This window comes from Pyrus communis, chromosome 13 (genome assembly GCF_963583255.1).
Source record: "Pyrus communis chromosome 13, drPyrComm1.1, whole genome shotgun sequence".
In the NCBI taxonomy this organism is placed as follows: domain Eukaryota; kingdom Viridiplantae; phylum Streptophyta; class Magnoliopsida; order Rosales; family Rosaceae; genus Pyrus; species Pyrus communis.
Window position 1 is genome coordinate 3864601 of NC_084815.1, and position 71818 is coordinate 3936418.

General features: G+C 37.0%; 5 protein-coding genes across 9 annotated transcripts; 2 read left to right on the plus strand and 3 right to left on the minus strand.

Moving 5' to 3' along the window:
- Nucleotides 1-17108: 17108 nt before the first annotated feature.
- On the plus strand, nucleotides 17109-21749 carry LOC137713052 (DEAD-box ATP-dependent RNA helicase 37-like). Its single transcript, XM_068452289.1, has 7 exons — nucleotides 17109-17346; nucleotides 17788-18588; nucleotides 18677-18760; nucleotides 19731-19973; nucleotides 20161-20328; nucleotides 20436-20549; nucleotides 21140-21749. Exons 2-7 carry the CDS (start codon nucleotides 17836-17838, stop codon nucleotides 21641-21643), a joined length of 1866 nt encoding a protein of 621 aa, XP_068308390.1. The 5' UTR covers nucleotides 17109-17346; nucleotides 17788-17835; the 3' UTR covers nucleotides 21644-21749.
- Nucleotides 21750-21870: 121 nt separating this feature from the next.
- LOC137713053 (protein WHAT'S THIS FACTOR 9, mitochondrial-like) lies at nucleotides 21871-24936 on the minus strand. Its single transcript, XM_068452290.1, has 2 exons — nucleotides 23454-24936; nucleotides 21871-22540 (listed from the first exon to the last, which is right to left on the minus strand). The coding sequence occupies exon 1, from the start codon at nucleotides 24906-24908 to the stop codon at nucleotides 23514-23516; it is 1395 nt and encodes a 464-aa protein (XP_068308391.1). The 5' UTR covers nucleotides 24909-24936; the 3' UTR covers nucleotides 21871-22540; nucleotides 23454-23513.
- Nucleotides 24937-25375: 439 nt separating this feature from the next.
- LOC137713111 (F-box protein At3g58530-like) lies at nucleotides 25376-32878 on the plus strand. 3 transcript variants are annotated; one of them, XM_068452367.1, is made up of 13 exons: nucleotides 25376-25595; nucleotides 25729-25788; nucleotides 26129-26212; nucleotides 27148-27278; nucleotides 27368-27443; nucleotides 27729-27799; nucleotides 30008-30094; nucleotides 30173-30245; nucleotides 30336-30403; nucleotides 30495-30563; nucleotides 31744-31849; nucleotides 31926-32017; nucleotides 32427-32878. In XM_068452367.1, the coding sequence occupies exons 1-12, from the start codon at nucleotides 25422-25424 to the stop codon at nucleotides 31989-31991; spliced, it is 1065 nt and encodes a 354-aa protein (XP_068308468.1). In that variant the 5' UTR covers nucleotides 25376-25421; the 3' UTR covers nucleotides 31992-32017; nucleotides 32427-32878. The 3 variants fall into 3 exon arrangements, with proteins under 3 accessions (XP_068308468.1, XP_068308469.1, XP_068308470.1); XM_068452368.1 differs by having other exon boundaries at nucleotides 27368-27428; XM_068452369.1 differs by lacking the exons at nucleotides 31926-32017; nucleotides 32427-32878 and having other exon boundaries at nucleotides 31702-31817.
- A 1438-nt stretch (nucleotides 32879-34316) lies between these two features.
- On the minus strand, nucleotides 34317-40521 carry LOC137712771 (carbon catabolite repressor protein 4 homolog 1-like). 3 transcript variants are annotated; one of them, XM_068451929.1, is made up of 12 exons: nucleotides 39781-40520; nucleotides 37004-37757; nucleotides 36660-36746; nucleotides 36466-36549; nucleotides 36295-36381; nucleotides 36112-36198; nucleotides 35891-35944; nucleotides 35635-35726; nucleotides 35428-35542; nucleotides 35153-35300; nucleotides 34906-35060; nucleotides 34317-34498 (listed from the first exon to the last, which is right to left on the minus strand). In XM_068451929.1, exons 1-11 carry the CDS (start codon nucleotides 39936-39938, stop codon nucleotides 34915-34917), a joined length of 1812 nt encoding a protein of 603 aa, XP_068308030.1. In that variant the 5' UTR covers nucleotides 39939-40520; the 3' UTR covers nucleotides 34317-34498; nucleotides 34906-34914. The 3 variants fall into 3 exon arrangements, with proteins under 3 accessions (XP_068308030.1, XP_068308031.1, XP_068308032.1); XM_068451930.1 differs by lacking the exon at nucleotides 34317-34498 and adding an exon at nucleotides 34505-34805 and having other exon boundaries at nucleotides 39781-40521; XM_068451931.1 differs by lacking the exon at nucleotides 34317-34498 and adding an exon at nucleotides 34505-34817 and having other exon boundaries at nucleotides 39781-40521.
- A 25875-nt stretch (nucleotides 40522-66396) lies between these two features.
- LOC137713438 (uncharacterized mitochondrial protein AtMg00810-like) lies at nucleotides 66397-67326 on the minus strand. The gene has a single exon (XM_068452732.1). The coding sequence runs from the start codon at nucleotides 67324-67326 to the stop codon at nucleotides 66397-66399; it is 930 nt and encodes a 309-aa protein (XP_068308833.1).
- Nucleotides 67327-71818: the final 4492 nt, after the last annotated feature.

The following is a 71818-nucleotide window of genomic DNA, read 5'->3' on the forward strand; positions in this document are numbered from 1 at the left end:
TGCTTTACAATATCAAAAGTGAATTGTTTTACCAACAAGGCAACCAACACCTATACATGTATGTAAAACAGGTAGAAAATGTACAAAAGAAATATTTCTTTCAACAAATGAAGTAATTCATAATCCTATAGTATACTTGAGAACAAGGCAATGCTTGCAACAACTGAAATGTGATTTCCAATCTTATATGGGTATCCCATATACTTTGTAAATGTCTTTTTTAAGTTAAATAATATTTAAATGCAAGAAAGAAAACGACAAAACCCATGTATGCACGTCAACAAATATACAAATTAATATATAGCTGATGCGAGATTTATATGCACACAAATTAAACCCTCTTTTCGTCAAATTGTAGTATATGTGCAAGTAGGGATCGTTCTGGACCGGGGATTAGGAGGGATTGTTAATCACTTGGATTTGACTCAAAAACATAAAAACACAATATAAAACACTAAACTAGACTCAAAGAATTCAAAAATACTTTAAAACATAAACTAAACAGATTCTAAGCATTAAAGAACAAGAAAGTAAAGGGGGGTTTAGGTTTTACGAAAATTGAAATAACGAAACAAGTTAATAAACTAGACAGAATGTAAATATGAATGTGATGGAATTGAATGGATGAATGCTAGCTAAGGGGTTCATCTCCATACATGTTATACTTGCATAATAAAACGATTTCCAATTGCATTTCAATAAATCATTAATTCTCAACACTCCAAGTTAATTAGGTCCGCTTAAATTAACCGTCAAGTTTTCCTTAAGTTAATGAATTGGATGGGTTAGCGCAACGCAATTCACTACATTCTCCAAAAGTCCTTTACGTGAACAGCACAATAAAGATACAATCAAAGATCATTAAGCATTATGAAAACTATAAGTGTTGACGAGGCATTCGTTACTATGATGAGCATGAAACTCGTGCCAAGAATTCATTTAACGCGATTGTTTATAAGCAACCTCCACTACTTGTGAATATAAGTTCATAACGATTAGGTGAAACTCACTTATATTCTAGCGTCATATTCATGCATGAAAATTAAGCGTGCACTCTCAATAAACATACATAAATAAGTTATCAATCAAATGGTTAAACAAATTGAATCCACAACTTATGAAACGTAATTAGAAGTAATCAAATCAAAATGCAAGCATAAACATATATTTCGAATCACCCCCTAGCTAAAGGGGGGTTTAGTTCCTCATACAAAACAAAGAGAATTGAAATTAAACATTGAAATCAAAGAAACGCCTAAACATTCCAACAACTCAAACTTGAATTGTATGAACGTTTAGGCTCTCTTCTCTTCCTCTTTATTGTAGCATAAGGTCTAGGGATAATTGGTTTGGGGGATGGAAGTGTGGAATGGAAGAGGAGTGGTGGAGAAGTGGAAGGGGAATGGAAAAATGGTGTTTGGATTATAAGGGGAGAGATGGGAAGCTCACGGCTAGGGAAGGGAGAATGTGTTTGTAATGTGTTGTGTATGAAATGAGATGTCCATGAATGAATGAATGCAAGGGTATTTATAGGAGTAGTGGAGGGAACATATGGCTATGTCATTTGTAGGTGAAGTAAGTGTGTGAGGTTGGTGAAGTAGGTGGATGTTGTAGGTGAAGTAGGTGGATGATATGTTAAGTGATAAGTGATAAGTGATATGATATGTGGTTATGATATGATAAGTGGTTAAGTGGTGATGATAAGTGATAAGTGCATGTGGGTTAACTAATGAAGGAAATGCATGTGCAATGACAATGTGTTAGAATGGATGTGTGTTATGCATGGCATGATTGGGATTAGGAAAGGTTTAAATGTCCTAAAACTAAAGAGAACAAGGTTCCAACACTTTGGCTCCAATTAGGTCTTCAATTTCGTCCAACACTTTGGCTTCAAGCATAAGCTATCCGTCCTTAGCCCAAAAGTGCTCCAAAAGTCTCCAAAATGCATCTTTTTGCTCCTTTAGCCCTTTGGACCTACAAACACACGAAAATAGCTTAAAGTACTAAAATAACTAAAGAAACATAACGTAAATGTACGAGAACAAGCCATTTAAGTCGCATAAATATGCTCCTATCAATAGCATCGTTTCCATTTAGGTTTTTCTAGCATTTACCTAACGCTTGTGAAAGTGGCAGAAATTATATATATGCAATTAAGCACAAACTGGCAAAGTCACCCAACGTAAGAACGAAATCATAAATGAAAATCAACATATGTTGAGGAGTGGCCAAACATTCTGCTTAGGATACAACCTACAACATCAACAAGAACCTTGAGACAGTACAGTCATACCTTAAACCCATTGACATCTAGAACTATTGAATAAACTATCCAAGTGAACCATAACTTGAGTTTAATTAATACCAGGTATATATCTAAATGAATGAGTTTTCTCAAAATTAGACATTGACATAAAAGAAAATCGAGCTACGAAAGTTATCAGGCATCAAACTCTTCTTCACCATATCCCTCCAAGACTCTCTCCGTGTCGGACTCAAACTGAACTTCTTCATCAGCTCCTTCTTCTTCTTCCGTGTCTTCATCCGATATAAAATCTTCTTCATGAAGTTCTTACTTCAACAATTTTAGAACTCTCCCTAGGCTCTAGGGAACTACCTACCTCCGATGTCTTTCTAATTCTCGAACCAAGCTCAAGTTCTTCATCACCACCCTCCACAATCCATCCTTGAACCATACTAGCTTCACTTGCAAGTAGTATGTCCACTTTCTTCTCCTTCTCTCTTTTCTTCTTGTTCATAATCCTTGCATTAAATTGGACATAGACTAAATTATTTAACCTTGTTGTATCTAGTCTATTCCTTTTCTTCGTATGTATACCTTCAAAAAAATTACAATTTCTTTCACAACCGGATGAACTTGTAGTCAATGAGAGAATCTTTATAGACATCCTTTGCAAATTAGGCCCACCATTCTATAATTATGCCACCATGCAACTAATGAATAAAAAAAGCACACAATTAGTAATGAAAAATAAGTAGTAAACTCAAATTTAATAAATAAAATATAAGCATATGTGAATATTCATACCCGGATTATAGTTTTCATCATTCTCAACGTATCCAATTTCGGCCAAATGTCTTCCAAATCCACCTTCTTTTACTCTAGCTTGTGCATCTCAACATTTATCACTTGGTTTTGAACCTCATAGTTATCGGGCAAGAACTCAATACAAATAAAAATCCCCTCCATGACAATTGGATCATGTTGTATGCTTTTGATCTTTGAAGAAATAGGTTCAAAAGGTATTTCGCCAAATGCAATGGACTATCAAGCCGCTCACGAGCTTTTTCATCAATAATTTGAAGAATTGGTTGATAGTTGGCCTCATTGTTCTTGAATGTCTCTTTAATCTCCATCTTTGTTATTTTGTAACTCTCCATACAAAAACCTCATTGACGGCTTCTTATCCCCATTCACAATTTGAAGCACCTAAAATGAAGGTTCAAACACATTCAAGCAAAGTGAGACCCCATTCCAAAAATGTGCACTCACTACGGGAGCATATGCCGCTTTCCCCTTTGTAGTCTTGACATGTTTGCATTGTTCCCATTCATCGCTAGCCACCATAACCTTCAAGACTTTTTTCTTATCCATCAAGCTTTGCAATGTGAGGAAATAAGTTGTAAATCTAGTGACTCCATGCCTTATTATGTCTCTTTTCTTGGTATACATCCTCATTAATACCAAAGTTTTATGATGTGCATAAATTAAGATAGTGAAAGCCTTTGTCTTGTCAATAACTCCTTTGAACCTAGGGAGATTACCAATCCCTTGAAACATGAGATTCAAAGTATGAGTGGCACATCATGTCCAAAACATATTTGGCCTCTTTTTCTTCATCATGTTTGCCGCCGCCATATTGTTAGAAGCATTATCGGTTACCACTTGAATCACATTTTGAGGCCCAATTTCTTCAACACACTTGTCAACATATTCAAAGATATATTTCCTAGTGTGTGCTTCACTAGAGCATCCCTTAGAAGAAAGAAATATGGTGCCTTCCTTACAACCATTCAAAGCCCACTCTTCTTCATGGTTCTTAAGTGACTTTTTTACTCTTTTTACCTCTTCTTTTAATAATGGCTCCCTTAATTCGTATTGGCTTAGAGGTAGGTAACTCGGGCCAAATTGACCAACCGCTTCCATCACACGCTTGAAGCTATCATTATAAATAACATGGAAAGGAATACCGGCTTCGTACACCCATCGAGCCACATATTGATCCACTTGATGTGCTCTTTTCTTCCAAATTGCATCATGGATGTTTTGTTGCTGAGTCTTTTTACTTCCCTCATTTGATGAATCGAGATTGATGGCTGATGCAAACCTATCCATAGTATTATGAGAGAAACAGAGATCATCGTATTATATATTTTATCAGCATTCAACATTTATGATTGTGAACTATCTTTGTATGTTTATCAATTTATTTTTTATGGTTTTTAGTTTCATAAATGAAGTTTGACATGTATGAAATTTGACAATTTTTCTTCCTTTGCATTCTTGCATTTGAACTGCAAGTTAGTTTATGCTAAAAGTTGTTTAATAATTTAGAGAAAAGGTTTCAATTAATTGTCATGCAATGCAGCTACAAATTTGATGATTCAAAATTAGCTTATCCATCTTGCATACAATTTCTAATCCCGCAGCAACGCGCGGGCATCAATTTCTAGTTATATATATATATACTAAAAGAGAAAATAAACCGAAGCACTGTTCATAAGCACAGTGTTGTTCCAGTTTTACCCCCTATTTTTTCCCCTTTTTTCAACATTGCCATTTTACCTTGCTGTCAAGTGTAGCAGCATTCTCGAACACGTGGGATCCCATTCCCTCGACACTTGCTGCCTACTCCCCCCTCTCACTATTGCTCACCGCTCTATGCCTGTTTATCTCCTTTGTCGCTCACAATCATCGCAAAAAACCTCAAACCATCAAATCCATTTTCATAATTTCTCTCAGAATCGACGCTTCTCTTTCTCTCTCACCGCTTCATCATCAACAAATCTCAACCATAGCCGCACTACAAGCCCATCTGGATTGAAAACTCATGAAGAAATCTTGGTCGTCGGTTGATAATCGGACTGCAACATCGTCTTGACTCACCCCAGCATCAGCAGATTCTAGCTTCAAACCCTCTCCGACCCTTCTACCCAAAAGCTTTCTCACCGATTTGTCATCAGGTAAGATACTGGATTTTTTATTTGGCATTTGATTGAAGTTTTCTGTGCATAAAATAAGAAAACAAACTCAAACCCCCAAACTAACGTATAAAATTCTACAAATTCTCTCACACTTAATCGAATTGATCTCAAGTGTTAAGGTTTTAGGGTTTTGGTCTTCAAATTCCAGTGAATTATTTTCATCTAAATACCGGCAACACAATTGTTGTTTGGTTGTCAAGAAAATATGTAAAAAAAAATGATATTCTTCTCAACATATTTTGATAATTTCGTTGGATAAATTCGTCCATGCACCTTAAATTTTATGTTTGCTTAGTACATGTTTTCATAATTAGATCATATCAAGCTCCATTCATGTCCACTTCTATTCCTAAGAGCCCGTCTTTTGTCAATGGCGACAATGGAGGCTAAGCTTGAAGCCAAACTAGAACCAAAAGAAATTGAAGAGAGTTTTGAACCTCTTCTCAAATACGAGGTAATTAAAACTAAAATATCCTTTTTATGAACACCAATCAGCTTCTTCGCTCGCTAGGTCCATTGTTCTTCATTTTGCATGTCTTTGGAAGGATATTTGAGGATAGAGATTTAATACTCCTCAATTTGGGATTTATGTGTTGTAGATTTTGCAATAGTAATTGCATGGGAGGCAGGGAAGCCGTTGGTGATGGAGAGGGTGAAGGTTGCTCCACCTAAGGCCATGGAAATAAGGGCAAAGGTCAAATATACCTCAGTTTATCACATTGAACTCTACTTCTGCTGAAGGTCAGCAATAATAGCTACTACATACATATAATATACATAATATATATATATATTTATATGTTTGTGTGTGTGTGTGTGTGTATGTGATTTTATATGATTAACCTTTGAGAATTGCAGATTTGTAAACTATGAGTAGAGTTTTCTAGGCACATTTACTTCAAGTGAATACCTTGGTGTTCATTCTGGTTGTCTTTCCAAAATTAAGCCCATTGCTCAGTTGGATAGCCATACCAACAGGTTTGGTGTCTTACTCAATGCTTTAGAGCCTTGACTTATGCATCCTAAACTGATACTACATATTGATTCGTTTGCATTATATTGGATATTTTGTTTTTTAATATCAGGTTTGGGTGCCCCTCTGAATGTAGCTAAACGAAAAATTATCCTCAGTTGCTGTTTATTGGCCTTTATGTAAGTTTGGAGAAACTTTGTTGATCCCAAATTCTTTGTTCTAATAAATTGCGTTAATTTTTTTTTTTTGTATTTATACTGATACATGCATGATCTAGGCTACTGAAGGTGCAAGAATTTCTGGGGTGTGACTGAGTATTGGGGTGGAGTCGGTGGACTTGAAGCCTAAAAGGTTTGACGAAGGTATTTATTTTTTTTATTTTTTACATTTGGATTTGGTTTAACGGGTAGTTTAGTGGAAAAACACATAAATATATTTTTGCTTAAACATTCTTTTCCTGGTCATAACTAAGAAATTTGGAGTAAATGAACTTGTGAATTCGAGTGATAATGACAAACCAGTGCATGAGATGAAAAATGATTTGCTATTGTTATTATGTGTTGGACATGAATCAACATAGATAGTTAAGTTATAACTTTAACTTATATTTTTATTTTCTTCTGTTTTCATCTACCCAAGTCTACAATGTACATGCAGCTAAGGAGAAGACCGAGACATCAACCAATGTAGAAGCTCCTAATAAGACTAATTGCAGATAGCACTACAAATGAGCACCACAAATTTAAGCTTGACGTTGGTATGTGATTTTCACTTCATCTCATCTTTTTTTTATTATTTATTAATGTTAGTTTAATTTTCAAACCTTTTGTACGTATCAAGTAATTCTCCACATAATTGAATAATGGCTCCTTTTTTTTTTCTCTTTTTCACCCTCCATCAATTCATTGGTTAAATAGATGCTTTGTATATATATGAAAACTTGGTTTTGATAGGCACCAAAAGTTTGGCCATAATAATTTGTCGTTACAATAAGATTAATGATTTAATGGGGTTGTGTTTAATTTTTTTGGGGTTTAAATTAAAGGGTTGAGCTTGATGGCTTTACTCTCTTCTTTTGTGTCTTTCCTTTGCTGCATTATGTGTAAAATTCAAATGCATTCTTCAATTTTTTTTATTTTTTATTTTTTAGTTTTTTGGAGTTTTCTTGGGTAAAGTTTGGTTTTTTATGGTGAGTTCTCAACTAGGTTTTGCTTATTTTTTTGTCTCCAAATATAAGTTATTAGATGCTTTTCTTTGTTTTCTTCTAATTTTTAAATTTATTTTTTTGTTATTTAGTGTGAGAAAATGGCTTCAAAATTGGAATTTCCATTATTTGGGCAAAGGAAAACATGAAGAGAACACCAAGAGTGGTGACGATGGAGCATCCCTTCTTTGTGGTGGAAATCGACGGTCTATGTGCAACATTTAGCCCAGTTTATAAGAGCAGAGGTCAAAATGAAGAACCAATGACATGGGGATTTGTTTAATTTTATCAAGTTTTGTACTGAGGTAAAACTCCCCCCATTTAACGTAGTTTTAAATGTTGATTAGTATGTGTGTAAATAGGATTGTGAGTATGGTTGTATATATGTAATAGTAGAATTAGAAACACTGTTGTAATTATGTGAAACTAGAGTTGTAAACCCGCCGCATCGCGTGGGCTTTTTTGCTTGTTACACAATATCTATGAAATTAACCAACACTGTTTATGAAATAGACATTCTATTTATGGTACTACAACATAATTACTCCAACTATTTATGAACAAAGACATAATAAGCCACGGTTTATTATGGAAGAGTAAAAAAGACACATTAAATGAACCATTTTTTTGTAGAATCAGTTAATTGTTTATAGATGTTATTTGGTCATATGTGATAGTTTTTTGTTTGGAGATTGTTTTGTACCTGTTGTGGTATGTCCTCTCTAGGAGATTGTTTTGTACCTGTTGTGGTATATCCTCTCTATTTGATTCATCTTCGTTGTTTGATTCATCCTCTTGAGTATTAGGTTGCCTTCTTTTATTCACCTTCTTTTTTTGTTGTTGTTTTTTTGTAGGTTCTTCATGTGGCTATTCAGAAGGAATGACATCCTTAATTTGCAAATAGTCACATTAGATAGGTGTCATTTTATATGATAAGTCATTATTTTTGTGTTGGAAAACACTATTTTTCAAAGTGAAATATATTGATTATTGGTGATTACCTTGATTCCACTAGGATGTCCTTGATTGCTCTGTGGATCATGTTTGTGTCCCATCTTGTGATCACCGAAATCATGTTTTCTTGTCCTTCTATTGTCTCCACTAAATTTGTGCGCAGAAATATCCAGTACTATATGAATTAAGTAAGTGATGTCAGTTTGTGCAAAACTTTGTAAGAAACAATTCATGTTATTTTTATTAACTATGTTGGTTACTTACCAAAACAAGGACGGTACATCCACCAGTGATTGATTCTTCTCCTTCCTCCCTTTTTTTATTTATTTGCTTTTCCAAGCATCTTGAACAGATAGTCCCTTATGCATTTGGCCCAATTGTAATTGTTTATCTGCTGCTAGTTTGTACAGATATTCAGGAAACTCCAAGTGATGTAGGTTCCGGAGTTTGTAAACAGCAGTGATTGAACAAGGTGTGCGCATTTGAGTGAAGCAATATCTTGTACGCCCTCAGGTGTTTCATCTTCAAGTGCTTTCTCATATGCCTCTACAAGATGCTTCTTCTTGACTACCTTGACATCTGTGAAGTACTTTTTGATGAGGTGGTCATCATCACCAAATTTGGTTGAATTGTTTGTATTCGGCAGATCAATTCCTTCGTTGTTCAATCCAAAGATTTGGACAATATCATCGTTGGAAATCCCATGTGATTCATGACGCCCAAATTTAAACTTTTGGTTTGTTGGGTTGCAGCAGTTAATGATTTTGATCAAGTCCATGTCGGACTTCCTCTTCCTTTATGACATAATCAAAGTCCTATCCATGTACGTCTTCAGTAGACTCCAAAATGTCGTCTTTGCTAGTTCATCACAGACATCTTGACGTCGTTGTAACATAGGGTTGTAGACTTTCATTGCTTCTGCAAACCCGGTTATGTTGCATCTGTATTGTAGGTATTCCTTCTTCTGTTTAGCTTCTTTTTTCTTAGTTTTACCCTTCTTTGCAAGTTTTTTGTTGTTTTCATCTTCAACAATGAAAATTATTAGGATACTATTTATTGAACTATAACAAAAAAATGCATGTTATTTATGAAACTACACTAAATAGACTCACTCTATTTTGTGTAATGTACCAAAATAAACCCCATTGGAAAAAGAAAAAAAAACTACACACAAATGGCAGAAACTAACCAAAAAAATGATAGAACTCACAATATTTATGAAATATGTCAAACTTTTTATGAAATATCTCACACTATTTATGGATATAGAACAATATAACCCACACTGTTTATGAATTATCCCACACTATTTATAAGGAAAGGGAGCAAAACAAAACAAAATCAACCTACATTGTTTATGAATGGGGTAAAACAAAACCAAAACAATCCTCAATATTTATGATATATAACTATTAAGAACTGTTTATGGATCTATAACAATATAACTACATTGTTTATGAAATATCCCACACTATTCATATGGAAATGGATCAAAACCAAATCAAATCAACACACATTGTTTATGAAAGGGATAAAAAAAAAAAAAAAACGAAATCAATCCACATTATTTATGAAATGGAGGAAATTGAATATTAGTCCAAAATAGCTGCCAATATTTATGAGATATAACAATTAAGAATTGTTTATGGATATAAACAATATAACCACATTGTTTATATGGAAAGGCATCAAAACCGAAAATTATTTCTGGAATTTAAGCATAATAACCTAACTATTTTGTGAAATTGATGAAAAATAACCCCCCAATCTTTATGAGATGTAACAAAATATACACTGTTTATTGATGTAAAACAATATAACCCAAACTAACTATGGATTTGAGGCAAATAACACACAATATTGCTTGAACTATCCTAAAGTTAAACATGAAATTGAAGAATAGTAGTAAACACACAGAATTTCAGTTTTGGAAATAATTGATTAGTTATCAAAATGCAGTTTCTAATTTAAAAATTGATAAATTATATGGAATCAAGAACATGCAAATGAGGATTTCAGTTTAGTACCTTTTGTTTGGAGGCAACTTGTTGCTCGTTGGGAATGACACGCCCGACCCTGATATTCTCCAAACACCAGGGTAGGCACATGCTGGGCAACGCCCTAAGGTGACGAAGCCATATTAGGATGCATGAGAACTAAAAACAATTAATCGACATAAATAAAACTTGTAAATTTAATTATAATGAATATGCAATTGTGGAACATGTTCAGAGCATACAACTAATCCGAGACACTAAAAAGGAATAATATAAAATTGAATGAACAAAGAGATGGGTGATAGGGGCATATTTATGCACCTTAGTTTAGCTTGTTCTTGTGCATTTATAGTGTTTTTCCTTAGTAAAGTAGTCTTTTAAGCTAGTTTTATGTATTTTCAGGATTTAAGGGCAAAGTATGCAAAAGGATGCATTTTGGAGCCTTTTGGAGCAAATTAGAGCTTGGAATGGATATCATATGCTTGGAGCCAAGAGGATGGACGAAATTGAAGACTTGAAGATGATGATTCCTACTTGAGCAAGGTTTCCTACTTGAAGTAGGAAAGTTAAATCCCAATGGCCTCAAGTTGCAGCAACAAAGAAGTTTTCCAAGTCCAAGAAGGAGAAGAATTCCAAGATGAAGAAGGATTAGCTTTCCTAATCCTAATGCACAAGGTTTTCAGCCACAAAGAGGAGTCCTAAACACTTTAGGACACCTTATCCTAATCCTATAGGGATGCCATGCACTTTACCTTATCTTGGAGGGTTTCTAGAAGCCTTAGATGCCCTATCCTATCTTTGCCGTGGGTTTTTATCCAAATCCCCTTAGTTTTTAGGCTTTCTAGAAGCCCTAACATTATCCCTACAAAGGTGCCGCACCCTTATCTCTTTTTCCCTACAAATTTGGCCCTTAAAACATGATTCTAGGAACCTTATCTTATCTCCTACAAAGGTGGCGCCCCAAATCCTTCTAGAAGTGCCAATTTCTGCCACAAAACACTTTGTTTCTAGAACCCTAAAAATCTGGCGCCTCTTTTCCTTTTCCTTTGGGGTTTCCTACCTTCTAGATGGCCTATTCCTGATGGGTTTTGATTTCCTTGTCATCTTCAAATACTTAGTCCTTTTTCCTTGCTGATTTAGAAGGGATTTTTCACTATAAATAGACCCCCTTGCCGTGCCATTTAATCACCACCACCCCTTCACACAACTTTTATACATTCATTCAGAAATTCACCCTTGCCGTGACCTTACAACCAACCATACACCATTCCCCTACTTCCACACCTCCATCCCAACCTCCATACACCACCACCAAACCTTGCCGCACCACCATACATACCTAAATCATCCACAAACCCACCATAGACCTTGTGCCACAACAAAGAGGAGGAGAAGAAGGCTTGGACGTGCATGCAATTCAAGTTCAAGTTGCTGGAATTTTTAGGTGTTTCCTCTCCTTTGATTTCAATGGTTAAACTTATTTCTCTTTGTCTTGTACGTATGAGGAACTAAACCCCCCCTTTGGCTAGGGGGGATTCGAAACCATGATCATGCTTGCTATATGATTTGATTACCTCTAATTGCGTTTCATAAGTTGTGAATTCAATTTACTTATCTATTTGAATTAAACTGATTTGTGTGTGTTGGTTGAGAGTGCACGCTTAATTATCATGCATAAATCTAATGCTAGGATATAAGGAAGTTTCACCTAATCGTTACAAACTTATGTTCACAAGTAGTAAAAGTTGATGATCTCAATTGCGTTAAGTAAATTCTTGGCATAAGTTTCATGCAATTCATAGTAACAAGTGCTTTGTCAATGCTTATGGTTTTCAAAGAACTTAATGATTCTTGCTTGTATCTCTATTATGCAATTCATGTAGGGAACTTGTGGGGAATGCTTTGGGTTGACGTATGCAATCATCCAATTCAATAATGTTAGGAAAATCTGAGGGTTAATTAGTGCAATTCACGGTTAATCTGGGGCGTTGAGAATTCATGGTTCATTGAAAAGCAATTAGAAATCGTTTTGTGTGCAAGTATGGCATGTGTGGAGATGAACCCCTTAGCTAGCCTTCATTCCATTCATTAAATCCTAATTCGTTTAAAAATCTGTTCGTTTTACAAAGTTTTAAGTTTTGTTTTCAAATTCGTCAAAACCTCAATCCCCCTTTACTTTAGTGTCCAATTTAGTTAGAAAGTGTCTTAGTTTGTGTTTCTAAGTGTTTTGAATCAATTTATTACCCAATTTCGTCCAAAGTAGTCAAAGTGCTCAAAATTGCCCAGATTGTGTTTTAAGGCAGTTTTGAGTGTTTTGGTGCTGTTTTGAGTCTTTTGGTTTGTCTTAGTGTTTTAAACTTTAGTTTTGCATTCTTTGGGTCTAGTTTGGTGTTTTATATTGTGTTTTTACGTTTTTGAGTCAAATCCAAGTGATTAACAATCCCTCCTAATCCCCGGTCCAGAACGATCCCTACTTACATTCTTCACTACAATTGATAAAAAGAAGGTTTAATTTGTGTGCGTATAATTCTCACATCAATGGGTCTTACACCAAGAGGACTCGAAGATACCGATGCGGGAGTGCCTTGACGCGAGGATTGTATGCCTCGATTCTAACTCCTGAGGGGGCGCAAAACAAAACATGAGTAGACCAAGTTGATATATAAGTAAGGGAAGTGTTATTAGCACTCCAAAAATCTCATTCTACACTCTTCACAAGTGTATTTTTCTTTCCTAATATAGAAAGTTTGGAGTGTAGAATGAGATTTTTGGAGTGCTAATAACAATTCCCATAAGTAATACTAACATAGTTATTCAACAACATACTAACCCCCAAAGTTTATGAAAACTCATATAGCATAATAAGTAATAGGTATTTCGAAAACCCTAACATGTCATAAAACTTCTTAAAACATATATTATATTTATTGTGCTAAGTAGTAGTAGCACAAAGGCGCGCGCGCACACACACACACATACATCTTCATTCGCCCGAAGGCAATACATCTCCTGACCGAAGCCATCAACCTGCGCCCGGCTGAAACCATTATAAATATCTTCTGCCATAGGCACCACATCTCTTGGCCGAAGCCAATATCAATATCTTCCCCTCGTAGGCACTACATCTCCCGGTTGAAGCCAATATATAAGTATCATTCGCCCATAGGCTCCTACATTACCCGATTGAAACCAATATATAAGTATCATTCGCCCGTAGGCCTTACATCTCCCGACCAAAGCCAATTAATGATTTCATTCGTCCGTAGGCAGGACATTTGAGTAGCCACTAAATAAGCACATAAAATCATAACATAATATTTCTAATACATATATATCTATCTCAAAACGGAGCTCAGTAGCTAAAACGTCATATCGCAAAACTACGTTCATAAGTAGGTATATAGTCATCAATCATATATACCACAAAGAACGTAAAGTTGATGAAGCACAATATATCATAATGTGTAAATCCAATTTACTCATAAACATTTCATAAAACGTAACCAACAAATCATACTTTTCATGTATGCATTTCTAATAGTAAAATATGCATTTTGAAAGGGGTCCACTCACAGATATTTCGCCGTTGAAGAGCCATGCAAACAAGAGAGGACAGAAATGCCATACACAATTGCACCTAAGCACATAAAGGTACCAATTAACAAAACTCTACTAAAACGATTGAATTTTGGGAAATGGACGTCATAAACGGATTTAGGACGTCAAAAAACATAAAGGGGACCTCTAGTACCCCTACGCGCTGCCACAGGACAACGGCCCGAATGGCCACGCACTGTCGCATATGCCACCACGTGCTAATTTGGGTCGCCAGAAAGTTTGCTGGAAAAGTCGCCAAACTCGCTGTGGACGGCGGCAGAGAACAGTACCTCCGGTGGAGTGCGTGTGCTCCACGCGTTGGCTAAGACATCATGCACGCACAGATCCATACACCATCCACGCGCTGGCCAGGATTCTGGGTTGAGACAACTAGGTTGGGGCAGGGGTTTTGGCCCAATATTGACTTGGGTTTGGGTTAGGTTTAAGTAGGTTGGGCTTGGGCTAAGTGAATTGGGCTTGGTTATATAGGCCTAAGGTTTTGGCCCGATTAGGGGATTAGGCTGGGTTTTAGGTTTGGGCCTGGGGTTCTGGGCAATTGGGTTTAGGCTTTGGGTTATCGGGTCGAGTTGACCCAGTTTCAAGCTGGTTTCAACGAAAAAGAAAGCCGGAGCTTCCTAAGCTCTAGTCAACCTCGAACCTCAACCACAACCTACGATCTACCCACCAAATTGAAAACAAACAAGAGTAGATTAGGATTATACCTTCAGTTTCCCAAGTAGTGGCCGAAGTTGGCCGGAAAACAGTCTGAAACCCACGGTGCTCATCGGAAGGATCGAAAAGCAAAGTTAAGTCTATCGATTTTTGGTTTCAAAACAACCCCACAAGGCTAGGGAAGATAACGAGAGACTGGAATAGGTCTGAATCAAATAAAGTTTACCTCGAATAGCCGATCTCGAAAGTGAACTCATCAGAAGGGATTTTCGGGTCGTCTTTGTGCTTCACAGAGACTGAGGGAAAGAGAAAACCCATCCCTTGTGGTGCGTTAAGGGGTTCGTTGTCGTTGATGTGTGGGTGGGTGTGAGCATCTCGGGGAGAGGGAGAGAAGGTTAAAGAGGGTGAGCTGAGAGAGTTTTAAGAGAGAGAGAGCTGTGAGTCATGGTGAGGGGAGGGAATAAAGAAAGAGAGTTGGGCCAGGGGACACAAAAAAAAGGTGGGCCTCTCTTAGGCACACCAAACAAGACCAAAAAGCAATCCCATTTCAAAATATCTAGCCTAACAAAGGGAAATTACCAAAATGCCTTTTCATTTCGTAAATTCCAAGACGGATCGTTATAGGGAACTTACTGCTCGTCGTGAACTTGTTGTTCGGCTGGAATTTGTTGTTCTTCTACCATTGTTGAGTAGATTTTGGTTTGAAATTTGGAGTTTGAAGTTGTAATTGGGTTTTGCGGAAAGGAATCCGAATTGGTTTCTTTTTGCTTTTTTGTAAGGGTGGTTGGTGCAATTAATGGTGATGGAGTGGTGGATTGAATGTGGTAACCGTTATGTTTGTAATGGGCTTGAGTTATAGTTTCGTCAGGGTTATTTTTTGAATAGTAATTGTTATGCGGGTTGGCCTTTTATTTGAGCCCGCGTTTTTTGTTTTTTAAGGGTTTGGGTTATGTCCTTATGATTAAAATTTAAGCCATTTTTATTAAATAATAGTTTATGGTGATTTTTGGTTAAATTAAAGTTAGTCCAAGCCATTTTCGTTAAAACTCCCTAATTTTTATTAGCTTTAGAAGTCATTACACAATAGGTCGAATGTGTCACTAAATATGTCAATTAAAAGTGGATGGGGAAATAAGATTAAGGGGTGTGATAACAGCTCTTAATAAATTGTGAGAATTATTATCCCTTGCGCAAACAAAACAAACTTCTTAGAAATAAGATTCTTCAACCTCGGGAGTCATGCACCTCAAAAATAAGCTCACAAAGGCTAAACCTTAGAAGACATAAGATAAACACCGTACTATCACCTAGAAGACAATACAAAGACAAATGACAAAAAAGGGCTATGAATCCTCTTAAACCCTTGCAATGACAACGCAAAGAGAGAGAAACACCACCTTTGATGATTTTGCAATCAGCAACAAAACTCCACTACAATTAAGGTTCTAAAAATTAAGAGTTAGGCGCTAATTAGGTGGCAGGCAGAGACCTAGGCAGATTTTTTTAATTTTAATTAAATTTATTGTCTCATAATAAAAACATGTAAATAAGTGACCAAGATTGGTTGAATACATAAAATGTAATATGTATTCAAAGTTATTTTATAAGAAAAAAGCTTAAAGTTATTTTACAAGAAAATTATCTCCAAACCTTTAACCTAAACAAACAAACAAAAATTGAATCGCCTAGGACCGCCCAGAACCGTATAGACACTTCATCAAATTTCTAGGCCGCTTTTTAGAACAGTGGCTATAAGTCACCCTAAACAAATGTCGAGCTTCCTACTCTTACTCCTTTGTCAAATGCACCAAACAGAAAACTACCACCTCAAATTTGAAACAACAGTCATCGCTTTGACAGCCAAGGTTGAACAATAAGTCATAACCATTATAAAATGCTATTCTCATCAAAAAGAGAAAGCGACCACAACCATAAATGCTCATGCGGCAGAGTAAGAGGTCTACCCCTACCAAAATAGAAATAGAAAGAAAAGAGATCAAGAAGAATGCAAACTTCAAAACCAAAGATTGAGGTTAGGTAGAGGTTAGAGTAGGACTTTCTTTGTTTCTCTCTTTACCAGCTGTGGTTTTCATGCTAATTATCTTTCTTTTACCATGGGCGTCTTTTTTATAAACTAATAATGATTGATTTGCTCAATAAAAGTATATGAAGAGGCGACACAATTTTAACTTAACGTGTCGTGTTTGACTAGGTTGAAATATGTATATTAGATATAAATACAAACGCAACATTTCATACAAACAATTTCTTAATTACATGGAACTGAGTTCCCTATATTGTAGAAAGATTAGAGACCTCAGAAATCAAGCATGCAGATTTTTAACCCTCACAATTTCACGCTTGACCGTCCGGTTATTTTTATGACGGCAGCCACCTTTCGCCCTCCAAATTGTACGGACGCCAATGCATTTAAAGATAAATTTTTAATTTTATTTTAAAAAAATAATAAGAATTTCCTCGCAATACGTCTCGGCAGCGTAGAAAAAGGAAAAGGGGAAGAAAGAGTTTTGGTCCCATTTGAAAAGGAGAAGAAAAATCTCAGAAAAAAAGAAGAGAAAATCTTATCGACGAAGAAAACGAAAAGCCGGAGCTATATCTTCGCCTGCGGTGCGATCCTGCCGTTCCTGCGCTCAGAAAAGCTAGGGTTTCTTAATTTTTATCTGGTTCCCGATCCGATTCCGCTGCTCTCACTGCTTATCGAGGTTCGAAGTTCTCTCGGTCTCTGTAATTTTTGAGCTTTTTTGCATGTGTTTATCTGCTTTTCGAATGCTTGCCGTTGTTTTCGTTTTGAATTTTGATCTGTGTACTTATTTTTCCGATTTTTCGTGTATCGACATTGTTTAGTTTTATTTTTTTGCTCAGATTTGTGTTTTAAGTTTTCTGCGTGATGTTTATTCCGCTAAACATTAATCATATTTTTTTTAAAGTTAATCGGGTTTACTGTTAATGTTATGTAAATTGTTACTGAAGTTTTCATGTTAACCAGTTCCTAATGATAATTTTCATAGACGAATCCCCTTTCGAATGGTACAGTGGTAAGATTGATCGGGGTTTTGATCTGCAAGATATATAGAGAAAAATCATGAGACCAATTTTTATTTGGAGTCTGATTTTTTTGTTCGTTTGTGTGTTTGGTGCATTAGGTTACGAATTGAATTTATTGAAAAAGGAGGGGTCGCGTTTTTCCAATTATGAGAACTTCATGGGCGGATTCTGTAGCAAATTCTCAAGGAGAGAATTCGACTGCTGGTTCATCTGACAATAACAGCTCATCTCGGCCTGCACGATCAACTTATGTCCCACCACATCTTCGTAATAGGCCGCCGTCTTCTGATGCCCCGGCTCCTTCACAGCCTGCCCCATCACCAGCCAATGACCGCGTAGGTTACAATGGGCCTGCGCCTGGCCCTGCCTGGGGTGCTGGCAGTTCTAGGCGTGATGTTGGGCGCCTGGGATATGGTTCCAGTGGTGGTCGAGGTGGTGGTGGTTGGAACAATAGAAGTGGGGGATGGGACCGTGGGAGGGAGCGGGAAGTAAACCCTTTTGCTGATGAAGACATCTCAGAACCGACGTTTAGTGATCAAGAAAACACAGGCATTAACTTTGATGCTTATGAGGATATCCCAGTGGAAACTAGTGGGGATAATGTGCCACCACCTGTGAATACTTTTGCAGAGATAGACTTAGGGGAGGCATTGAATTTAAATATTCGGAGGTGCAGGTATGTGAAGCCAACTCCTGTTCAGCGTCATGCAATACCTATTTCTCTTGGAGGTAGAGATTTGATGGCTTGTGCTCAGACGGGTTCAGGGAAGACAGCTGCTTTCTGCTTTCCAATTATTAGTGGAATCATGCTGGGGCAGTTTGCTCAGAGACCTCGTGGAGCACGTACTGTGTACCCTCTTGCTCTTATTCTCTCACCTACCAGAGAACTCTCTTGCCAGGTTAGATTGTGCTTATGCCAGTAACATAACGTGTATTCTAGTGGTTTATAGGCAAAAGCTTATTGTTTCTGTTTTGGCTGGTTTGCAGATCCATGAAGAAACTAGAAAATTTGCTTATCAAACTGGTGTCAAGGTGGTAGTTGCTTATGGAGGAGCACCAATAAACCAACAGGTTTGTATAACTTGACTTTGATTGTGGCTTACTGATACTTTGGATCCTTGTCTACTTGCATGTGTTTATGTGTACATATAATTAGTTGTGGGACCCACTCTACATTGAACTTCAACAATCCAGACCGTGTTTATGTAAATCTCAATTCAAAGATCATCCTTGCAAAAACTCAATTCAATTTGAAACCATTTGCCTATTTAATTGTCACGATGAAATTTCAATGTTTCTTTAAACATAGTGTTTGTCAATTTCTTTGAACTCAATTAGATGCCTCAAATATTTCCAATTTGGCTAATATTTTGCAAGTATGATCTATTAATAGACGGTTCAGATTGTTAAAGTTAGATGTGGTGTGGGCCCCACAACTAATCCCCATTTTTATTATTTGTTTGTTCATTTTTCAAGGTTCTTTATTATAGAATGAAGGCTCAGGTTATATAGGCTGGGTTGGTTTTAGGTTTATATGTTTAAGAGAGGGAAAGAGTGAGTTTGCGAACAAATCGTTGAACATAATTTTGAGGTTGTGGTTATAGTTTTTTTTTTTTCTTTTTTTTTTTTTGCGTGGGAGATGTTTTTGGATGACTTGTATTCAGTTTGGTCCCTAGCCCATTCAAAGTATTAAACTTTTAGGAAATTTGGTTTAGGTCAATAAATAATTTCATATTTCGGCATAGATCAATGATCATTTCATTTTCTATCATAGGTCAGTTAAAACAGTTCCCCTTTTCAACTAAAGTCAATAAAGCAATTTTCCTCTCCAACTAAGGTCAATACCACTTGCTTAACTTTCTCTTCATTGATATCTCTCCTAAAAGCACAAAATGTTGATTGACTCAATCCTGTTGTGGAAAATTTTGTGACCTTAAATAAATTATTATTGGTGCTTATTCTTGATGCCACTTTCACTTTGTTTTTTGTTTTTGTTTTGATGATTCACCTCTTACTCTTTTGTTTTCCAATATTGTGTCAGTTGAGAGAACTTGAGAGAGGAGTTGATATTCTTGTGGCAACTCCGGGACGATTGGTAGATCTGCTTGAGAGGGCAAGAGTGTCATTGGAGATGATCAGATATTTGGCTCTTGATGAGGCAGATAGGATGCTGGACATGGGTTTTGAGCCTCAAATTAGGAAGATAGTGGAGCAGATGGACATGCCTCCCCCAGGTTTGCGACAGACCATGCTGTTTAGTGCTACGTTTCCAAAGGAGATACAGGTGTGTTTTAATCGGTAGCTGGGTTCCCTGTTGGATTTTTCTTTACTTACTGACTTGTATATGGTCATATTAATGCAACATGAACATTCTATATAGTCATATTGAATGCTGGTAAAAGTTGTTCTAAACAGTTGAATTCCAAACTGAAAGCATCTGATAGCTTTTGCAAATTTTTGTTGGAATGCAGCGACTGGCATCGGATTTTCTTTCAAAATATATATTTTTGGCTGTTGGAAGGGTTGGTTCAAGTACTGATTTAATTGTTCAAAGAGTTGAATTTGTTCATGAGTCTGATAAACGAAGTCATCTCATGGACCTCCTTCATGCACAGAGGGAAAATGGAGCTCATGGCAAGGTAACATGGAAGGAATACTCTTTGTTAAAGTTCTGTTGATTCTTTTGAAGAATTGGTATATCAGTATCCTGCATTCTATTAATAGTCGTTTGTCATTGAATTTGCAGCAATCTCTGACATTAGTTTTTGTGGAGACAAAGAAGGGAGCTGATGCATTAGAACACTGGTTGTGCATGAATGGGTTTCCGGCAACTACTATTCATGGTGACAGAACACAACAGGTAAATTGTTCGGAAAATTGATCTTGTAGTCTGTCAGAAGTGATATTTGTTTCCTTATGTTTTGTGTCTGATGTTATTCGTCGTGAAAATAGAAGTTGATCTCTCTCTCTCTCTCTCTCTCTCTCTCTCTCTCTCTCTCTCAAAAGAACTTTGTTGAGCTATTTTGCTGCTATAGCTGAGCGAATTATTCTTCTACTTTTCCTGCAGCAAGTTTCAGTAATTCTGAACCATCAATTTTTCTTTCTAGTCATGTTCTAAACCATCTTCGAACCTGTGAGACTTCTCCTGTCTGGTTAATATGTAAAATTTCCAGTTTGCTAAACTGGAAGAAATTTCTTTGGTTACATTGGAGGGAACTGAACACTAGACATATCCTAATCCTAACTCATTACCCCACCCTCCACCACTTAAGCAAACCCCAAGGGCAAACTGGAAGTAATTTGATCACTATGAAATAGCGATTCTTAGTAGAAAACTTCACTTGGTTGTAATTGTCATCCTTTTTTTCCCGTAGTATTTTATGATGACCATGCAAGTTTAGCATTAACCTGAATCCTCATATTGTTATGATGCAATGTACTTGTATGCAGGAAAGAGAACATGCATTGAGATCATTCAAGAGTGGAAATACACCAATTTTAGTGGCAACAGATGTTGCTGCACGTGGTCTAGATATCCCCCATGTAGCTCATGTGGTAAATTTTGATCTTCCAAATGACGTTGATGATTATGTTCACCGGATAGGTCGGACAGGGCGAGCTGGCAAATCAGGATTGGCAACTGCCTTCTTTAATGAGAACAATCTCTCATTGGCAAAACCACTCGCTGATCTAATGCAAGAAGCAAATCAGGAAGTACCTGCTTGGCTTACTCGTTATGCATCAAGGGCTTCTTATGGTGGTGGAGGCAGAAGGCGATCTGGGGGAGGTCGGTTTGGTAGCCGTGATTTCAGAAGGGACGGCTCTTCCAGTAGGGGTTCAGATTTTTACAGTGGAGGAAGCAGTGGTGGTGGATATGGCAACTCTGGTGGCTATGGTGGCGGCTCTGGGGGTTATGGTGCTGGTAACGGTGGTATGACCAGTGCTTGGGATTAGTGCTTCCATTAAATACTGGATGTTGTTCCTCTTCTTTTTCTTTTTTGTCCGAGTATATAATATTATCCTCATAAAAATTAATGGACTATACATTTTGTTTCCTTTTCCGTTGTTGATTTTCTAGTTCTAAATTTTCTTATGTGGTAACTTGAATGTTGGATATTTGAGGAGACAGGAGAGGATTGTTAGTTAACCTAGTTTTGTGGAAGCACCAGAGACTTGGTATGTTTAGCCGTCCATCATCGCTTCCCACATTCTGGGCTATTTTCCGCTAACGTGACATCATTTTACCATATAAACATCAACATTGAAGCTGTTTATTCGCTATATCATCATTTGCAGACCATATTTACAAAAATTCAAAAGATTTGGTTAGTCGTCTATTTGAACAAAGAAATTAACAGCTTACTGTGAGAACCGTACTTGTTACCATAACTGTCAAGTTGTTCGACAATATGTATGGCTAAATAGTATTCAAACCGAATGAATTTTTCTACAGATGACTTGATGGTAAAGGAAAAGAATAGTTTCGATTATACTTATTGTTCGATATAATGATGTCACATTTAGTGGGAATGAGGAAAGTTCTTGACGCAAGTATTGTTGAAACACAAGTGGAGAAAGAAGATAGCACAAAATACATCTACATCTCCCACTATGCAACGGCATAAGAACATTGCAAAGAGGCTGACGCAAGGAATCAAAATAATAATTGCAACTTCGTATCATTAGTTCATGGTGTGGCATAAAAGTTCAATTGCGTGCCATGAAGCTTCACACTCAATTTCAAATCCACTGTTGGAAAGAGTTTGATGATTTCACCTCAAAGGTTCTTCCTGCATCCTCGAAACATCGTCTTTGTATTACACTTGAAATGGTGCACCACTTGAAGAAAGGCTGAAACATAATATCATTCAGATGAGCCGTCAAGATTACAGACACGTTGCGATATTTCTAATGTTAAAAAAAGAGAAGCAACACTACCATGTTACGCTATTCCCAGTGTTATCGGAACTGTTCATGTCACTGTGTCTCTAAGAAATAACATAATCTGATATCTTTCATGAGAACAAAATATAAGAGCACCTAATAGCTATCGAACCAAATGACAACACAATCAACAAATTTAGAACCAAATAATTCCTTTGGTTTTATCTCAAATAACAACCAACCAATCTACAACATTTTGGGAATCAACCCAACACATGGATTCCACAGAACATAGCACGTTGTAGATTTTGTTTCCACAATTCAGTTTGAACAAGGATGTTTAAAACAGATTTCAAATGCTGCTATCTAAACGCTAGAGTACTCGAAGTTCATCCTAAACTTTATCCAGTAATAGTTTTATATGCCATGTTGTGGTTTCCACAATATGATCCTCATTTCATTCAGCAGTTCATAAGTTCCCAAATCTAAAACTGAGAGACCGAAAGTATGTACAACCGTTTGAAGTTGATATTATAACATTGTATTGAAGGTCACATTACAAAACGAATGGGAAAATGAAATATGAATTTGGGAAAAACGTACACAAAACAGAAAGCATTCTGAACGGAACTTGGATTCTTTGACGATTCCATTTTAAAAAAACCAACAAAAAGCTAGCTTGCAACGTTTCAAAGATTATGTTTGCAATTAGTCAGAAGGTTAAACCTAAACTTCATAATCAATACCATATTGTGCAGAAAAATTTAAACATCTCAAGCAGCAATCCCGAAAACAAACTTTTTAGTACAGAGATGAGAGGACAAAAATCCGTTAACTAAGAAAAATCTATGAAATCAATCTTTCTGGTGAAGTTGCTTACTTTAAGGTGAGTGCAATTGACATGGAATGTAAGCACAATGTCTAACTTCTGATACAAACGTCAATCTTCATCAGACCCTTCTGAATCTGAATTCGATACTTCATCTTCATAGCATTCATCACCTGTTCCAGCCTCTTCCTCTTCAGATTCTTCCAGCCCACTTTCACTCTCCATACTGTTAAGTAAAATCTCTTCCGGGGATAGCATGTTCACACCTTTACCCCGATAAAGAAGCCCTGTTCTCATGACGTAATAGAACTTCTCTCTCAAAGTTGTGAGGGGATGTGGGTTCACTAACTTCCCTCTATGGTACCCTTCCCTGAGTGAAACAGTGGTTGTTTTACACTTCAACGAGAGGTAGAAAATCCCCGGATACCTTGTGAAGATTCTCGTAAACTTATGTGGAAGATTCAATTCCTCCCTCAAGCTTCTCAAGTAGTTCCTCTTAGTCTTCTTATGAAGAGTCAAGCTCAAGAACTCATGCAAAACTCCAACTACCCTTTTCTCCATAAGATCACTCTCAGGATCAATATGCCTAGAATCCTCATATGGTGAAATATACGGTAACTTCTGGAACTCCTCCATCCATGCCCTAACCTTCTTCTGCCCACCATAACCCCTTGGAAAATTCATAGGAAATGCCAACACCGTCTGCCCCCTTTTAAACTGCCTATACTCATCCCCTAAATCACCACCCTCTCTACTTCTCTGCAATTCCGAAACCGCAAACTCTTTAGGCCATTGTATGGCCTTCAAGCATCCGACCCCATTCGAGGCCTTAACAATCCGAAAACAATCAGGGTATTTCGGAACCAACATTTTTTCGAAACCATCAGGCAAACCCAGATCCCATTTCAAGGGATACAACGACTGGAGAGGCAAAGTCTTAGACTTTGTCATCATAAGCACTCTACAGAGCCTCTCCACAGTGTCACTCTCATGGGTTTTGTGTATACTTTGTTCTTGTGAATCCAACAACAATGCAGTTTCTGTTAATTTGAAACATGGCAAATTGGCGTAACGGGCATGTGGGAATTCTTGGAAAAGAGTTGGGTATCTGCGGAGGAAGCGGAGGACGGGGACGGTGAGGCCGAGGAGCTTCTGCCAGTCGGCGAAGGACTTGGCGGTGAGGAAGCCGGTGGGAGAGCGCTTGATTGCGTCCTTGAGGAGGCAGGCGGCTTTGAGGTCGGTCTCGGTTTCGATGACGTGGTCGATGCTTCGGTTTTTGACCCATTTGAGGCGGACTTTGGTTATGCCCCGCTGTTGGTGGTGGCGGTGGAGGAGGAGGTTGGTGGGTGAGGAGGAGGGGGTTCGGGGTTTTAGGAGAGAGAAGAGGTAAGCTTTCATTTTGCTCTGGGTTTTATTTTTGGGCTGAAGCTTTGGAATGCCGAGTACACCATGAAATCCAATGTAGACATTTTTTATTTTTGTTTTAGAAAGCCATAGCAATTTCATAGATAACAAAATTATAAGAGTTGTCGTATGAGCATATTTTTGTGTGCTCAATTTATTGATTTAGAGATAATTCAAACGAAAAGATACAAAAATAAACTCGTAACAGATACTACAAGCAACTATTTCGATATAAGTCTACCACAAAGATAGAAGATGAAAATAAACTTATATTTAGGCACAAGTAATATCATCATGGGCGAGCGAAATCATAAGCGAGGCTCCATCACTCGATAGGTGAGACATCACCCGCTAGATGCAATCCATACAACGTACACTAATCCGAGACGGAGTTCACCGTCAGTTCATCTCTACCAACTAGCCCCTAGTTGTTGTTTCTACTTGGGCTAGGCCTAAAAGTTGGGCGTGCCATCGTTCTCTGGGTAAGTCCGGCCCTGCCAATAGCCCAATACCAATAATTAGCAGACGCAGTCACTCAGCTGCCAAACATTTCCTAAGATACAATACAACCAACGCAGAACGAAATTCACACGCTCTCTCTCTCTGTAATAAAAAATGGAGGAGGAACAAGTAGAAGCAGGGGAGGAGGAAGTAACTTGGAGCAGAGAAACCATTCCCAAAGTTCTGAAAATAGTGAGCACAAGACTTCCGCAGAGAGACCTCATCACTCTCTTGCTAGTCAGCCCATGGCTCAACGCAACTCTCATATCCTGCCCCTCCATTTGGCTGGTACTTTTTTTTTTTCTTCTTTTTTCTCGACTTGATCCTTTGTTTTTGCTTAAAAATTGAAAATTTGAGATGGGTAAAAGAGTGGTGTGTCTTTTATGTGGTTTTGTGACATGAGTTTTGGTTCTTGTTTCAGCTTTTGGATTTTCGAGAGATGAATAATGCTGGGAATCGCCTTGTGGATGCTCTTTCATTGGTTAGAAGTTAGATGTAGCAAATTTGATTGCAATTGTGTTTGTTTGATACCGGCATTCGATGATTAAGGGGTAAATGTTAGCGGAAAACACCGAAATGACCATGTTTTGGTGATCTTAGCACAAAATAGTGCCTTTTTTGTTTCAAGGTCATGTTTTAAGAAAGAAGAAAGGATGGTTGGTTTGTCCATTGTAAATAGAAGTGCAATAAAAAATTGTTCTTCAGTGATGCTATATTGGTGTTTTGAAAATGATTGGGATGTAGTGTTTGCTTCTTGTAGTTTACAAAATGCTTCAAGTGGATGATTGTATTGATATGGATTCCTGATGCAATATTTGCAGGCGAGATATTGGCATGTGAAGCATATAAACCTTGAATTTGCACAAGACATTGAAGACAAGCATCTTGAACTTGTAAAGAGCAAGGTAACATTCATTCTAGTATGAGCTTGCGGCCAATTTTATATTTCAAAGAAGTAAGAAGATATTGGTTTTCTGGTGTACGAGGAAAGAACGTTGTAATGATAATAACAATAATAATAATGCTTGTGAAAATTAGGAGGTTTATAATTGTAACAATTTTTTCACTCCATTTTGCACTAAATTTTAACTAATACAAACGCCAGAGAAGGTGCAGTTGGAAGATTGTTGATTTGCCAGCATCAAGGCATTATAATGGGTTTTAACGAGTCTGTATTGTAGGGCACTGACACTCATATGAGCATTTCTTGCCCCACAGAAAGCATACCATAAAACAGTTTACCTATGACCTGTCAGTATTTGTAAGGTATGAGAAGCATGACAGGTTTAGGACTAATCAAGCTTGTGATTAAGTCTAAATTTTGGGTTAAGCTTCAAGACTTTATATTTTCGACTTGTAGAATCAACAAGGGAATTGTTATTGGCACTCCAAATTTCTTATTATACACTCCAAACTTTCTATATTTAGAAAGAAAAATACACTTGTAGGGAGTGTAGAATGAGATTTTTGGAGTGCCAATAACACTTCCCATCAACAAAGCTTCTGTTCTTATCTTCTAAGTTATTTGTGGTTTCTTGAGTTGGGGGATCTTACAGCACAAGACATGTTTGTGTAGCATGATATTGCAAATGGAAAGGAAACCTGTTACTCTACCAGACCTAGCTTTTCATAACTTCTATCCCTTGCACAGCAGATCACCTGTTATTATAATTCTCACGTTCCCTTCAAAATGTGGAATCTGGATGAGCTGGCTAAATGTAGTCATTATAATACTTGTGTCAAAGAACAATGACTACTTGATGAAGTATACAATATTGTTCATAGACAGATGCTTTTTGATACCTCTGATTGTGTAAAAGAAAATTACGCATTTCTACAGTGTCGAGATTCTCTTCAAGATCTAGAGGTTTTGAATCTTAATGGTTGCCAGAAGATATCTGATAAGGGAATTGAAGCTATAACCAGTGCTTGCCCCAGTTTGAAGGAATTTTCGATCTATTGGAATGTGAGGTATTAAAGTTTGATTTGTCTTCAAATCTTATTTCTAGTTGAAATGTTGTTTTCTTTCACTGAATTTGGGAATATGCATTGAATTTCAGGGTAACAGATATAGGTATAGCGCACCTGGTGAAGAACTGCAAACATGTGGTTGATCTGAACGTAAGTGGCTGTAAGGTACTTGTCACTTGGTCCCATCCTATTTCAGTGCTTTGTGAGTTGCAAACTATACACTTTGAAACATATATGCATAATCTGTATAGTTTCTATTCAACTTTATCTCTGCAAAAGATTGGTTTTTATTGTCCTGAAGTAGGTTATGGTATGCTTCAGATGTATCCCTTATTTAAGTAGGTACCGTATGTGACTGTTATATGTTATATTGGCTAGTCAACCTTTAAGTTATAATATTTATTTGTGAAGAATTGATTTCAATTGTTTATTTTGATGTGGAAAGCACAGAACCTTTCAGACAAAAGCTTGCAATTAATTGCCCAGAATTATCCAGAATTACAGTTGTTGAACCTGACAAGGTAGGAAACACTGATCTTAATCACATCATCTGGCGAAAAGTTAATTTTGTAAGAAATTATTTTTTTTATCTGCTTATGTGTCACACTGACCACACTTAGTGGGATAAGGCTTTGTTGTTGTTGTTGTATGTGTCACAACAGGAAATCACACCAATGATTTTTCGATTGTGTGGTTTCCAGTTTATGACCTATCTAAAAATGGAATTGCTTATAGCTATAACCTGACATTATAAGTTATTCTTCTAAATACATGATAGGAGCATATTTATGCGACTTAATTGGCTTGTTCTCATGCATTTACGTTGTGTTTCTTTAGTTATTTTAGTCCTTTATGCCATTTTCGTGTGTTTCTAGGTTCAAATGGCTAAGGAAGCAAAAAGAAGCAATTTGGAGCATTCTAGAGCATTTTTGGGCCAAGATTGGATAGTGCAAGCATGGAGGCATGAGGATGGACCAATTTGAAGGCTTGAATTCAGTTAGGGAGCTGCAAGGGGGCCTAAAAACCTTATTTCTAGAAGGCTTTATCTATTCACACATGGTGCCTAATTCCTACCTTGTCTCCTAGCCGTCCTAGCTTGTCACTAGCCATCCTAGCTTGTCACTAGCCATCCTACCTTGTCTCCTAGCCGTCCTAGCTTGTCTCCTAGCCGTCCTAGCTTGTCACTAGCCGTCCTAGCTTGTCACTAGCCATCCTAGCTTGTCTCCTAGCCGTCCTACCTTGTCTCCTAGCCTTCCTAGCTTGTCACTAGCCGTCCTACCTTGTCCAAGCTACACACATATATCCTTTAAGTGTTTCAAAACCTTTCCTAGCCCTATAAATAAGGGTTTGCAGCAAGGCACTAAGGGGATCACTCATTCATTCAATTTTCGTCCATTCATCTATCCTCCATCCAATTCCATAATCCCTGATCCTAAAACACATCCCAACCATCCCATCCACCTTTGTGCCGTAGCAAGGAGAAAGAAGGAAAGACTCTTGGATGCTCAAGCTTCGTCGTTGGTGCATTCTAGGTGTAATTTGTTTTATGATTTCAATGTTTAATTTATTTTCCTTTCATTTTGCTATGAACATGAGTGGCTAAACCCCTATTGGTTAGGGGTGATTTCGAAGCCATAACTATGTGTGCAAGTTGATTTGATAAATTCCAGTTATGAGTTCTTGAATCGTGAATGCAATTGGCTTAACTGTGCGAGTAATAACGTATTTGTGTTTGTTAATTAGGGGTCGACACTTAATTGGCTTGCATGAATATGATGCTAGAATATAAGTTTGTTTCACATAATTGTCACACACTTATATTCACAAGTAGTGAAGGTTGCTAGTCACAATCGCGTTAAGTTCAATTCCTAGCATAAGTGTCATGATGTCATAGTCACAAGTGCTTTGTCAATGCTTATAGTTTTCATTGAACGTAATGATCTTTGATTGTATCTTTATTATGATGTCATGTAAGGAACTTTTGAAGAATGCTTTGGGTTGTCGTATGATGTCATCCAATTCAATAACACAAGGAAAACTTGAGAATTAACTAGTGATGTCACGGTTAATTTGGGGCATTGTCATTCATAATTCTATGAAGGAATAACTGGAAATCGAGTCATTTGCATACTTGTCATGTGTGGAGAAAGAACCCCTAACTAATCCATCATCCATTAAAAACCCCAAAAACGTTTCAAAATCAGTTTTACTTTGCAATCTGTTTTCTCCACTTTAATTTCGTCCAAATCAAATCCCCCTTTACTTTGAAGTCTCAATTTAGTTAGAAATTGTTTTGGTTCATGTTTTTAAGTGTTTTGAGTCAAGTTTTCAACCAATTTCGTCCAAATTAGTGTAGGTGCTCAAAACTGCCCAGAAAGTGGTTTTTAGGCAGTTTTGAGTCTTCTAGTTGCTGTTTTGAGTTTTTGTTTTGTTTTAGTGTTTTAACTTTGGTTTTTCATTCTTTGAGTCCAAATTAGTGTTTTTAACTTTGTTTTGGAGTTCTTAGGTCAGTTTTCAAGAGTTTAGCAATCCCTCCTAATCCCCGGTTTTGAACGATCCCTACTTACTTACTTTGCTACAATTGTCAGAAGAGGGTTTAATTTGTGTGCTTAATATATTTCGCATCAATACACTTTACCTTCTACACAAACCAGTGGTGAAACTGATTATCCTATGAAAAAGCCGCAACCTCCCTTCCGTGCTTACATATTATAACTTTTTATTCACAGGTGTGTCAAGTTAACAGATTCTGGCTTGCAGCAGATATTGCACGGTTGTCCTAGTCTCCATAGTCTAAATTTGTACGCCCTGTCAAGGTATTTGATAGTCGTTGTTTGTAAATTTGAGCTAGTTCATCTTCTTGTATTTTGATTGGCTGTATTTTGTTTGCTTAGCTTCACTGATGAAGCTTACAAGAAAATATCACTTCTTTCCCATCTTAAATTCTTGGATTTATGTGGCGGCCAGGTAAGATTAACTAGATTTAGTTTTGCTGACATAATTCTTTTGGAACACTTTACCAAAATGATGGTAAATAATCATGGAATCATGTTTCAGAATCTGTCAGATGAAGGGGTGGCTTGTATAGCTAGATGCAAGGGCCTTCTTTCTCTCAATTTGACATGGTAAGTTGGTAACTGAAGCACTCAAATAAACATGTATATGAAACAAAGGAGACGCATTACAGTTTCAATACCAATCTCCACTTTCTAATAGGTGTGTACGGGTCACTGACGTGGGGGTCATAGCCGTTGCGCAGGGTTGCACATCTCTTGAATTTCTCAGGTAATCCGTAATCTTGATAAGAATTTTTAAAGAATGTAAGGCTCAACTCTGGCCTCTGCATTCTTGACTTGAGAAATTTCAAACTCTGGTCACTTATTCAGTTACAGTATATTTGAATGTGTTTGACAGCTGGGATGGAATCACAAGGTTGAAAATCTTTCGGCCGGTCTGCAATAGCGGTCACTAATGTTGCTTATCTTCTTTATTTCTTTATTTAAAACCCATTTAGAGACCTAGAAGACATTGGATTGAGCTACAGCATTGCTTTGTGTAACTGGTTAAGTCTAATTTTAGGGTTTCCTGTGCAGTAGGCCGTATAATTCAAACAACAACAATAACAAAGCCTTTTCCCACTCAATGGGATTGGCTATATGAATCCTAGAACGCCATTGCTCTCGGTTTTGTGTCATGTCTTCCGTTAGATCCAAGTACTCTAAGTCTTTTCTTAGAGTCTCTTCCAAAGTCTTCCTAGGTGTTCCTCTATCGTTCCTTCAATTTCGGCTACTCCCACTTTACCTTGGATATCCTCATTCCTAATCTTATCCTTTCTCGTGTGCCTACACATCTAACGAAGCATTCTTATCTCCGCTACACCCATTTTATGTACGTGTTGATGCTTGACCGTCCAACATTTCGTGCCATAAAGCATTGCTGACCTTATTGCCATCCTATAAAATTTTCCCTTGAGCTTTAGTGGCATACAACGGTCACACAACACACCAGGTGCACTCTTCCACTTCATCCATCCAGCTTGTATTCTATGGTTGAGGTCTCCATCCAACTCTCCGTTCTTTTGCAAGATAGATCCTAGGTAGCGAAAGCTGTCGCTCTTTGGTACTTCATGATCTCCAATCCTCACCCCTAACTCATTTGAGCCTCCGTTTGCACTAAACTTGCACTCCATATACTCTGTCTTTGATCGACTTAGGTGAAGACCTTTAGATTCCAACACTTATCTCCAAAAGTTAAAAAAAATTAAAAAAATAAATAAATAAAGTGAAGTTAGGAAATATCACAGTTATTTTGAAAACCAGAGTAAAATCATACATGTAGCAGAAACAGAAAAATTGACATTGTTGGATACTTTTATTTTTAAGTAAACCTACACGGTTCCCATGCTGTTGAATGAAACCTGCAGGCATTTCAGTGATCTTACTGACGTATGAATGAAACAATGCAGCTTATTTGGGATAGTTGGGGTGACCGATAAATGCTTGGAGGCCCTTTCACTGACCTGCTCAAACACACTTACAACTCTAGATGTTAATGGATGTATTGGAATTAAGGTTAGTTTGTATTTGGTAGAACTTTTAGTTGCTAAAACTTTGACCAATTGTTCTAATTGTATTAATATTCTTGTAGAAACGGAGCCGTGATGAATTGCTTCAGATGTTTCCAAAGTTACGGTGCTTCAAAGTGCACAGCTAATGCTCTGAAAACTTGCAGATGAACAGGTTCGGTTTCCTGTCCATTAAGTGGCTTTAGTAGATAATAAATGGCAATCTGTAGAAAGGAATTTGGTTCTTGAAGCTCCATATGGGTTACTTAATACAAACTTTAAAAAGACAGGAATGATAATCGGGTTTCCGATTGCTGCCATCTTTCTTTCATATTCCAATCCTTATATGCTAGTGACTCTTCCTAGATTGTGAGTATGAGGATATGGTTTGGTAAATAAGGAAGTCGGTTCACCAATGTTTCGGGGCAGTCCTCATCAGTTCAAGTTTTAGTGAAATGCTTATGTGCACTGACTTGTACTACATTAGTCGTGTTGGTTTGAATGAATATGTTGCATTTGTCTTTATGATTAAGTTATATAACCATTTAAACATCCTTGCCCATTGCCTTTTGTATGTTTTTCAGGATTAATCTCCGGGGTCATTGATAATAAATCGAAGGAGATGCAAGGGTGGGTGCAGTGCAGACTTGCGGTATTTCGTGCAGCTCGACTACTGTCATCTTCAGTGTATCTCAACTTAGGAATGTTACGGGTCTGCGTCACACTAATTGAGCTGTGGTTGGAATGGTGCAATGTGCATCACATTATAATTCATGTTAAGATTGTTTATCTGGGTGACAGAAACCAAATGAGGTTTGATTAAAGTACCCCCAGATATTTTGTTAGGTTCGTAGCCAAGGCAAGCCAGTCACTTTACACAGATAAAAGTACGTTTTTTAGCTGAGACATGGTCATTGTTTCTCTTATCTTTTCATGTCTTTCTATTCTCGTCTCTTTTTTTTATTCTCCCTTAGACGAATACAATTTTAAATTTTTACGGTGTTTTAAAGTATTCAAACTTATATGCAAGAGAGTTGTAACAGTGTTTGATCGTGGCCGGCCTGCATTGTTGTCGGCCGGAGGTTCGCTTATTGCAGGCACGGCATTGATTTCAATTCTAGGGTTGTGCCTGCATCATGTACTCTTACTCTCGTCTCGAGTTGTGCCCTTCCTCAATCGTGAGAAACAATTTGGCCCATGGGACATTCCATGTACTCGAGAAAGTGTCAATTTTGCGTGTTTAAATATCATCACTCTCAATTTCATGTTGCTTTATCTATCAATTTTTGGAGAAATTTTTATATGCTCGAAAAACAAAATGATACACCATGTCATAAAAATAAATGAAGTGTTGCTTTTCAAGTGTCCTCGAGTCCCTTCATTTGTCTAACATAAGTAAATTGTAATAATGATCGCTTAACTTTTAACTCAATTGGAGCAATAGTCTATCAACTAAAAATTCATTACCATTGGTCTCTCAACGCATTAAAACATGCAGCTACGGTCCATCAACTAAAAATAAAAAACCATTGGTCCTTCAATTTTAATTCAACTGGATAAATGATCCCTTCACTTTAACCCAATTGGAGCAATGATCCTTCAATTTTAACCTAGTTGCAGCAATGTTCCTTCCAATATAACTCATTTTAACAAAATTCTAACGAAATTAACGAGAATAGCCATAACGCCACGTTTTGATGAATTGAGAGACCTCAATTGTAGCAATGATTATTTCAACATAGTTTATTTTGACAGAATTCTAGCAAAGTTGAAAAAAACCATAGCTACACATTTTCATGATTTAAGCAAAGTTGATGAAAAGAACCTTTGCTCCAATTTGATTAAAATTGAAAGACAATTGCTACAATTTACTCCTAATATAATGACTTGATGTACCACCTCGTGTTCCAAAGACATCTAAAGATCTCTCTAACTTTTGAGCCCATATCCGAGGCAGCAGTTACGCCCATTCTTTTAGAACAAAATTCAAGTCCGGATGAACATTCATATTCCCTCCGAGGATGCCAGAAGTGATAAAACAAAATTAAAAAACCAATCAACTACGCGGGCATTTCGATTGACGATTAGTTTGTGTTTTTCTTCCACATTTCAGACTACAACTGCCAATGTTTTGAATAACTGAAATTTTTTTCCTTCCAACATTCATCCCCGAGAAGAAACGAAAAAAGAACGAGTAACCCTCACACATGTATAAAACCATTTATGCTGATATGGAAAACCAAATGCACTCAGTGGCAAACAAGATGAGCTACTTCAATAGAAAGACGGAACCCGAAAAGGAAAAAAACATCAAAAACTTATTCCTCATCCTGTGTTTCCTTACCGAAAATTAAACGGATCCACAGGTGCACGGGAGAACCCAAGGTATAAAAGAGAAAAGAAGCAAGCAATTGCAGGCCTACTAACCACATGCCTTTCAGGGATTAGGCAAAAAACGATATCGGAATTGAGCAGGGATCATAATAGCTTTTCTATAAAGACAAAGGTGGCATAATACAAAGCAGATCATAAGCAAGGATCCCGCAAGGAGATACCTGGAAAGAACTTTGGGGCATGATCTACCATTCTTACAATAACTTAACTCAATCCAACAGCTTCTTTCAGCCTTTTTCATGGATGCCTCCGGAGCTCTCTCCTACAAGCATCGAGGTTGCCATCAACACAAAAACCACATAAGTGGAGCCATACAACAACACACACACGCGCAACACAGGCGTTTATGCATTCATTATTTATAAGAGAACACAAGAAACGACAATGTTTGATATTTCAAATTGAGAGGTTTTCTTGAAGTAGAAAGCGTTACTCTTAGCCCTGAACCAACTAAGCGGATGTCACACCATCAACCTTAGTGATACAATCATATTTAGTCACACTGGATGTACTTCATTAGTGTACCTGATCTTCCTCCCCCTAATGCCAAAATCTTCCTAAATTGATCTCTGAGAAAATGACTAGAAAATGAAAACAAAAAAGAAAGAAACAAAAACAAATGAAGCCCAACAAACAAGAATATAAAACAACAAAGATTTGAAAGACTACCTGAATGTGTCAACGTCTAACTCTAGGCTTGCAGCGAAACTCGGCTAAAAGTGCAATATGATCTGATGACCACTCTGGAGAAGGAAGGGCTGTGTCTTTCCTTAAGCTTTCCTCATCCAAGAGTTCCAACAAGGACTCCACCGTTAAGGAGTCAGCTGCAATCACATGTTAACTTTATGAATAATGGTCTATCACAGTGAGGCATCAAAATGAACAGATCAAACAAATTTGTAATCCATAAACTTACCGGTGTAGAATATGTAATCTAGGGTACCAATGAAATCTCTAGTGCAATTTGTAAATAATGGCTCATTTGTGGTGGGATCCATTCTCCTTCTCTGCTGCTCCATCCCAAGACCAACTCCCAATCTTGCGAATGATGAATATGCACTAACCTGTGAGTTGCAATAGTAATTCAGATCAACACAAGCCCTATAACCCAAAAACACGCATATTCCACAATCCCAACAATAACAACAAAAAGATGATCAAGAAGCCAGTACAATAGAAAGCATGTATTACCAGTGGTAGCTGATGTATCAGCTTGCTGAGAGGGCGCAGTATATTAAGAGGATCCACTTGTAAATCTGTATGCGATGGATCTACCTTTCCCATAGCCAGAAGTGTATGAGGAGCGCTGCAACAAAGTTCAGCAGTACCTTAAGCAAGCAACATACCAGTAATAAATTCTCGAATCCAATTAAAAATCATCAGTAACAATCAACAGACCTTCCAGGAACTGAATTAAAATCCCCACACACCAGCATCGGGATATCTGCACTGGCAGCTATTTTCTCTAGTCCTTTTAAAAGAGTGTGAACCTGATAAGAAACACAAGAAAACACAATATTAGGAACAGCTTTTATGACAGTAGGCGTAAGGGCATGATTAGTTTAACAAATCTCACTGCACACTTTCGGAATGCCATTTTATAAATGATCAAAACCATACACTACTGTATGGAAGAACCAAAAATACAAGTTACCTGCCAGAGTTTGACATCCTTCAGATCTTGGTGGACATTTACATGCGTATTTGCCTGTATTCCATACCATCAGAAAAACGTGTTACAAGATGCCTTGAAAGATGCCCGTGCATTGAAATTGGGGCAGTTGAAAAGATTACAAATCCCAAAGAGTACAACAAATTCAACTTACAAGACCATTCAAATATTACAAGTACAAAAACACAACATGCATGTCCTACCACACAAAGAAGTTGCCGTTTCCCAGGATTATCAGCTCCCTGATTGCTGAATTTTGCTTCCAGAACCACTATGAGCGCAACATTATCCTACACACACATTGAGATCCAGGCATGAGCTTCTTAGAACAAGATCAATTTAAAAAGATCAGGTTCAGCACTAAAATCCATAAATATCAAGCCCACCTTAACTAATCGATTTAAAGCACTTTTCTTCTGATTACTTGGAATCATTGCATCAGTCAATGACTGAGCAGCCTTATTAAATTCAACCTGTATAAACACAAATTGCTTCAGACTAAGAACGAAATAAAACATATATATATAATGCACTGTTATATCTTGCACTCTCCCAACCTCATATTTTTTGACATGTGAAAATCTGTCTCTACGGAAAAATGTTGCACAACCATCTATTGTTTGTGTGTTTCCATTGTAAACCTGAAGCCAAAGAACGTAAATTAAAGGCCAAAAGAATTTCAAAAGCCATGAACATAAGTCATATGAAGTTTATTCAAGCTATAATATGTATAAAGGATGAGCTAAGAGACCTCATTTGTTTTTCTCTTATATAGTGCTTGATAACCATGTTTGTCCAGCTCGGGGGCAAAAAATTCCTCAAAATGATCACTTTGAACCTGAGAGGGACAATGATCAGTTCGAACAACACAAAATGCATATAGCGCTTTCATAACTTACACTGAAATGGACAAGCTCTTTATGACATGTAGCATTCACTAATTCCACATATCTAGTTCAATAATAACCTAATCTTCATGAATCCAAGAAAATTTTCTTGAAGATATCAAGACATTCAAGTAATGCTCTACTTATCAATATCAAAATTATTAAAAAGGAAGTTCGTGAAAAGAACTGATCAAGCATGAATGTATACCTCCTGAAGACAAACAATATCTGCGCGATAGCCAACAATTTCCCGCAGCAAATTTTGCCTGCGGTAGGGCCACGAAAGTGCCCATGAAGGGCAGTAACTGTATGATTCACTAGTGGCATACACATCAGACAAAATGTTGTATGAAAGCACAGTAAAAGTTCCAGAAGATGAAATACGGCCATCTGAATCTAAATGCCCCATGACGTCAACTCCATTGACAGGAACCAGACGCCGTGGACTGGGAGAGGGTGCTGGAATGACACGGGAAGTTAATATGGTATTGACATGTCCCACAGGTACTTTTGATTCAGCATCAACTACAACGCATTCAAACTTAAGAACATGCCCAATATCATCAGCGGTTGGTGTATACGTTTTAGAGCGGCCCACTTCAAACCATGTTTCACCACCACTCCTTTGTGTAACAGCTGCAGGATATAAAGGTGCTGAACCATTCGTCAAACTCGTGCTTGACATGGAACCAGATAAGCTAGTGTTAAGGACTCCAGATCCAGAGCTATTGAAGCGTCCAAACACCTCTTCTTCCTCATTTCCATTTTCATTTACAGCACTAGCAGCACGGTCATGCAAAACACGGTGATGCTGCCATGCATCTGAGAAGCACTTAGGTGAACAATGGTAACTTTTGGCAACAGGTATTTTGGCCTTAACACAACCTAGACACTGCAATGTGGCTTGCTCAGATGGATGTACACTACAGATAGCAACTTTTTTATCACTTTGTACGCGATACCTGCAACCAAGATCAAGAATGGGGCAACATAAATCACTGAAACCGTCATTAAACCAAAAAATAAAAGATTTAATCCATATTAAAGATGTTTATTTTAAAGAAAGATTTATCAATATTTAATCAATCTGAAGCCTCAACATCAATCAGCTTGCTGAATTTACTAGTTCCCTAGCTTACCTCACTCTACATATGGAAACAATGTTGAAGATCAATTATGTATTTAAGAAGGATAAAAATTTGTCAACTGATTCATGTTGGAACCTAAGCATCCTCTAACCAAATTCGATGCGCTAAAGTGGCATAGACATGTAAAATCCAACACTAAATACTAATTATCATCAATTTTTGAATAAGAAAGAAGGGACGTCATGCCAAGATCTTGTCAATATGTGCCTGGTAAACAGATAAATATGCTGACCCGAATCAATTATCATCATCATATGTGCTATCAGGTGCAAATTAAGCACCCAATATTTTGTCATTGAATGATAGAATCTCATCACGTTAATTGCATAACACAAAGCTCAAAGGAGTAGGCGACATTATTTCTCCCCACATGACCGGAAAATAAAATTTAGGGCATCCTCTAACACGACTAACTGCCGACACTAAAATAAAAGCTTTAAAAATATCCTCTAGTTGGTTTATAACACAAAACAGCACAACTGATGAATAAGAATTTAGGTCAACTGCACATCAAAGGGAGAGTGAAACAAGGGTTCCTTCGTAAAATAATCTATCGTATTGGCCCATTGGAAAAATATCCCCTTTTTATATAACAAACTTAGAAGATTAACCTGCTTTGGACTTGAAAGGACAAAAATGGGGTCAATATATGAATCAAGATGTGGATTGAGATCTCGAATATCTACACTGCAATCTCAGCCCACATCTTAACTTGATCTTGATTGTGAATCGGCCCCAACGTCACCTAAAACAGGTTAGTTTTAAATTTTATTTTTTTAAAGGTTAGTTCTCTAATGGGACCAATGCAAACTGGCTATGATTGAAAAAACCCAAAAATATATACAGAAAGATAATTAAAAGTTAGTCAAAATTCAGTCAGGTTTTTTCTCTTTCTTTCTTTCTTTCGTTCTTTTTCCTTTTTTTTTTCTTTTTTTTTTGGGGGGGAATAAAAGAATGGAAAAAAGAAATTGCAAATTCTGGACGTCGGTGCAAAGGTAAGTGTGATACCGGTGGAGGATAAGTATCCATAAGTGGAGCTATAAGCTGCAGCCTGGCTACTAGTTTTCACCACAAGCTCAGAAGCAGAATAAATGCTTTAATATATTTCTAATACATACCATTGGGCGCTCCAAACACACGTGTATTACCAAAAAAAAAAAAAATTAGTAGTAATGCAAACTGGATTTCCAAACTGGTATCAACAATTTGATGTTTATCAGTGCTACAGTAGTTGCAGCATTCATAACTCTCCTATTAATTCTTACTATAACAAACTATTCTAGACTTGTAAACTCTAACTCGAAACCCAATTTGGCCCAGTTGTAATTTACCAAATGAGCTTTGAGTCGGAGACGAATCATTTACCTTTCATTTGAAGTAAATGATGCTATTGAGATCATCAAATTTTTCTAATTCAATTACACAATTAAAGGCAATTAGTACAGTAATACATCATCAGAGAAAAAACTACACAGAATTCAAATCCAAAAACAGAATTAAACAGTGATGAATGTAGAACTACAAATATACAAACTTGCCAAACGATGTTATGATTAAAAAAAAAAAAAAAAAAAAAAAAACACACACCAAAAGATACAATACATGAACACATTACACTAAGATTCAACACACCTAGAACCTTTTCCCTATAGACTATAATAAAGCTACAACCTTTGCTAAAACCCACGTAACAACACTACCAAACAAACCAACCCAGAAGCCCCAAATATGCTCAAAGCCCCCAAGATACCAGAAAGTGAAAAATCCCGAAAACCAAATGAAGCAAACAAAAAATGAAAAACAAAAACTGAAATTGATCGGGGAAATTGTCACTTACCACTTGTACCTCAAGAAGTGGCCATCAAGAGGGGCTGACTCCGGCACATCGTCTGTCGTGACATTCTTGTCAGGCCGGCGCAGGAGCACGTATGGCGTGAGCTCGCAGCCTACAATGGGAATATCCGAAGGGAGGTGCACGCGTAGCACGCTCAGCATGCTTTGTTTCCGCTTCTCACTCTAGGCAGCAGCAAAAATCTTGACAGCAACGTAACCCTATCCTACCCAATCGAGAGAAAACACACGAGCGATGGAGGCGGATACCTGGCGGATCCGCCATTTACTTGACCCGAATCCCCGCCAGCCTTGACGGAGCCGAGAACCCCAAAACCCTAAAAGAAAAAAATCAGTCCCTGAAATCGAACGCCACAGATCGTGAGCTTTGGATTGGGAAATTGTGGGGTTTCGGAGAGGGCGGAGAGGGAAAGAAAGGGTCTTCTTTTTCCTCAAGAAGTGATTTAAGTGGATCGATTGGCGGAGAGGGATCGAAGATTGTAGAGAGATACAGAGGGATAGAGAGAGAAAGTTGGGTTTCTTGAGAGAGAAAGAGGGAGAGGGGAAGAAGGGGATCGATAATTAGGGTTTTACAGAGGAAGTGAAAGTAATCTTGTTTGCCTCCAACTCCATTTCCTGAATTGAGAGAGACAGAGCGAAGAGAGGGATAGAGAGGAGGGAGGTGGCTCTGGCTCTCGTCTTTTATACCGTACAAGTCTCTCTACGACTTTCGCATTGGTTTTGGTTTCTCTCCCAATTTTGTTTTTGTTTTTGTTTTTGTTTTTTTTTTTTTTTTTTTTTTTTGAGCGTGTGATTGTTTTCGTTTGGTGTTTTTTGCCCCTCCGCCCTTCTGGGTTTCGGATTTGGTTTCAAGAAGTTTCCAACTTTTGACTGGCTTAATAGTTGGTCGGTTACATGATGCGACGATTAATAATTAGATATATTAGTTTAATAGATTAAATAAAGAATATAATTATTAATTGTTGCATTTTGTGGTCTATAAAATATAATTTAATTAGATGGTATCTATATAATCGAAATAAGAATTTGTGTTTTATAATGTTCTAAAAATTCTCGTCTAGTCACTAGGTGATTGGCCACCATTCCGATTAATGCCTAAACGTTTGAAAATTTAAAAAAAGCGCCTAGACCAGCTGAGGCGCCCGCTTAGACTGCTTAGGTACCCGCCCAGACTCGTCTAGACACCTGTTTAGGTTGCGACTCACTTAGATAAAAAATAGATAACTTTCAATTTGCATTTAATTTTTTTCAATAAATTGTAAGAGACTTATTGAATACTTAAATGAGCACACACTATATACTTGTTCCCTATGTTTTCATTATGTTCCAATACTTCATAATACATATATCATTCTATTTTGTAGTTTATGATGAAATTATATATATATATATATATATATATATATATATATTAAGTATAAACATATACTTATTTACACGAAATATAATGGATTTACTTAAATCCGCCTAGTCTACCTAGACACCTGCCTAGCTACCTAAGCGCTCAGCCCTAACATGTCGGCCGACTAACGCCTAGCGTCTTTTAGAACTTTTATTTATAAATGGATTTATTCGATGAATTTTTAAAGTTGGGAGCCAAATAATTGGAAATTGGGAGAGAGCAATTAGAATTCCTATTCATGATGATTTTAGCTTATTTTATATTTGTTTATCTAATTTTGTTGGAATTTTCAATTATGTTGTGAATTGACATATTCTTAAGGTAAATTATATTTTAACACTTAACAAACACATACCTCATTTTTTTTAATTATTGCAAATGTTATACATCAATTTATGAATTCGATGCAATATCAGATCTCTGTTAATTAATATGTTAATTTACCACTAAATGATGTGTCAAATGTGATCCCATATTTTTACTGATGTAATGTCAAATTGAGGTCACGGACAAATAACCAATTAAAATTATATGAAAGTATGAAATGGTATGGCAGGGTAGCAATGGGTTTTGTGATTCAGTGCAGCGGCGCAACGGGTTAGGGAAGCTAATGTTAGGTCTTTTGAAATTAATATAAGATTGTATTATATTTTCATAATTTTAATTTGTTGTTTGTTCATGTGGCACAATCTTGACATAACATCAGAAAAAATATGAGACTCACAGTTGACACATCATCATTTTATGATCAAATTAACGGATTGACTAACGGAGGTTTAACATTGTAACAAATTCGTAAGTTAATGTATAACATTGTAATGTTCAAAAAATAAGATATGAGTTTGTTACCCAAAATTGAGGATGCAAAACATAATTTACCCTTCTTGATGCCATCTCATTGGTAGTGAATATTTTGCGTGGAAGGGTTTGTTTAGTTTACAAAGGTACTAAGCATGAGCACAAACAAGCATATTTTTCTGTCAAAGTTTCTTAGAATATGTGTTATTTTCTTAAAATATTCATCACAACCAACCTTGTTTTGCTCTTGGACTAGCGAGGCATAAGTGAAAGTGTTTTATGTACATGTGCATGCATGAAAAGGGTTTGTTTAGTTTACAAAGGTACTAAGCATGAGCACAAACAAGCATATTTTTCTGTCAAAGTTTCGTAGAATATGTGTTATTTTCTTAAAATATTCATCACAACCAACCTTGTTTTGCTCTTGGACTAGCGAGGCATAAGTGAAAGTGTTTTATGTACATGTGCATGCATGAAGACATAAGTGAAAGTGTTTTCCCCATGTATTTTGTTTGAATTTCTGAAGTGATTGGCAAGGGAATACATCAATTGCTCGTTTCTTGGAAAGAAACTCTAGTTTTCCTTCATGGATTTTGGAGTGAAGGATTTTTCTCATAGTCTGGCAAGCAGTGGAAGGATGTCTCATGAATTGATTATATATCTCGGATCCTTCCTGTCTTCTCCAGAGATGGGCTTGAAAAGTTTTGGTGGTTTAATGGCTCCGGTGGCAAATATGGTGTCTAAAAGACCATGGAAATCTTCATTATTTCACAACAACGGTGGGCAAGCTTATCTGCCTTTATCTCTGTCTCCCCACTTAGGGCTGGTTTGGTATTGCTGTGCTTTGAAAAAAAATGCTTCTGCTATGCTGTGAGAATAAGCAGCTGTGAAATAAAGCAGCAGAGTGTTTGGTAAACTTTTTCGTAAAAGTGCTTTTGAAAAAAAAATAAAAGCAGTATTAGAGTGTTTGGTAAACTTTTATGTAAAACAAATGTGAAAAAAAGCCGGTTTTCAAAGCTGGGTTTTGCAGCTTCTTGTTTTTGGCTTTTTTTCATCCAAAACTGTGAAAAAAAACTGAAGCTAAGTGTTTACCAAACACAAAAACAGCTCCCAGCAGCTTTTTTCAGAATCACCTCAGTACTAAATCAGGTCTTACTTTCGTGGGTTGAAGTGGCTTGTGACTTATTGTCAAGGGCCAAGGTTTTGTGTGCTTCCCTCTTTTCATTCTTCCCAGACCTTATTGTGGTTGCTTAACAGACATGTTAGTCTTTCTTATTACTACAAAAAGCCTCAAGAATTGGTTAAATCAATATTCTTAAGTTATATTATGTACTTCGGAGCAATATTTGTTCATGCAAACTTTCACAAGGGCATCTTCATCCCTTTTATCGTAACAATTGAGAGCTAGGTCTAGGAAACGACGTAGCTAACTAATAAGCTAAGCTCTTCTCATGCTTTTGGCAAGTATTGTTGAGTTGGGTTGTGGCAACCTCTCTTCATTCTACAAGACTACAAATACTTACAAAATTTGGTTGCCAGATCTTTCTAAGTTTGGATAGAACTTGGTATTAGTGTAGTATATCATGTATAAACACGATCAGTCAGACTCTTTGACAAATTTCGAATGGGGATATTATGATCGTTGTCTTGAGGTTGTAATGAAGAATCTTATATGCTTCTTTGGCCTATCATTTCTTCCATCAAAGTGACAAAGCTAGGAATTTCACAATTTTCGGTTATTGTGGTTGACGAACAATCTTCCCATCTTTGGAATTACAGTGTAATTCCTTTTCTAGCATGACAATCACATATATTTGGATGACACAAGATGGTCATTTTGTTCAAACCCTTTTTTGGCAACTACATCCAACTCCTCGTGCTGTATAAGTGTGATGGAAGGGTTACAGTTGTAGTTAGGTTTTGAACAATGGGAGGATATGGTGGTTTAAAGAAGAATATTTTAAGGGAAGATTAGAAAATGAGAAGATCTGAGCGTGAAAATAAGGGATTTTCTAACACTCATAAGTAGCTTGTTCTGCTTGTTGCGTTGTGTTCATCAAACCAAACAATATAGCTTCAACTTATGGGCGCTTGAATCTTTGAAAACCTAGCTTGAAACTCCGTTGGTCTTCTTTCCTCTTCTTGTTTTTCCAAGTCTTCTCTTTCGTTTTCGATTGTTCCAGCTACGTCATTACTTTTTGGTGTAACACTTTAGAGAAGCAGTAGCTCCGTGAAAACTAGAGGCAACCATACTGCCCAAAGACTTTCTCTTCCTGCAACAAACTTTACACTAGAATACTATTTTTGATGCCGTTCCTTCTTGATTTCTCACTTGTTTTCATGTGTAAGCTACGGAAGGTAAAATTCCTTTTTGCAATATGTCAAAACAAAGTTCAGGGTCCTAGGTGAAATTAGGTTTTGATGGGTCTGGTTAGAGTTTAAGGTATTTAGTTGGTTTATAGAGAATGTAAAGATTTCATCTTTCTTAGCTACCTCCCCACATACAATTAAGAGAGTGAGCTTGAGTTTTGGTGCTCCCAAGAATCATAAAACCCCTAACAAACTTGAATTTTCACATGGACTCAATGGGCTATCGTAACAGTCAGGACTGATGTAGAGATTTTTGAGGTCTGGGACGATGCAAAAAAATGTGCCCTCACTTCATATAAAAAAATTATTTGTTTTTAGACGTAAGACGTTGATAAAATTATATTTAGAAAAGCACTTCAAACTCAATAATTTAGAAACATGGAAAAACTAATTTATTTTGTATCGAGAGAAGGAAAACAAAAAAACTTCAGGCTTACATGTAGATAAATTATGAGTTTTGTCTTCCATCTGAACTTTTAAAGTGTTTTTGTATAAATCGTGAGGTGTTTTTTCTTATTTACTAAACTCGTCAATATAAGACTAAAAAAATAATAATATTTTCGAGTCTTCAAGGATATGTATAAGTAATGAATGGGCACCATGATTTGCAAATTTGGTCTAAAAATTTAGTCTACGCATTACCCTTTGTTGAAAATTAGACTTGAATTGGAATGAATGTTTAAAAAATAGCATCCCACATATTTATTAGCTAGTAATTAAAAATAAATTAACAACAAACAAAAATTCGTAAAAATTGAAAAAAATAAACATGCACATAGCATTTCGAACTTAAGACCTCTCATCCTAATTTTAAATACAAAAATCATTGCTTCTAATCAAACTTCTAATCATTTAGCCAAATTTTATGAATTTATACTGTTATGAAAGGAAATTTGTAAAAATTGGAATTTAAATAAGCACACATGGTGTTTTGAACCCAAGACCTCCTCATGAATTTTAAACAATAAAATCACCGATTCTAGTTAAATTTCTTTGTTATTAAACCAAAATTTTTATAAATTTATACTCTTATGAAAATGTATATAAATATGTCACACTAATAATTTTGGTGCCTCTAATTTTTTTGGGCCCCAGACAATTGCCCTGCCAGCACTGGGCCTGGGACAGCCTGGTAACGGTCCACATCACAACTTAAACTTACTCCGCAAACACCCTTATTTGGCTTGGCCCATTTAAGTGTGTGAAGTGATTTGACATGGTAAAAATGGCTTGGCGTGACTTGAATTTAGATGGTAGGTATAAGTGAATTAATATGTTAATGTACGATAATGTTATTTTATAGAGTCACGGTTATTGGTGTTGATTTGAATGTTGTGCCAGCTGGTAGTGAGGACGTTTCCCTTAATCATGCGCCTTAGTTAAGCTCTAGGTTTCTCGGTGGTGTGGCAGACAGTGGGTTGGAACTATGTGGGCCTCGACTTCTCTCCCAACCAGGCCCGGGTCAGCATTTTGCCCCTATGGACCACAATGTAAACCGTGACCAGATGGTAGACGTTTCAGGTTTTCCTAGGGCTGGGAATTTTGAACTGGGCTCGGATCCTTTCAATCTTATGCTAATTATTGAGCTGCTTCAACAAAAGCGAAGGAAGAAATCGCGTAGACATCGCATAAATGGTGGTTTTCTAATAGGTAGCTCGCTATCCATTCCCCAGGATAATCTCAGGTCACGATCATCGGAGCTTGGAAAACGTTTTCAAAGGGAGGGTTAGGGTTAACAATCTAAATTATCTACTTCAATCTTTTCCTCAATGGATGGTCACCCATATGCCGAGGGAAGGCAACTCTACTGCACACCGTCTTGCTCGTATGGGTGTGGGTAGTAACCAATCAATTTTATGGTTTGAAGTCCCTCCTAATTTGATTAGGGATATTTTGTTTGAAGAAAGTTTATAATTTTGATGTATTGTCTTTTGAGGATAGGTTATTTTCGTTGTGCGGGACACTCTTTTCCCTTTGACTGAGTTGAAAGCCCCAACAAGGTTTTATCGAGGCCCATTGTGTACATTATCCTCATATTGTACGTGTTCAATTTGATTTGCAATATCGTACTTCTTTCAAAAATAAAAATAAAATAAAAATAATACTCACTATTACAGCACCCGACTTCAAAGAAATTTCAGAAAGATTCAGCTTAAAATTTCATTTAAAAAAAGAGTTGAAACTGTAAGTTTCAATCATGTAGCAAATTTGATTTTGCTCGCATACAGTCAATTCAATAGCAAAGAGTTATTGAAGTCTAATTTTTAGACAGATATATTCCAAAACTTAAGGAGATAATTGTTAACAAACTATCTCAGCTCAATAATCACTTTCAATTATGTAGCTTGACAGATTTTCTGATTGCAAAAATTGCTAATTAACTTAATATTTGCTTTAAACTGCACGGTTAAACACCCTATAAATTCACTCACTTGATCGCCTCACTCCATATCTCTCTTTTCAGTTTCTCGCCGATCTCTCTCAAGAAAAAGAAGTACAGGACGAAAAGAGAAGATGAGTTCCGTGCAGCTGAAGCTATAATGCTCTTGCAACTCTCTATGCTTTTATTTAGCAGCTTCATTGTGTTAGGTCAAAACCTTCACCCGATAGTTTCCCCGGCTCATATCCTCCTAATCACCGCCACGGCCACCACCACTACCATCACACACTGAGCTACTCATCGGTCCACCCTCCAACCCACTCTCCCGTTCATCCTCCAAGCCATGCTCCGGTTCACCCACCACCAGTTCACTCACCTAGCAATTCACCGGTTCACCTGCTAGGCCACGCACCGGTTCGCTCACCAAGCCATGTACCGGCTCACTCAACTAACCGTTCACCAATTCATTCACCTAATCGTTCACCCACCAAACCAAGCAGCGGCTCTCTCACCAAGCCATGCACCGGCTCAACCACCAAGTAACCGCGCTCCCAATACTGCACTAGTTCCCTCACCTGCTCGCACCCCGGTTCAACCCCCTAGTCATTCTCCATCTCCCCCAGGCACCACCAAAGAGATTCATAACAGTTGAAGGAGTTGTGTTATTGCAAGTCCTGCAAGTACTCTAGGTTTGACACCCTCGTGGGTGCCTCGCCACTTCAAGGTTAGTCCAAGTTAGCTTTCGTTATATATTTTTATACCACATATGACATTTCTATTTCACAAAACTGATTTCATTGTTGAATGTTGACACACTGTCTAACACATTGAACAGTTGATCATGATTAATTCCATTACTCTTCCAAGAAAATATGCCTATTGATCCACATGTTTACTACCATAATTACCAATTTTTAGGGTTTAGATCTTTTATGACTTTTTTTTGGTTTTTTAGATTTCATCTTTCATTTTTCTGTGGCAGGTGTTACTGTAAAGCTCTTGTGCAACAATTCTAAGAACCCAATGGTAGTTAAAGCCAAGACAGACAAGAGAGGCTATTTCTTCATAGCAGCCTCCAAGAACATCACCACCTCTTTGTCGCATAAGTGCAGGGTCTCACTTTTTACATCACCGTTGACCTCTTGCTCGAAGCCGACTAATTTCCACGCGGGACAGAAGGGTGCGATCTTGAGGCCAGTGAAGGTATTTGTCAACAAAAAACTCCCGTTCAGTCCCTACTCAGTTGGTCCATTTTCCCTTGAGCCTAAATGCGGCTCTCTTTAATTTTACAGATCCTGTTCTCTTTAATTTTACCACTTCGGAATAATGTGCCATTGTTAAGGTCATCCCAAACATGCTGATTGAAATTAGTACTCTTTTATTTGTCTTTCAATAATATGAATGTGGTAAATTTATTATCAACAGATTTTTTAGTGCTTTTTTTTTTCTTCCATTAATTGGTATTGATGAGGAAATTAGTAATTTTTCTTTTAATCGCAAAAACATTGTACCTAAATTGGGTCTCACATTTGTAATTTCCTTGAATATTTTTCGGCCAATCCTTAATCTCATTAGCCTCTCGCCCCTGCTCACATATATGTTAAATGGCTTTTTCTATTTTTGTGTGACATGAAGAAAGTACAGAAACATGAGGGATGAATGTAAACAATGTAAAATAGCTTTTTATTTTGGATTTTTTGAATTTTATTATGCGTTTATTTTCTTTTAATGTAAAGAATGAATAATGTACATCATTGGGTTCTTCAATGATGTAGCATGCATTAATTCAAAAATATTGTTTGTATAGCAATTATCAAGGACTCTGGAGCAAATCACAACATGACCCGTCTCCGAAGACCAAAAACACCAAAGCTAGTCGTTGCAACCTTACTATAATTTGCAGCGTCACAAGATTATTGCATTGTTTTATAATCAAATACTAATTATCCATGAGCGATCACTACATCCTTTGCATGTGGCAGAAAGTAACTTCCACAAAAATACTCTGTTAGTTTTCCAGGCAGGGATGCCCATTGTTAAATCATATAAAATAATGAAACAAATTACAAAAGATAAGTTTCCCAAAAAAAAAAAAAAAAAAAATTACAAAAGATAAACATTAGGAAACGATAACTTACGTTGATATGGTAAATCATATAAAATAATGAAACAACAACAAAATAAATACTTATCTTTTTGTAGGGCAAAAACCGTTCTTCGTCGATCCTTGATTAGAATAAGATTTTAAATTAAGATGTGTAAGTTTATTGTTCTTAAGAGTAGATTTCGGCTCTCGGAGACAATGTCTAGGTGTAGCATGTTACAACACCCTACTCTCCAAGATACAACCTATATGTGATCCTTGTATATGTACACTTGCAATACTTGAATCTACAAACAACTCGATTCTTTCCCTTGATTTTAGAACATCAAAACAAACAAGGAGAATAGCTTATAGTGGACAAAAAGGATTCCGATCATACAAAGAATATTGAATCAAAATCTAAAAAGAAAGGGATTGATTTCACATTGTGTGTAGGAAAACGTTGATCATTTACTATGTATATAAAGTTGGAGAATTAAAGAAATAATTGTCAAATTAATAATCAAATGAAGAGAGGAATGGTTGCAAAAGTGCCAACGTCCCAATTCTTTTGAAATCGTAGGTAATAATGCCAACGTTATTGACTAGAATTTTAATTCAATTAATAAATGAATGTGAAGGAAAATACATGAATTGTCACAATCAAATGTAATTCTAGTAATTATACATCGAAAAACAATAGAATGTATTCTTACTTATAAATGAATGGTTAAGTTTAATCAATAAATCAATATTACTTGTAACAAATTAAATAGATTACTTGAATCCCGCTAGGATTTTAGCATAAGGAAATATTATACTCTCAAAATACTTGTTTAATAATAATCCCCACCCTCCCTATAGATTCCTTGTCCATGGACTTGCTGCTCCAACGTTCCACAAAATAATAGATATTAGTAAACACAGTATCGAGGACTCAAGATGTCTAAATTTTCTTTCTTCCATTTCTTCCTCCATGTTCTTGTTTTCTCAAGTTTCCTTGGTTTATCCCATCGCATTGTTTCGGTTTTTTTCCATTTTTTTTCCTTTTGTATATTTGATTTGTGGAAACCCTGAATCAAATACAAGGGGAAAGTTTATCACTAATATTTTTACAAATTTGGTTCACATGCATGTACGCAATTAATTTTATAAATTAAATCAATAAGATCTTTTAACAAATTAAATAGATTATTTGAATGTAGCTAGGATTTTAGTACAAGGAAATATTATAATCTCAAAATACTCGTTCAATATTAATCCCCTCTCCCTATATATTGTCCATAGACACTTGTAATTTACCATCCCACAAAGCGAAATACAAATACTTTATTAGCTAATAAACACAAGTGCTAGAGATGTCTAAATTCTCATTCGTCCATTTCATTCTCCTTGTTCTTATTTTTTCAGGTATGTTTGGCTTATCCTTTGTAGTTATTTTGGAGTTTTCGTTTGTTTTTCTTTGGGGTTTATAATAATTTCAAAATCATTGTGTTTTCTTGCATATGTTGATTCAAAGTGCTTCCTACAATTTTATCTCAAGTATTTTCATTAACATGTTAAAGACTAGCTATAGTGATTTTGACGATACAACAAATGTTAAATCCCAAAATTATTTTGGCAAGTCAGTTTAGCATGATGCTTTCAACAATACTAGCTATTTTAACTAGTGTATTTGAGATGCCTGATTGTAAATAGTTAAGAAACATGAATGTAATCTTCGTACTCTATAGCCTCTCTCTTACCCCCTTTTCCTTTTTCTTCAATTAAGTTAGGAGCTAGAGTTAAATAACACACACACAAACCATGTTATATTTTATTACGCTTTACAAATTAAATTAAATTAAAATTTGGTTTATATTTTGTGAAAAACAAAACTTATTTGCGCTTAATTCAACTATCTTATAATTTTGTAGTTGCTTTGAAGCATGGAAACTTGCGACAAGTTTACGCACAAAAGAGATGCCAAGAGTTATTGTATCCAAGCAAGTGCACGTTATTGGATTGCGGGGAGAAGTGCTTTAACAAACACCATGACCAAGGACATACATGCATTGCCAATCTTGCAGGCACTGACTATGCTTGTTACTGCATCTATAATTGTTGATGTCTCTGCTGCTGGTACTTCTTTTGATCCTGATGTACTCTCTTTTGGTATATTCAGGTTAAAATATAAAATGAAAGTCTAGCTTCTATTAACGATGGAATAATCTACATATTGTAAAAGAGAGGCAATTGGCCAGAATTACAATAAGATTTTCTTTTTAGCATAGTCTTTCTTCAAAGATTGGTGGTCAACACACAGTTGTATGATTTCAGTTTACCTTTTACACTCTATTCTCTATCATTGAAGCGGCAGCAGCTCCTATGGGCTGAAACATCTAAAACCACAAATATTCTACTTGCACAAAACCAAAGAAATCAAAATCTTTGCCAAAATTCCCTCAAATTTCTTTTCTTGGTAACCATAGGCTCAATTTCTCAGAATTATTATTAAAAATCACAATGTCTTCATATTTCACTGTTGAAAGATCAAAGAGTCCTATCACACTAGCAAAACTAATGTTAGCCGTAGTGATGAAATGAGTTTATATGTGACATGAAGAATGCATACAAGTAGTGAGAGATGCAAGATTTTAACATCGAGTTGTCCCAATATAAAAGCTCTGATGATAATAACATTGAAAAATTAAACAATAGACTACAAACTTTCCATTCATAAGCTTTGTACAAACAATACTACAAGCTACAAAGACTAAATTTTTATCCACGATGAGGTTTCATTCTCTGAAAACATATCATGATAGTTTCATTGTTAATACAAGAAAAACATATCAATGATGATTTGAAACTATCCAAAATTGGAGTTTAACTATCCAAAATTAGAATTGAACTATTTGGAATAGGGTTGTCTGAATTGATCGATGATGACTTTCGCTTGTAATATAATTTCATACTTCTAATTTCTACACATCAATTAATCAAAATAAAAACTATATCAATTGATGAAGCTAAAAAAAAAATAAGTTAGCTTACATATGATCCAAACAATAATCACAACAAATTAACAATAACTATAATTTATTATGAATTTAAATTTTTCATCCAGTACATGTCAATTTTAACATCTAGTATGATTAATTTAGACAGGTGGAGGCGTCAAGCAGCTGGTGGTGGTATGGTGTTCAGTTGGGTGGTGTTAGAGGAAAGATGGAATTATAATTTAGAATTACCCAATAATGGGATTGGTGAGGATCTCGAGTAGGAGGGAAGAAAATATACTTTCTTTAATTAAAAAGGATCTCATTAACTTTACTTCATAAGAAAGACTATCTTTTTAATTATTTTGTTTGAAAGGACTTGGCTCAAAATAACGTTGTTTTGGCCAAGTCTTTTAAAAAAAATGAATAGTTTTCTTCTCCTTTGTGAGTCATTTGGAGAACCTACAACTGCCGGTCCGCCGTTTCGCTCTTTTCCTCAACCAGATGCCCAAAATTGGGTGGTTCTTGGAGGTATTTATATCCGGACGTCGATATAGTAGATACCGGGCTAGTTAAAAGAGTAATTCCTACTTTGGTAAGTGACGAAGAGAATGTGCCTTTGTTTAGAGTGCCTATCCAGAGAAGGTGTATACGACAGTTCAAAGTTTGGATCCTTCTAGTTCTCCGGGTCCTGATGGCTTCAATGGTTATTTATATGTTGTATGTTGGAATACAGTTGGTCCAGATATGGTTTTGGCTATTCAGATTTTTTTCATTGACGGGATATTCCTCTTCATTTTAATTTTAGTAGTTCTTATTCCGAAAGGTTCCAGTGTAGATTCAGTATTGTCTTCAAAATCATCACTTTGCATTCTTATCGACAGGTTGGGCTCGATTGCTTCCAGGATTGTATCCCCTCAAGAACATGTTTTTCTTAAAGATTGAACCATCTCAGATGACACTATTCTCACTTCTGAGTGCATGAATGTCCTTAATAAACGATGCGTGGGAGGTAATATGGCAATAAAGTTTGATATCCAAAAGGCTTTTGACACTTTAGGCTGGTCTTTTTTGTTACACGTTTTAAAAGTTTTTGGTTTCTCTCATGTGTTTGTTGATTGGGTGGAGGAAATTCTACGACATGCTTATCTATCTTTATTGGTTAATGGACAAGTTTCTGGCTTTTTCCCTTGTTCTAGAGGTGTTCGACAGGGTGATTCTTTGTCTCCTCTGTTATTTTGCTTGGCAGAGAAGGTTTTGAGTTGCGGTTTGTCGATGTTAATTTCATATGGCGAGTTGGTTTCCATGGATGCCCAACGGGGTCTATGTGCCCCTACTTGTGTTTTATTTACTGATGCTACATGTGCTAATCTTAGACGCCTTATGAGATTTATTATGAAATATGAGCTTTACTCAGGTCAAGTAATCAACAAATCAAAATCATTGGTCTTTTGTAACTATGAGCAACTAGGGGTGGGTTTGGTTCGGTTTTTTGTCGAAACCTAAAATCAAACCGAAGTTACTATTCAGTTTGGTTCGGGTTTTTTGTCGATTTTTTTTGGTTCGGTTTTTTTTCAGTTCGATTTTTCTCGGTTCGATTTCGATCCAGTTCGGTTTATTTTTATTTTAAAGTAAGAAAATTTCAAAATACCAAATTAGAATGTTGAGAATAAACTGATTACAAGATGGACTCAAATTTGGAGGTTAAAAAAGGGCCATTCATTCTGTTTGCATCTATTTGATCTCCTTTGCATTTGCTGCATGACATGAACAAACATTCAGGAAACCATTCATGTGATTCATCATGCATATATCTAAATTACCATTTCTTTCATCTCAACTAATTCTCTCAAATATTTTTCATCTACGTTTCTGCAACAGGTTCAGTACTTATCACTTTAACTATATATTATAACTTATATTCTATTGATTTTACTACTAATTTACCTGACTTTACACACACGCATACATATATACATATATGTACACACTCAGAAGGAAATAAACATATATTGGGGAAAGGTTCCGAACCAAATCATTTCGGTTTGGTTCGATTTTGTATTTTCGGTTAAGTTTTTTTTTTAGTTTGATTTTTTCGGTTGCGGTTTGGTTTTCGGTCCTCTTTTTTTGGGTTTTTCCAACCCACTCCTATGTGCAACCAAGGCAGAGATCTATTATGAATCTTCTGGGTATTGGAGTGGGTTGTTTTCCATTCAAATATTTCTGTATTTCCATCTTTTAAGGTTGGCCCATTCAGAGTTACTTTGAGGACGTTGCAGATAAAGTAAAATGTAAACGCTCAACTTGGAAGGGCCTTATGCTTTCTCAAGTGGGTCGGTTACAACTAATCACGTCTTTCATCTAAAGCATTCTAATATATAGTTTTCAAGTATGCACTTGACCTTGTCTTTTTTAAATCAAGTCTAATGTTGGATAAGGAATTTTTTTTCAAGCATGCGCTTGACTCTCGTGGTACTCTTCTAATTTCTTGGCATGTTTGTTGTCACCTAAAACATCTTGGTGGCTCAAGGTTAAAGGATTTGGCGGTTCTATATCGTTCATTGATTTTAAACTGTTGTTGGGATATGGTGGATTCTTCCTCTCTAGTGGTATTTTCATGTGTGCTTGCATCTTGCATAGATGTTTGATTTCTCTTTCCACTTTTAAAACATCATCGTTGTGGCTGGGTTTTAAAAACGTTCTTTATTATCTCTTCACATTCTACTTGGATTGTGGGTGATGGTTCTCAAGTTTCTTTTTGGCCTAATAATTGATTGGGAGTTACTGTCGGATTTCACTACTATTTTTTCCAAAAGTTGCTGCTCTAATTACAGCTAACCCTCTTACATTGTAGGCATCTTTAGAATCTTTATGTTAGTTTGGCTCTCTCTGGTATTCTCAGAGCTAAAGGCGCTTATTCTCACCTGCTCAACTTTGACATCCAAGTGGTCTGGGGGGAAGTTATTTGGTCTAATCAAATTCAAACAAGGCAAAATCTAACTATTTGGAAAGTCTTACATGGTTGTCTTCTCACTAATACGATGCTCAAACATATGAGAGTTTCAATAGTTTCTTGTTGCTTATTTTGTAATTCAGCTGTTGAGTCTCTCTTATATTATTGCTAGTCCATTGTGAGGTTTGTTCCACTCCCTCACTCCCTTAGTGTAAATAATATCGTTTGTTACAAATAAAAAAAAAACAAAAATAAAAACTCATTGTTAAAGAAATTTCAGAACTATTTCAGCTTAAAATTTCATTTAAAAATAGAGTTGAAATTGTAATTTTCAATCATGTAGCAAATTTGACAGAATTTTTGCTCGAATACAGTCAATTCAGTAGCAAAGAGTTATTGAAGGCTAATTTTTAGACAGATTTCAAAACTTATGGAGATAATTGTTAATAAACTTTCTCATCAGCTTAATAATCACTTTCAATTTGTGTAGCTTGACAGATTTTCTGATTGCATAAACTAAATTAATATTTGCGTTAAACTGCAAGCTTAAACACCCTATAAACTTGATCCCCTCACTCCATATCTCTATTTTCAGTTTCTCGCCGATCTCTCTTAAGAAAAAGAAATACAGGACGAAAAGAGAATATGAGTGTCCGTGCAGCTCAAGCTATACTGCTTGTGCAACTCCTATGCTTTTATTTTAGCAGCTTCATTGTGTTAGGTCAAACCTTCACCCGATAGCTTCCCCGGCTCATCCTCCTAGTCGTCACCACGGCCACGGCCACCACCACGACCACCATCACACGCCGATCGAGCCACTCACTGGTCCACCGTCCAACCCATTCTCCCATTCATCCTCCAAGCCATGCTCCTGTTCACCCACCAAGCCAGGCCAGTTCACTCACCTAACCATTCACCGTTTCACCTGCCAAATCATGTACCGGTTCACTCACCAAGCCACGTACCGGCTCACTCACCTAACCGTTCACCGATTCACTCACCTAATTAATCGTTCACCTGTTCACCCACCAAGCCAAGCACCGGCTCACTCACCAAGCCATGCACCGGCTCACCCACCAAGTAACCGCTCTCCCAGCAGTGCACCAGTTCCCTCACCTGCTCGCACCCCAGTTCAACCCCTAGCCATTCTTCATCACCCCAAGCACCACCAAAAAGCTTCATAGCGGTTGAAGCAGTTGTTTATTGCAAGTCCCGCAAGTACTCTAGGTTTGACACCCTCGTGGGTGCCTCGCCACTTCAAGGTTAGTCCAAGTTAGCTTTCGTTATATATTCTTATGCCTTTAATTACATAAGACAATATTATTTCACAAAATTAATTTCATTGTTGACACTGTCTAATGCATTGAAACAGTCGATCATGATTCCATTACTCTTCCAAGAAAATGTGCCTATTAATCCACATGTTTACTAGCACAATGATGCGATATTTATACGCACACAAACTAAACCCTATTTGTGACAATTGTAGTAATGATGTAAGTAGGGATCGTTCTAACCGGGGATTAACTAGGGATGCTAAATACTTGACTCAAATAAATAAAACTAACGTTTAAAACACTAAGACAAACTAAAAGACTCAAAACAAGTTCAAAAGACTCCAAATACTCAAAAACATAAAATAAGACAAATCAAATGATTAAGACTTAACAAAGTAGGGGGGGATTGTGGTTGGACGAGATTAAATTAAACGGACAGATTATAATTTAAAACAGATAGTAAAGATGAATGTGATGAAATATGGATGATGGAATAGCTAAGGGGTTCTTCTCCACACATGTTACACTTGCATACAAGATTGATTTTCGGTTGGTCTTTCGATAAATTATGAAACTCAATGCTCCAAGTTAATTAGGTCCACTTAAATTAACTTTCAGATTTCCCTAGATTCGTTGGATTGAATGAAATACACATTACAACCAAATTATTCTTAATCAAAGTCCCTAACTATGGAATACGCATGATAGAGACATTCAACAAAGATCATTAAGTTCAATGAAAATTATAACTGTTGACGAGGCATTCGTTACTATGGAATATGCATGAAACTTATGCCAAGAATTCGTTTAACGCGATTGTTTATAAGCAACCTCCACTACTTGTGAATATAAGTTCGTAACTATTAGGTGAAACTCACTTATATTCTAGCGTCATATTCATTCAAACGGTTAAACAAATTGAATCCACAACTTATGAAATTCCAACCAAAAGTAATCAATTCATATTGCAAGCATAAACATGTATTTTGAATCACCCCCTAGCTAAAGGGGGGTTTAGTTCCTCATAACTTTGAAATCAAAGAAACACCTAAACATTCCAACAACTCAAACTTGAATTGTATGAACGTTTACGCACTCTTCTCTTCCATTACAAAACAAAGAAAATTGAATTTAAACATTGAAATCAAAGAAACACCTAAACATTCCAACAACTCAAACTTGAATTGTATGAACGTTTAGGCACTCTTCTCTTCCTCGTTGTTGTAGCACAAGGTCTAAGGTGAGCTTTGGGGATTATGTGAAGTGTTTTGGAGGGATGGGAAGTGGTTGGATAGTGGCTGCAATGGAGGAGAAAAACTGCACAGAAATGGAAGGATATGCACGGCTATGGATGTGTGTTTGTGTTGTGTGTTGTGTTGTGAATGGAATGCATCAATTGTGGCTGCAATGTATGCTTATTTATAGGTAAATGAGAGGGAACATGACAGCTAGGAATAGGTGGAAATGTGGCTGCAAGTTTGGTGAATGATTATGAGTGAATGCATGTGAATATGGCTAGGTTGGAAAGCTGGAATTGCTGGAATTGCATGGTACCCCACGGCATTGAGTGTGTTTGAGTGTTGTGGCTGCAATGTTTGTTGGTTAAAATGCATGTGGATGTATTATACAATGGGAAAGTATGTGATTGACAACTAGGGTGAATGGTGGCTGCAATGATGAAGTGTGATGGCTGAAAATGGCAAGGGAAGTGCACGACATTGGGTGTTTTTGGTGCATGTGGCTGCAATGTTGTGCAATGATGGAGGAATAAGTGCATGTGGTTGAATTGGTGGTGAATGTGCATGGCAAAGAATAGATTTGGCTGCAATGGTGTGGAATTGGGCTAAAGTTTAAGTGCATAAAATGGACCCAAATTGCTCCCCCTTGCATGGCAAGGAATGGTGTTTGTGTTAAGCCCATGGCAAGGTGTTATGTAATTGGGTTAGGGCCATTGTTTTGTGTCCTCAAGTGCATACAAGGCCTTCAATTTCATCCAACACTTGGGCTCCAAGCATAAGCTATCCATCCTTAGCCCAATAGTGCTCCAAAAGGCCCCAAAACACTCCACAATGCATCCATTCGTCAAAACACGTCTTTCGATCCTGAAAACATACAAAAGAAGCATAAAGGACTAAAATAACTAAAGAAACATAACGTAAATGTACGAGAACAAGCCTTTTAAGTCGCATGAATATGCTCCTATCACACAAATATAACCAATTTTTAGGGTTTAGATTTTTTATGACTTGTTTTTGTTTTTTTTTTTTAGTTTTCATTTTTCATTTTTTGTTTCTGTGGCAGGTGCTACTGTAAAGCTTTTGTGCAACAATACTAAGAACCCAGTGGTAGTTAAAGGCAAGACATACAAGGGAGGTATTTCTTCATAGCAGTCCCCAATAACATCACCACCTCTTTGTCGCATAAATGCAGGGTCTCACTTTTTTCATCGCCGTTGGCCTCTTGCTCAAAGCCGACTAATTTCCACGCTGGACTGAAGGGCGCGATCCTGAGGCCAGTGAAGGCATTTGTCACCCAAAAACTTTCGTTCAGTCTCTAGTCTCTACTCAGTTGGTCCATTTGCCTGTCAGCCTGAATGCGGTTCTCAATAATTTTACAGATCCTGCTGTCTTTTATTTTGTTACCACTTCGTAATAATGTGCCATTGTTAAAGTCTTCCCAAACATGGCTGATTGAAATTTGTACTATTTTATTTGTGTTTCAATAATATGAATATGGTAAATTTATTATCAATTGTCATAGCCTATTTTATCTGACAAGGGGAGGGGGGCCAGCAGCAAGGAGAGAGAGTGGAGAGAGAGATGTGTTAGTAGAATTGTGTAAGGGAATGTGCGTGTTATCCCTCATACGTAGTGCCTTTATTTATAGTAATAAGGGAGAGAAGAAATCCATCATCCCCAAGGAATACAAGTCATAATAGGAAAGGATAACTAGAATAAAATCTAATCTAGGATTTACACAATCACACTTTAATAAGAAGTTTATAACACTCCCCCTTGAGTGTGTAAATACTCAACGTAGATTTGGCATCATGTAGAAGTTGAGGAAGTCGACTCGTCGACACTGATTCTGGGAACAACGCTATTCTTAATATGGTAGGAACTTTCATAATGAAGTAAGTCTCACTAAAAAGCCCTAAGGCTATGGCAAAAACCCGAGTAGGGACAAAATTCATAGTCTAAGGAAAAATGTGTGAGAAATGCAAAGTCAAATGAAACGTCTACGGGACGTCAACAGGGATATGGTCAACCCAAGGTGGGTGCCTCGTTAAAACCTAGTTAGGTAGCAAAAACCAAGTAGGAAAAACGCTCCTAATCATAGAGAAAAAGAGTACATTAAGATCAAGTAATACTCCCCCTGAGTTTCACACAATTCCAAAGAGAACTAACAATGTTACAACTCAAAAAGTTTACGCATACCAATTCCATGAACAAGCTTTTGAAACGTCACCTTCGGTAGTGATTTGGTGAAAAGGTTGGTCAGATTATCTTGTGAACGGATTTGCATGACTTCAATCTTCTGATGCTCTTGTTGTCGATGTGAGAAGAAGAACTTCGGCGCAATGTGCTTGGTGTTGTCTCCTTTGATGTAACCTTTCTTGAGCTATTCGATGCATGCTGTGTTGTCTTCATAGATCATCATAGGGACATCAACGATGGGGTAAAGGTCGCAGAAGCTTCGAATATGGCCCACAACTGCTCTTAACCAAAAGCACTCCTGAGTTGCTTCGTGTAAGGGCGGCGAAATAGGCACTTAGACCGCACAACAAAAAAATGCACAGATGCGATATGTCGAGTTCGTATCTGGTAACCAATTGAAGGGCACTATATGGTTAGGCCGCAACAGGCCTTAGGCGGACTAACATGGCTGCGTGCAATATTGCATGGCCCCAAGCAATGATCGGGAGCTTGGTACGTATGACCAACGATCAAGTAATCATTTGTAAGGGCTTAATAATGCCTCTGCCAAGCCTTTATGGATGTGAACATGGGGTACAAGATGTTCAACTTCAACCCTAACCGACAGGTAATAGTCATAAAAAGTTTTAGATGAATTCTCCAGCTTTATCCAATCTAATAGATTTGATCGGATAATCAAGGTGGTGAGCCCTGAGCTTGATAACCTGAGGCAACAGTTTCGAGAATGTAGTGTTTCTTGTGGACAACAAGCACACATGTGACCAACGTGTGGAAGTGTCAACCAAAACCTTAAAATATCTAAATGGTCTGCATAGAGGGTGAATCGGTCCACAAATGTCCCCCTGAATCCTTTGTAGAAAAATGGGAGGATTCAAGCAAATCTTGTCATAAGAAGGCTTATTAATAAGATTTCCCATGGAGCAGGTTTGACATGCAATTCCTTGAATCGAACCTAAACTTCGGGTTAATGGGTGTTCGTGTGAAGATTTGAGGATATGGCGCATCGCTATTCATTCAGGATGTCCCAAATGATCATGCCAAAGTGTAATTTCGTGCGCGGTCCCAGTGGTAGGGTCGGCCACATAATGGCTTTCTATGGAGCGTATGGTCGTAGTGTACAGACCACTCGGGATACGTTCTATCTTCTCTAGAATACGCTTCTAGCCATATTCGTAGGAAATTATGCACATAAATACAAATCCGTTTTCTATGTGGGTTTCAGCGTGGTAATTATTATCTTTAATGTCCTTAAAACTCAACAATGTTCTTCAGGAATGCGGAGAATAAAGTGCCTCATCAATGGTCAAAATTGTGCCATTGGACAACATTATACGTGTCATACTATATCCTTCGACCAGGTTGGATGGGCCTAAGAGGATTGTCAGAGGTGCATTCTTAGGTGTGAAGTTAGTGAAATAGATGCGTTCACACAAAACGGTATGCATGGTTGCACTATCTGCCAGACAACTAACTTCCTTACTAGTCATACCTAGAATGAAAAATTAATTTGAATCAGTCACATGCATAAAAGTTCTAAAAAAAATATATCAATTCAAAATAATTTCAAGTATTCAGGGACGGTAATTAATTAAAAACATAATATCCAAAAACAAATCACCAACAAATAGTTCAAACATAAAGGAAAATTGTTCAAAATTTAACCAAAAAATAAAAGAGGGGGTTCGGCCACTAGGTGGAATTCGACCCCAATGTTTAATTTCAACTAGAAAAATAGTTTATGCCTAAGATTTTAATCTTCCATAAGGGTAACGACCTCTTGAAAGTCAGAAACCTTCATCTTTGTACTCTCCGGTTAGTCCACTTGCATAAAGTTTGATTCAAAGTTCTTATGATGAGAATGATATTCAGCTACAACCTTCTAGGGAGCTTAGCAAACATAGGACCAATGGTCTTTTGAACCACAGTGATAGTACATGTCCGCATCCATGGTTTCAGGTGCTTTACCCTTATTCTTGAAGTTTGGGGCCTTGGGAGTGAGGTTTGGTCACTTCTGGGCTCTGTTTCCTCCCTTAGATGGGCCTTAACTTTGTTGACCTTAACGGGGTGGCTTCAAGCCGTCCCTACCATGCCTCTTTTGGCGTTTTGGGTGTTGGTTCACGCTATAGTATGCTTCAGGCACAGTAGTCACCCCAATAGGTCGAGCTTGATGATTTTTCATCTATAGCTAATTATGCTTTTCAACGAGAAGTAAAACAAAGATCAAATCCGAAAACTTAGTAAACTTCTGAGCTTTATATTGTTGCTGCAGGAAAATATTAGTAACAGAGAAGGTTGAATAGGTCTTCTCCAGGAGATCATCCTTAGTCAAATTTTCATTGCAAAACTTGAAAAGTGATTGGATTCAACAAACTTTAGAATTATATTCATTCACAGACTTAAAGTCTTGGAAGCACAAATGTTGCCAGTCATGTCTTGCTTCAGGTAAGAAGATGTCCATTTGGATCTATTAATTTGAAAAATTCGAATGAGATTCACATGAATCTTTTTTAATCGTTGTCAGGGACGAATTGTAGGTCATAAAAAACGTTGACCCATGGGCAAGGATTGGTTGCAGGCCAACCTACAACGGTGGAAACGCCATGGAAGGCATCAGAGGCTCCGGCTTGGGGTCTCATGGCTTGGCATGGCTCAGCGACACAAGCTGCAAGCCTGGGCCAGCGGCTCGAGGTTATGGGTTCGAAAAACCTTAGCGTTTTTCGATTTCATTTTTTCTTTTTCTTTTTTCAATTCAATTCAATGCATATATAATTTGATACAATTCATGGCAATATAAAATTCACATATTTCAACAACTATGGATATAATGCATACACAATTTATGTGGAATCTAAAATTCAAAAAACGTAAAGTTGGGTCATGCATTATGATGAATGTTCATGTTATCAGGGCTGCAAAAATATCGAGATAAAAACCATTGTTTTGGAAGAACCTGATTGCGTGATGATATGGATGAATTAGTTTGATGCATAAAGCTTCCACGTCGGATTCCTAAGTGCATCAATAAGAGCACGATGATAACATGTTGTAGCCTATTTTATCTGACAAGGGGAAATGGGCTGGCGGCAAGGAAAGAGAGTGGAGAAAGATATGTGTTTGTAGAATTGTGTAGGGGAATGTGTGTGTTATCCCTCCAACGTAGTGCCTTTATTTATAGTAATAAGGGATAGAAGAAATCCTTCAACCCCAAGGTATACAAGTCATAATAGGAAATGATAACTAGAATCAAATCTAATGTAGGATTTACAAAATCACACTTTAATAGGAAGTTTATAACATCAATAGATTTTTTAGTAGCCTTTTTTTTTTTTTTTTTTTTTTTTTTTCCCTTGGATTACTTGGTAGTAAATTAGTAATTGTTAAGGACTTTGGAGCAAATCATAACATGACCTGTCTCCGAAGACCTAAAACACCAAAGCCAGTCATTGCAACCTTACTATAATTTGGAGCGTCACAAGATTATTGTATTTTATTTAAACCCATCTAACCACTTTCTACACTCAACTTAAATTGTCTATTTTACCCTATTGCATAATTGCTGTTAAGTACAAGATGAAATTAATAATAAAAATCAAATTTATCAATAGACCCACATACTATAATTCAACCGTAGCATTACCTTTGTTTATCCTATGTTCATTCCGACTAAAACCCTAATAGCTCTGATAGAGAAAAACAAGTTTTTCTATTGATGGATGGTGATTTTGAAGTTTTTAATCCTCCTACTAACGTATGACTCGATTTATGGATATTTTGTTTGTTTGCTTCTTTTTTGGATTAAATTTCATACTTTTTAAATATATTGTATTTATTTTTCTCTGCCATTTGTAAGTGCCCCAAAACACCGATGCAAGGACTTTTGATTAGTACTGCAAAGACATAAAACTTGATTCTTGGTGCAAATAAAGATTGCTCAACCTTAAACACGAACTTGCAGGTGGCATGTCTTGCACCTTTTTTATTCGAAATAGCTCCAATTGGCTTATTTGTTTATTAACATAGCAGCTTTTTTATTCGAAATAGCTCCAATTTGTTTATTAACAAAGCAGCAAAACACCCAACCCTATTTGTTTATTCGTTTATTAATAATTTTGCAGTTGCTTTGCTTTGTGGAAATGTGCCTCAAACTTATGCACAAAAAAAGATGTGAAGAAAAGTTGTATGAGAGTGCACATTACCGGATTGCAAGGAGAAGTGTTGGTATAAACACCATGATCTAGGATCATAGTGCATTGCCAATGTTGCTGGAACTGATTATGATTGTTTTTGCTTCTTCGATTGTCAGTGATTCATTTGAGCGATACACAGGAAATTAAGTTGCCGATCGATTTTGTTTACGATGAATAATTTTAGCTATTGGCCAAAATGTATGTGATGATGTTTTAGTTTTTTCACATTATATAGTGATCGAGTGGATTCATAATTGATAATTATATAGTGATTCATATTCATGTGGCGCACACGACCGCTTCCGAAATGTTTGGTTTTACTCGCATTTTTTATTTTTTAACTTTGTGGTCAGCGTAAACGACAAATATGTTTTGATTTGGCTTGATCCATTAATTCACTTTGTTGCTATATTTAACCAATTACCAAATCCTTAAAAGTTGTGATCACATGAGATGTCAAACATGGACAATTTATAATGTTGCTCGTAGCATGAACCTTATGAAATGTTTAGTTTCACTCGCATTGTTTTTGTGAGGTGAAACAGTAGCGATTTTATTGATAGTTATATAGTACAATCTTTAAAGATAACATCTCAAATAATATCTGGAGCATCATCAAACCAAACAAATCCGACTCATGGACTAGGGCCAACTTAGCTATAATCTATATGTCGTGACATTTGCACTACATCGGACATGTACAATATGAGGCTAGACAAAGATCTCAAACTAGATTTCACATCACACTCCAATATGATACAATCAAGTTGCTTTGCTAGGATCAAACAAACCACCTCCCTTGCTACCAAAATCTTTTCTAAGAATGAAGTTGCAACATTAGAGATTCTACGACAAAAGTACCAATAAACTTCCCCGAATGATTACCTATCACACTGCCAAGACCTCCCAAACATCTCTCCGCATTGAAACCACCATCATGTTGAGTTTCAGCCAGCCGAGAGGTGGTTAGGACCAAACTGAAAGAGAAGAAAGAGGCTTAGACAATGACTTTGGTTGCGCTTGAAAAAAAATCTTAGAGACAAGTAGACGCCAATTGAGCTACTTGGGACAGGTTTGACAACACACCTTCCCAAAGCAAGGAATTACGAGCATAGCAAATACCGCTAAAAAGCATCAATAGGGTATCGGTCTTAGTCTGGGGCCATTGAGATATCATCTGCAACATCCAGTCACACAAGGACAACGAAGAAATAGCAGACGGGCTAATCTGAAAGGGGAGGCAAAAAGCATAGCCCTGACAGACAAACACTTAACTAGCTACGTGTGGAACTGACTCCGAATAGGAACTGCAAAATAAACAAGTAGTGTCCAACACCAAACCCTTTTTCACCAAATTCTCACGTGTAGAATGATATTTGAGCATGCCTTCCATATACAAATTTCGGTGCGACCCGAAATTCTGGCCTTCCGAATTGTTGCATTCCAAAGAGGGTGAGGTCATTAGAAAGAGATGAAGAACCAATGACATGGAGCTTCTGGACCACTTTATAAGCACTTTTAACTGAGAACGTACCTTTAGAGTATAAGTGATGATCCTCTGGCCCGAACAGATTAATAGTTAATAACATGCCTTTTCCAGCTTGCAATATCGCTATCGATCAGAGAGAAGACAAAAGATAATAAAACTTACGGGAATGGAGTAAAGTGTAAACTCAAAACACAAGGTGTTGAACAAAATATGTATCTCTCAGGCAATTCACCACTTTAGAAACTTAAGTCATGTAATTATTAAGGGTGGTCGCATTTTCCGCTTCCCAACCTTTCTTTCATTGCTTCTCAATACTACTCATATTTTCTTGTTTTAACTTTTTTTTGGCCACTAAGAGGAGGGGGTAGGATTTGAATCCAAAAGGCAATAAATTGAAGGTAAAAAAATACTTTGTGTGTCCAAACTCTATCCACTACTTGTACTTCATGTGTATACTTGAGTCATGCAGCAGTTAAGTGTCGTTACATCATCTGCTTCCCAGCCTTTTCTTTCGTTTCTTCTCACATTTTCTTGTTTTTTTTTCATGCCAACATAGCCTCTATATACATGTTCCTCACTTCAGTCACTTGTCACCTCACTCTTTCAACAGTTAACAATTGTATTAGCAAAGATTAGGGGGCTGTAGCCAAGTACATGTTTTTTTTTTCAACAAAAAGAAATTTGGTGGACTTTACCCACTGCACTCCGGCAGTCACAAAAACAAAGTCAATCAACTATCCACATGATGAATGCATAACTACTTTTTTTTTTTGTCAAATGATAAATTTGTTAAATTAGGAAGCCGACGGGATTTGAATTCACTGCTAATTAGAGCTGATCTTTGGGGCTTAATTTTCTGATATTATTCTTTTCACCAAGGAGAAAAATATATAATGTACAAGAGTGTTTTACAAGGAAAGAAACATCAAATAACCTAATTACAATCTGATTACGAGGACTCAAATAACTAACTAAACTAATTACAAAAAGTCAACTCTCCAACACTCCCCCTCAAGTTGGTGCATAAATGTCGTTTATGTCCAACTTGACAAGAAAGTTGTAGAACGCTTGACTCGCAACAACTTTAGTTAAGATGTCTGCTAATTGATCCTCTGCCTTTACGAATGGGAATTGAATAATATTTCCATCTAACTTCTCCTTAATGAAGTGTCTGTCAACTTCTACATGTTTTGTGCGATCATGCTAGATTTGGTTGTGTGAGATATCGATGGCTGATTTATTATCTCAAAATAAATCCGAGGCTGAATTCGAAGGACGCCCAAGTTCTGCGAGTAACCTTCGAAGCCATAATAATTCGCATACTCCTTTTGTCATACCCCTGTATTCCGCCTCTGCACTTGATAAAGCAACCACTTTCTGTTTCTTACTCTGCCAAGTCACTAAGTTTCCCCCCAAAAATGTAAAGTATCCAGATGTGGACCGACGATCAGTAACGTTGCCTGCCCAATCTGCATCGGTATAACCCTCTATTCGGCAATGATCATTCTTGGAAAACATGATGCCTCTACCCAGTGAGGACTTCAGGTATCGTAGAATGCATTCAACCGCACCCATATGTGCTTCACTCGGGGAATACACAAATTGACTAACAACACTTACTGCGTATGCAATATCAGGCCTAGTGTGAGATAAATAAATTAACCTCCTAACTAACCTTTGATAACGATCTCTGTTAGTGGGAACTTGATCAGGGTGCACGGCAAGATGGTGATTTTGGACTATAGGGGTGTCAACCGGTTTACAATCAAGCATTCCAGTTTCAGCTAATAAGTCTAGAACATATTTTCTTTGAGATAGAAATATACCCTGTTTAGATCGAGCTACATTTATACCCAAGAAATATTTCAAACCACCAAGATCTTTCATCTCAAACTCAGTTGCTAGGTAATCTTTGAGCCTTGAGATTTCCTCTTTGTCATCACCTGTAACAATCATATCGTCCACATAAATAATAAGTGCGGTCAATTTCCGTATTCGACGTTTCAAGAAAAGTGTATGATCGGAATTGCTCTGCCTGAACCCATACTTCCTCATAGTCGTCTGGAACCTACCAAACCATGCCCGAGGTGATTGTTTCAATCCATACAATGCCCTATTCAACTTACACACCATTTCGGGTTGTGAAACCGATGCATAACTAGGTGGAATATCCATTTACACTTCTTCTTTAAGATTACCATGTAAGAAAGCATTTTTCACATCAAATTGTTGTAATGGCCAATCCAAGTTAGCCGCCAACGAAAGTAACACTCTTATCGTATTAATCTTTGCTACCGGAGCAAATGTTTCTGTATAATCAACACCATACGTCTGAGTCTATCCCTTGGCCACCAATTGTGCTTTGTATCATTTAATCGACCCATCAGCTTTGTACTTGATGATGTACACTCATCGACATCCCATTCTTTTCTTTCCTCGGGGTAGTGGAACTAAATCCCATGTTTGACTTTTCTGAAGTGCATCCATTTCTTCCTTCATTGCCTTGGTCCATCAATCATCAGATAGTGCCTCCTTCAATGAACTTGGTGTGCTATCATTGGATATTTGTTGTACAAAAGCTTTGCCGGGTTTTGATAATTTATGTGATGACACATAGTTGGCAATGGGATATTTAAAGCCTTTCATTGTTTCCGGTGAATATCGATTAGGTGGCTTTCCCCGGTTGTGCCTGAAAGGTAATTGGTAATTCGGAACATCAAATACATCAACAAGGATAGTAGATCTTACCTCAGGAATGTTCTCAGGAGTATGATCATTTGGTGGTACTATATTTTCAGACGAGGGGGAGTAGTATCAATAGAAGTTTCAAGATCGGCAAGTGGCAGCACTGGTGCCATGGGTGAGGACGGCACTGCCATGCCTGCCGCTGGTTCTGTGGGTAGCGATATTGCTTTTGTTGGCTGGGCTGGCAATGTAGCCACTGCAGGCTCTGCTAATAGTGGCAGCGGAAAATCAGTGCTAGCAGCCATGGTCCAAACTTGTTCGTTATGCAGTGTCTCCCCCTGAAGATGAGGGTTAGAAGAAGCCGAAGAGTAATACATCTCAAACTCGGAAAAAGTAACATTCATGGTAGTATACATTTGACGTGAAGAATGGTGATAGCAACGGTACCCTTTCTGATGTAGTACATACCCCATAAATACGCAACGGATAACACATGGGTCAAGTTTTGTTCGTTGATTTTTATGTAGATGAACAAGGCAACACATCCAAAACTCGCGGTGGGAGCACTAAAACAGACGGTAGAGGTACAAATGTAGCAAGAACTTGCAAAGGTGTAAGAAAGTTCAATACTTTGGATGGCATGCGGTTGATAAGGTAAGTGGCAGTTTGAAGAGCAACATCCCAAGAGGAGCGGGGAACATTCACCCCAATCAATAGAGATTGAGCCGTTTCTAATAGATGGTAATTTTTGCGCTCAACCACCCTATTCTGTTGAGGAGTCTGAGGACAAGTAATCTTATGGAAGATTCTGTGATTAGTTAAATAATGTGTAAAATCATTATTAACATATTCACCGTCATTATTAGAACGCAAAATCCGGATTGTAGTAGAATACTATGTCTGAACCAAGGTGTGGAATGTCTTAAACGCCAGCAACACATCACTTTTATGCTTAAGAACGTATAACCATGTCATCCGTGTGCAATCATCTATGAAAGTTACAAACCACCTAATACCAGATGAAGTAGTAATCGGAGATGGTCCCCAAACATCCGAATGAACAAGACCAAAAGGAACAACACTTTTATTAGAATTCAACGGATAAGAAACATGGTGACTCTTGGCAAGTACGCAAGTGTCACATTTAAAGTCTGAAATCGAACAACCAACAAATAAATTTGGAAACATATGTTGTAAATAACCGAAAGACGGATGACCCAAACGGTGATGCCATAACCATATCTAACGCCACTTGTGGTCAACAGCTCCTTGGGCGAGATTGACCCATCCTGTATTGACATCGTCCACAAAATAAAGATCCCCCCTCTTAGTACCACGACCAATTATCTCCTTTGTGAGAATATCCTGAATAAGACAAAACTTCAGATACAATAGTACACAACATTTCAATTGCTCAGTAACTTCGCCAAGAGACATCAATTTATGCTTTAGTGAAGGTACAAGTAATGTACGCGGCAAAGAGAGGGTAGGCGTGAGGTGTACAATGCCAGCGCCAGTTACCGGTGAGGTGACACCATTAGCATTAGTAATATTTCGTCAAAGTGGAACAATATCACAAGCTAAATCAGTGGGGTCATAGGTCATATGGTCTGTGGCACCGGAATCAATGATCCAACCGGACTGATTATCACCATTATTCATGTTAAAAGCATAACCACAGTGACCTGAGGACTCCGGAGGCATGTGGGAAGAACTCGAAATAAGAGGTGGATTCATGGTAGGTTCGGTTAGAGTAGTAGTGTTTAGGGTTGTAGTGTTTAGTATAAGGGTAGGATTGGCTAGGATGAGGTTGTTTTCATCGTGGAGTGGTGGTAGGTTCTCCATGGGAGGGCCGAGTTTGCTTGAGGGAGCAGGCAGAGTAGAAATCCTGGGATCTCTGCTCTCATACCATGCTAATTAGAGCTTATCTTTGGGGCTTAATTTTCTAATATTATTCTTCTCACCAAGGAGGAAGATATATAATGTACAAGAGTGTTTTACAAGGAAAGAAACATCAAATAACCTAATTACAATCTGATTACAAGGACTCAAATAGCTAACTAAACTAATTACAAAAAGTCAACTCTCCAACATTCATCCTGTGATGCAAAGACCAACACTCATCTTCAGCACTATGATAGAGGGCCACTTGTTGAATGCATAACTAAATTTACTACGTAGTTTTTGGCCTCTAAAATACCAAAATAAGATGGCTTCAATTCTCAATCAATATAAACCAAGAAATATTTGGAATTTGCAAAGTAAGCTTTTTTTGGTCAAAGTAGCCTTTTTATATTCATGAAGGGCAGAAACCCTGAATCAAATACAAAGGGAAAGTTTATCATTAATACTTTTACAAATTTGGTTCACATGCATGTACGCAAATAATTTTATGAATTAAATCAATAAGATCTTTTAACAAATTAAATAGATTATTTGAATGTAGCTAGGATTTTAGTACAAGGAAATATTATAATCTCAAAATATTCGTTCAATAATAATCCCCTCCCTCCCTATATATTGTCCATAGACCCTTGTAATTTACCATCCCACAAAGTGAAATACAAATACTTTATTAGCTAATAAACACAAGTGCTAGAGATGTCTAAATTTTCATTCGTCCATTTCATTCTCCTAGTTCTTATTTTCTCAGGTATGTTTGGCTTATCCTTTGTAGTTGTTTTGGCGTTTTGTTTTCTTTTGGGTTTATGATAATTTCAAAATCATTATTTTCTTGCATATGTTGGTTCAAAGTGCTTCCTACAACTTTATCTCAAGTATTTACATTAACATGTTAAAGACTGGCTATAGTGATTTGTCGATACAACAAATGTTAAATCCCAAAATTATTTTGGAAGTCAGTTTAATATAACGCTTTCAACAATACTAGCTGGTTTATTTTTGGCTAGTGTATTTGAGATGCATGACTGTAAATAGTTAAAGAAACATGAATGTAATCTTCGTACTCTATAACCCATCTCTTACCCCCTTTTCCGTTTTCTTCAATTAAGTTAGGAGCTAGAGCTAAATAACACACACAAAAACCATTTTATATTTTATCACACTCTATAAATTAAATTAAAATTTGGTTTATATTTGTGAAAAACAAAACTTATTTGCGCTTATTCAAATGTCTTATAATTTTGCAGTTTCTTTTAAGCATGGAAACCTGCGACAAGCTTACGCACAAAAGAGATGCCAAGAACTACTGTATAAAAGCAAATGCACGTTATTGGATTGCGGGAAGAAGTGCTTTAACAAACACCATGACCAAGGACATACATGCATTGCGAACCCTGCAGGCACTGACTACGCTTGTTACTGCATCTATAATTGTTGATGTCTCCGCTGCTGTGGTACTTCTTTTGGTCCTGATGTACTCTCTTATGGTATATTCAGGCTATAATATAAAATAAAAGTCCAGCTTCGTTTAACGATGGAATAATCTACATATTGTAAAAGAGAGGCAATTGGCCAAAATTACAACAAGATTTTCTTTTTACCAGTCTTTCAATCTTTCTTCAAAATTGGCGGTCAACACACAGTTGTATGATTTCAATATACCTTTTACACCATACTCTCTATCATTGACGTGGCAGGAGCTCCTATGGGCTGAAACATCTAAAACCACATATATTCCACCTGCACAAAAACCAAGAAATCAAAATCTTTGCCAAAATTTCCCAAATTTCTTTTCTAGGTAACCGTAGGCTCAATTTCTCAAAATTATTATTAAAATTTACAATTTCTTCATATTTCACTGTTGAACGATCAAAGAGCCTTATCACACTAGCAAAACTAATGTAGCCATGGTGATGAAATGTGTTTATATGTGACATGAAGAATGCATAGAAGTAGTGGGGGATCCAATATTTTAACACAAAGTGGTCCTAATATAAAAGCTCAAAGACAATAATAATACTGAGAAATTAAACAATAGACTATAAACCTTTCATTCATAAGCTTTGTAAAAACAACACTA

Coding starts and splice junctions, on each gene's coding strand:
- LOC137712771 (XM_068451929.1), bottom strand. CDS start 39,938: ATGCTGAGCGTGCTACGCGTGCACCTCCCTTCGGATATTCCCATTGTA. Junction 37,758..39,780: donor CACTTCTTGAGGTACAAGTG/GTAAGTGACAAT, acceptor TCTTGGTTGCAG/GTATCGCGTACAAAGTGATA. Junction 35,061..35,152: donor AGATTACATATTCTACACCG/GTAAGTTTATGG, acceptor ATGTGATTGCAG/CTGACTCCTTAACGGTGGAG.
- LOC137713053 (XM_068452290.1), bottom strand. CDS start 24,908: ATGAAATTGCTATGGCTTTCTAAAACAAAAATAAAAAATGTCTACATT.
- LOC137713052 (XM_068452289.1), top strand. CDS start 17,836: ATGAGAACTTCATGGGCGGATTCTGTAGCAAATTCTCAAGGAGAGAAT. Junction 18,761..19,730: donor GAGCACCAATAAACCAACAG/GTTTGTATAACT, acceptor ATATTGTGTCAG/TTGAGAGAACTTGAGAGAGG. Junction 20,550..21,139: donor ATGGTGACAGAACACAACAG/GTAAATTGTTCG, acceptor ACTTGTATGCAG/GAAAGAGAACATGCATTGAG.
- LOC137713438 (XM_068452732.1), bottom strand. CDS start 67,326: ATGGATATTCCACCTAGTTATGCATCGGTTTCACAACCCGAAATGGTG.
- LOC137713111 (XM_068452367.1), top strand. CDS start 25,422: ATGGAGGAGGAACAAGTAGAAGCAGGGGAGGAGGAAGTAACTTGGAGC. Junction 26,213..27,147: donor TTGAACTTGTAAAGAGCAAG/GTAACATTCATT, acceptor GCATTTCTACAG/TGTCGAGATTCTCTTCAAGA. Junction 30,246..30,335: donor TGGATTTATGTGGCGGCCAG/GTAAGATTAACT, acceptor ATCATGTTTCAG/AATCTGTCAGATGAAGGGGT.